Source organism: Lolium perenne, chromosome 4 (assembly GCF_019359855.2).
Source record: "Lolium perenne isolate Kyuss_39 chromosome 4, Kyuss_2.0, whole genome shotgun sequence".
Lineage (NCBI taxonomy): Eukaryota > Viridiplantae > Streptophyta > Magnoliopsida > Poales > Poaceae > Lolium > Lolium perenne.
The window spans coordinates 96,173,846-96,245,934 of NC_067247.2; the positions used below are offsets into that span (position 1 = coordinate 96,173,846).

The 72,089-nt window shown below is 44.2% G+C and overlaps 1 protein-coding gene across 2 annotated transcripts; it reads right to left on the minus strand.

Annotated features, from left to right (window-relative positions):
* Window positions 1-13,064: 13,064 nt before the first annotated feature.
* LOC127293380 (uncharacterized) lies at window positions 13,065-17,585 on the minus strand. Of its 2 annotated transcripts, none has more exons than XM_071818699.1 (2): window positions 17,399-17,585; window positions 13,065-17,175 (listed from the first exon to the last, which is right to left on the minus strand). In XM_071818699.1, the coding sequence occupies exon 2, from the start codon at window positions 17,168-17,170 to the stop codon at window positions 13,346-13,348; it is 3,825 nt and encodes a 1,274-aa protein (XP_071674800.1). In that variant the 5' UTR covers window positions 17,171-17,175; window positions 17,399-17,585; the 3' UTR covers window positions 13,065-13,345. The 2 variants fall into 2 exon arrangements, with proteins under 2 accessions (XP_071674800.1, XP_051178938.1); XM_051322978.2 differs by lacking the exon at window positions 17,399-17,585 and adding an exon at window positions 17,261-17,392.
* Between the last annotated feature and the right edge of the window lie 54,504 nt (window positions 17,586-72,089).

Below are 72,089 nucleotides of genomic sequence, written 5' to 3' on the forward strand. Positions count from 1 at the left end.
TTGGCCGGCGTCAAGACGGTGTCAGCGGCCAGGTACCGCCTCGCGGACGACGACGACGGCGTGCTCGTGTCGGTGACCTGCGACGAGGAGCTCGCCCACATGCGCGACGAGTACGACCGCCTCAGGGCGACGCGCTCGTCCGCGAGCTTCCGCGTGTTCTTCTCCGGCGTTGATGTCCGGCCGTGTGCGGCGGCGTCGTCGTCAGGGCGTCCCCCGCTGGCGCCCAGGATGAGGCGTGTGCACAGCGATCAGGCGCTTGTCGCGCCCGCACGCCTGAACTGCGGCGCCGCTCCAGCGCCGATGCGGCGCGTGCAGAGCGCGCAGGAGTTCGCCCGGTGCAGCCGCTTCCAGCCGTGCTGCCGGGACTACGACAGGCGCCACCAGTGCTACTGCAGATGCCACCGCCTCCACGACCAGTACAGGCCCGTGCCGGCGCCGCCGATGTGCCCACCGCCCTCCATGTCCAAGAAGGCGCAAGGTACGACCCCGGCAGGCCAAGAACCTGCTCCCGAGGTTTCGCTAGCGAAGACGACAGGTCGAGTGGTCTCCGGAGTTGCCACCGAGGCAGTGATGAAGAGGAGTAGCAGCGATCGCAAGGCGGAGGAGCCGAACAGGAGGGCAATCTGGGAATTCGAGTGACAGATAGTTAGGGTTTAGTTTCTTGGTCAGCAGGCCGAATTGTAAATGTTGTTTTCCCCTCTCAAGTTTGTGATTGTCAGAAAAAGAGACACTAAAGAAATTATCCTCTGCAAGCAAGAAAAGAAGCTGCAAAATTACGTAGCTGGTTGATGGAATTCCTCTGCTTTTCGTCCAAGATCAAGGTAATTTGAGGATTCATTGCTTATGATCGGCCATAGCATAGATTGTGTTAATGGTTTGGCTCATGTCATCTGCATATATATTAGCATTGCTTTGATTCACAATTATAAGGCGACGGCAATATTCATAAAAATAAGAATAGTGAGTTCTAGTTTATATCTCCTAGTTCCACACAGCAGATTTTTATCGGGATTACCCCCAGTTAGTGTAAATTCTGTAACTTTTACCCATTCTCTGAAAGAGGGTTAATCCAACAGGCTAAGACATGCCCCCTTCTGATGAATTTTGAGCTCTGAAAGAAGGTTGATCCAACATGTAGAAAAATTTAGTGTACTTTGCAGAAAAGACATTGACATATAGTATGGTACTATATATAGGTAACTCATATTATGAATTTTTCCCTCAAAAGACGTAAAGTATGTACTCATAAGCTTGGATGGATTTCTAAATTTGAAATGACAACCCTTTTTAGTATCCTTTCTATATAGTTTTTTTTCATGCTTCCATCTTTTTGGATTCATCTTCTATCTAAATATTGATGGAAAAAATATCTCCCACCTGTCATAAGGTCAAAGGAGTATTGCGTAGTAAGAAAGATGGACTTCACGGACAAAGTGATTGAGACAGATGCTCTTGATGTAAGATTGAACTTGTTTTCGCTCCCCAACATACGGCCGGTTTGCTTGTATGTTGTCAACTTCAATAGATCTACTTGCAACTTTTATTGCCTCAAGGTTAAAAAATAACTTTTGTTGCCTCAACTACCTTGATAATTTTAGGTATTCATCTGAATGTTTTGGAGGGAAGGGCCTATCAGATTCATATTCCCCGGGTTGGAATTTTCAACCACTCACAAGCAGATGTTAATAGGAACATCGTCATGATTGTGGGAAGATAAACGAAAATGGAGTATTTTGAAAACAATCTGGAGTGTACACATTCAACCAATATGATGGGTTATGTTTATCTTGCTATGCTTCTTTCAAAAGCACCTCAAAATTTAAAGGTCATTTGTTTAATTCAGTGCCCAAGTGAAGCCCGAAACTCATTATTACTCTTCTTTAAGCATATGGAATATACATACATGTTCGCAACATCACACCCTTAAACAACAGAATTGCAGATAAACCAAAATATGAGACGGTTGCCATAAATTTAGGATTTTACTACTTACATAATTTATATGGTCAATTGCACACTAGCCACCTGCCACATCCAACTTGTTGAATTCCATATGGGTACCATGATAAGAATTTATAAGATAATAAATACGATAATCTTAAATGTTTTTAAGATGCAACATGATTTAGTCTCCACATATGGCACTAGTTCCATTTTTGTGGAGTTCTTGGGTTCCTAACTACATGAGATTAGGTTGTGAAAGAAGAGATGGTGAATTTGACCATCAACTTCCTACCACCTTTAGAATGCTTTCTTTTGGATGGCATCTGTTTGTGGAAAAAGTGAAGAACGTGATTTCAGAAGAAGACTCCTATCAGCCTAATGTTATTACATCTGCACAAGGTTATCATCGGGCTTATTAAAGCTAGCTAGCATTGCTTATTTCGGAGGACTAGTTGAAGTAATAATTAATGCGGTAAATGTCTACCTTCTTTAGTTTACTTGGCCATTGTTTTTGAGTCACCGGCCGAGTTAACATAGTTATAGTGTATATATCCCACTTTGGCTACCATTATAGCTATTTTGGAATCTCCTTCTTATATTTTGTAGGAACATGCCCAACATGCACACCTTTGCCAATGTAATGTCTCTCGTCGAATTATCTAACAATTTACATTTTCGGCTCACGTTTTCTTTATCACCAATTCAGTATATTGGAGAAAATATGCTACATGGGATGTTCCTTTCATCTTGTTATTCATATATATCAAATGAAAATAGGCAGGTCCTTGACAGAAACGATACGTACTTGCAATATCTATAACATTTTCTTGATCTTATATGGGAGTTGTCAAAGGAAAATTGCTAGCATGCCTTTGATGTTTTTTGTGGCAAATAAAATATATAAAGTACATCAAAGTGTTAAAGCCAAATCTACTTTGTCACATTCTAAGGTGACAATTATCGGGAGTTGTAATAATAATAGTACAAATTCATGATTGGTGCTATGCTCATGGAAAACATTCCGACCAATCTACTTTGTATGGTTGTGCTTGTGAGGTATACACGACCTTCGATGTGGTTGTGAACAACATGGCCTCTCATTTTTTTATCAGTTTCTAAAGGCTATTTGTATATCAAAGGTCGGAGAGGAGAGAAACACAAAATAATTGTTTGTTTGATTTACAACCATGTAATAGAGTTATGGACAACATGTCAAAAAATGGCGTGTGAAGTTTCACTTTTCAGCAGTAATACACTAATACTTCATTATCTCCAATTGGGATACTTACTGCAAAGGTACTAGCATTTCAGCGCTTAGACATGTATTTCAAGTGTTATACAAATCTCGATGTAGACACTACATAGTTGCTAAAACAAGAAATTAGAATTCATGGTCACCTCTCATAAGCCTCTCATTGATGTGTTTACCATCAAGAATTTAATCACATGTGGACCATTAGCTTATTAATGGTTAACTATGCAAATTCTAGAATCTAAGGGTTTTTGTATTTATAACTCATTCTCTCAACATACAATCTTAATTTTTAATAATTAGCTACACAATAACATAGATAAATACAACTCTCTCTGGTAAACGAAGAATTGACATTTTGGACATATCTTTAATGAACTTTGACTACCAACTTGAGAATCATATGAATTGTTTTGTATGGAGAAGTAGTTTTAGAATATTGTAATTTTGATGGTTGGTTTACATGTATTTCAATATATACTAGTGGTCATAATATATTATGCATACTGTTTAAATGGCTAAAATGGCACTTATTCATGAACCAAAGAGGAGTAAGGTAAATATATGTTACTAGTTAATATTAGGGATGAGCATAAAAATGAACTTCCACTAAACTAAAATAATATTTTGCAGTGAAACTTAAATTAGTTGTTTCGTTCTCTAGCCACGCCTCTTCAAAATTTTCATTAAATTAAATTCATCAAGGTGAGAGAAAAATAAAAAATTCAAAGTTAAATTTTACCACTTGTATGAATTGATATTTATATGGTCTTGAAATTTTAATGTCCTTAAATATCGTGACAAATAGGTCTAAAGGTGACAGTGGTTTCTAGAGTGCAAGGTTGTCTATTATATGTGTATTTAAATGAAAGTGATATTTATCAATGTTCTCAATATAAAATTCTAGAATTTACAAAATATTAATGAGGGGTTTGTCTTTGAATTCTTCCATTGTTTGTTGTTTGGTTCATTTAATGGCCAAATATGCCTTTCATAATCCTTGGATCAATAATTGTCTAGAATTGAATGTTCGCTTTGCCCATGGTTTTCAAATATGATCATCCAATTCAACTCGCACAAAATACTTTCAATTTTTGTTGTTTAATCTGTAGTATCTATGCAAAAAAATCGCCTTGTACTTGATAAATAGTATCACTTGCAAGAGATGATGGATTTTTTTTATTTGATATGCAATGTAGATGAGAATGTACAATTTCACCCAAAAAGTCACATTACTTGCAAACCTCATCTTAACATGGTCAAAGTCAATCCATCTCTTGAGGTTTTATACATTAACCATTTAATTTTTAAATCATATGTAGATATATACAACATGTCTATATTATTTAACTCAAGTAATCTATAATAGCTAATTAGGTGATTACAATAACATATTTATCTTCACACGTAGGTTATATACATCAGCAATAATATTTCTCTTAACATGCAACTATGTAATCTCACTTCGCCACGTCAGCAGTCTCCCATTCGCTTTGTCCCTGTGCTACCATTTCAGCTGGGTGTTGGTCTAGCCCCGTTTTCCGTTCCATTTCAACGTCAAATGGTGCAACCTATCCCATTGCTTCAGGACACATGCATCCAAATTTTCATGTGGTGAACCAGCCCACAATTTCTTGTCTACTATATATATCGAAATCTACAACAACTGGATGAATCTCTCCACCGCTTTACAACCCTTCGACCCTTGGTGCTTCATCTTCACCATTAAGCCTTGTGTTCCTCTTCATCATAAATCATGCGATGGCGTGGTTTTTTCCTCTCCACTGCGATCACCGCAAGAAACGGAAAATGACGAGGCATTGGATGTAGTTCAATACTTCAATACTCCCACTAAAAATTCCCAGTTGATGTTGCATGCAAATCTATATTACTACCCCCTCCGGAGTTTTAACATGCGTGTATGCAGCTAAAGATAAACATTAACCATTAATTTAGTCAACAAAAGATAAATTATAAGTCTACAAAATCTATACCATTAGATTCATATTAAAAAAAGTTTCCAACGATATAATTTTGATGAAATATATCATATATTTTATTGACCAAACTAATGGTATGCCATTTCATCAAAATGCTTGGTTAGCAATGCATGCAGTTGCATGTTACCACCTTAGTTACTTCCACTATGGGTAGTCCGCCTTTCACAATGGGGGAGGTTCTTAGTATGATTTCATATGAGCAATTAAAACTTCGGAGAAAATCACTCCAATGCATTATCTCTTAACTGTTATATATTGGGATGTTCCATTTGATGATTTAGACTCATGCATGTGTGTGATTGGACTAGCCAAATTTTTTTGCCTATTGCCACGTGCAAGGGTTGTATTTTAGCTAAGTATCTCTTCCTTAACTCACATGCTAGCAAAGTACATAGATACAACACTAAGAAACCCCCATTGTGAAAGGCCTCAAAATGTACCGGAGGGAGCGCAAATTTTAATACAAATTAGAAAATCATCTAATATAACTACTTTGATATGTGAACAACCAATCCTAGCTACACTATAATTAATGGCATCCAATAGAAAGAATAGGGCTGATTCATTTCTTATGTTGTTGTTGATTACAAAGATAAAATTTAGATTAATTTAAAACAAATCTTATACCCATGATATAGAGTATTTCAAAACGGAGGGAGTATCAGTGTATAGTATGTTCGATACCATGACACACATATACACGTTGGGATACATTAAACTGATCACGATATATGCATTAAATAAACTAACAAAGGAACTAATGTTTTCCAACAACACAAAAGCAACTTTCTAGCATGGACGCAACCTCTAGGACATGCGCCCATAATCATTGCAAAATGACACACATCTGTATGTAACAAAAAAGATATGAGTTTTCCAGTGTGTTGAAGTACTATTATCCATTTAACTAACATCCTGCTCGTCGTCTATGAATCTGGTGCATGGGAGCCACATTGGCTACCCCAGATTAATTCCAGTAGTGTTCCCCAATCGTCCTCAAGTGGGGTTGCCTGATCTCTAACACCACCGCGACACATGTACGTATCCATTGTAGTTGAGATGATAAGAAGGCGTTCGAGAATAAGACATTGCAGGAAGTGGAGGTTCTTAGGAGGAGGAGCTCGGAAGGGGTAGAGAGGGGGAGATTGGGAACATGGGCTGCATGGGGTGAAAGGGTGAGGTGAAGCTTCGGTAGAGGAGAGACGAGGTGTGTGAGAAACAATAGATCAGACGATAACTAAGCTTTCTTGTTATGACTATCGGGATGTGAGCTTCGATATGAACCAACCACAAGGGGTTGTTCGTGGAGAACACTCGAACCCGGGGAAGAAAACAAGAACTAGGAGGAAAACATGTGAGAGAAGCATTTTCAAATTTTTAAGTTCCGTTCGGTGCCTCTCGTGCTGACCTAATGTGTTTTGATCCGCGAGGCTGAGCCCACATACCCAATCCATAACTCAAGCATAGACCAGGGACATATAAGGTGGTATATACATATTTTGGTGTCCCCGAAATAGGCAACCCATATGTTCCACCTATCAGCATGCGGGTGTGTTAAAATTGTTTAATTTGTAATATTACACAGCAAACTGTTACTCCCTTTATAATATAATGTATTTCATGTTAGTTTTTCAAAAGTCAAATCATGTAAACATGACCAAACATGTAAGAATATATCATCATCTTCAACATCTACATATTTCAGATCAAAAAAATCTACATATTTAGTAAAGCTTTGTATCGTTTAACTTTTTTAAACTACCTCCTTCGTTTTAAAATACTAGTTAGTGTGCACGTGCAGCGTACGTCTCCACAATACAACTCTGGTCTTTTGAATCTTATCTTTTCTATATGAGTTGTCTTTTTATAGTTATTTTATCTCTATCTTATTTTTAGAACAAAGTGATAAATTTAGACTTCCTAAGGACGCCCAAATTTTCTCAATAAAAACAATATTTATTCCATGCATCCCGTAACTCCATACTCAAAAGAGATTGATGACCCTAAAAGAACCATGCATGTGCGCATATCTCTAACAAATAAAAGATGAGTCAAATCAATCACTATATACAATCTCATTCAAACATAGAAAATATTTGGCATATTCAGAGCAAATAAGATAATTTTAAGATGAAAAAAATTCCTTGCAAAGTTCCATATGCAAATCTCAAGGATTAAACCGCATTCATGAGAAAGGACTACCATAAGATCCATTATCCCTGTTAGCACCAATACTTCATCAAACCGCGTCTCCACTTCCTCAAATTAAATAAGGACATCACAAAAACCTCTTGTACTACACAGTTCTATCTCCTCTAGTAATTAAAAAATACACCGCTCATTGAGTCTTGCTTACATTCCCTCAAAAAATAAATAACTCTTTGCATACATTGTGGTGTCTACAAGGTCCAAAACGCATTTTTTATTCAGGTATGACAAGTTGTCCACTATAAATAAAACAAGAATTCACATTGTATCGCAATAAAATTACATTAGACCGCTAACTACTTTTGTATTAAAACTTGCATGACTTCTCATCTTGCAAGAGCTGCATATCTGATACAAGGCAACATATAAAAATTTAACCTCTTGCATTTTAAAAGCAGTAGTAGCAGTCCAATATTATGATAATTCCATATTAAAGATCTCTCACCTTTCTACCATGATAGTAAACCTTGTATGCTGCCAGAAAAATCAAGAAGAACAATATTGGAACCATCACCTTTGTATTTCAGGTCTGCACCTCTTATTTTCACTTGAAATTGTTTTCATTGAAGCAAGAAGACTCTACCTGAAGTGCTAGTGAAAAACTGCTCCATATGGTCAGCCAATTGCAATACTACAATTATTCATGCCAATTCCAATCACTTGGGCTCAAAAGAAGATGTAGGGAATTCCCCAAATTCAGAACAGAGCCACAATAGTAAGATCAAAGAGATAAGAGATATCAGTGTTCAGTGCTCACCCACGTCATCAGTACAGTGACACATGTGGTCCACAAATTGCATAATTAAGATCTCCTACTAAGTTAGCATCCCAATCTGATATATCAGAATAGAGCTTCAACGTTCTCCATAACCAAATGTTACTTACCATATCATATACTATGAGCTTGGCTGAAGAAACTTATGTATAAATTATTTTATACACATCAAAGTATTGAATAGCTATCCAAGAAAAGATTACTGAACTGGCAATATGAACCTGACATTTCAACCAAAAGGTTGTGCAAATGATGAATCTTCCACGCCCATTAATCTGAATGAGAGAGAGAATCATACTTATAAGCTAACGTGCCTCTGAACCTTATGGAATTATACGACTGAACCAAGATAACTAACCATTTTAATTTGTACATGGCCAAGTTAGTACAATGTTTTTCTTGTGAACAAACTAAAACAAAAGTCTACAAATTGGTTTGTTTTCTTTCCAAAACGAAAACTGCTAGCTCCTATTCAGCAGAAACATTCCTGAACTGACCATGAAATGTTTTTACCCTATCTTGAGTTGAGCTTGAGGGTTGTACATACTATTAGAGGATAAGTTTGAATATGCAATAACCTGAGAGTAGAAAAATGAAATACATACATGATACTTAAGCCAACAATTCAGAAGTGTATCTCAAAAAAAAAAAAACAATTCAGAAGTGAAAGGATATTTATCCAGTGCCATAAAATGAGGAAAGCCGTTCGATGTAGCATGTCATGCAATTACCAATATCTCTGCATTCGCTAAAATTTTAAGCACAAAACACACATACGGAGTATATCTGAATATACATACATGTAAATCATGCTACCGTCCATCCACAGCAAGAAACGAACGGCACATACATAGGAAAAAACCTGAAGAGATGCGGGCTAACATTGCTCCTCCAGGCTTGCTTTGCTTCGGGAGGCAACACTGCAGGGGCGGACGGAGCGAGCTCGGCGAGTGGTGCAGCGGCGGCATCCAGGCTGGCACCTCCGCGCGAGGAGGTGGCACCGGCGGCCAATCATGCGAGCATCTGGATTGAACTTTGTACGGAGGTAGCGCGGCGATCCAATGAGGGGCGCTGCCAGACGACCTGCCAGAGAGGCGAGGGGGCTGGCGGGGTGGAGAGGGAGAGCACGGCGGGGCAACGGGCCGGGCAGTGTGGTCGGCGGCCAGCGAGGAGGAGATCACGGGAGGAGTGGAAGAGGGAACCGTCGGCACAATTTTTCTTGGATGGAAGGAGTCCATGGCATGTGCGTGAGATGCGGGCGCGATGGAAGATCACTTGATTTGGGGCGGGGAGAACAGAGAAGTGTGAACCGTGTGATGCACATAGATAAACGGTCTGGATTGAATTTTCCTACGGCACTTCGTACCTTTATAAGTAGCAGAGATAGAGATAGAGATAATAGAGATAAGTTAGCTTTCTAAAAAAATCTTATACTTCGAAACGGATGTATTAAGATGAAATAATTTTATCATAGAGAGAGGACATTCTTGCCCCTGCCCCTGCATTATTGAATTAGTAAAGATAATTTTAAGATGAAATAATTTTATCATCGAGAAGAGAGGCCGAGAGGGTGAATTTGGCGCTCATGCCTTTACTTCGTGCGTAAACAGACGCGAGGACGAGATTCACGGACTCACTAGGAGAAACGTAGCCGGAATCGGACTCGATCACGCACCGCCATAGCGAGCGTGTCAATAAGTACGCAGGTACCATATATTCACGCCAAATTCACCCTCTCGGCCTCTCTTCTCGATACCAGCACGAGTCCGAGTCTTCCACTGCAGCACTCGCGCGGCACGCCGGCACGCACGCTAGCTACTGATGGCGGCAGCAGGAGCATCCGGCGGCTCCGACGAGGTTGCGCGCATGAGGATGATGTGCAGCCACGGCGGCCGTTTCTTGCCCTGCGGCGCCGACGGCGCGATCCGGTACGTGGGAGGCGAGACGCGCGTCCTCGTCGTGCCGCGCTCGGTCTCGTTCCGCGAGCTCGCCGCAAAGCTGGGCGAGATGGAGGTCGGCAAGATCGTGTCCACTGTCAGATACCGCCTCGCCGACGACGACGGCGTGCTCGTGTCGGTCACCTGCGACGACGAGCTTGCCCACTTGCGCGACGACTACGACCGCCTCAAGGCGACGCGCCCGTCCGCGAGCTTCCGGGTGTTCTTCTCCGGCCAGCGGCGCGCGGCGTCAGGGCGTCCCCCGCTGCCACCCAATATGCGCCGCGTGCAGAGCGCGCCGGCGCTCCCCGCACGCGCCGGCCTGCGCTGCGGCGGCGCTCCAGCGCCCATGCGGCGCGTGCAGAGTGCGCAGGAGTTCGCCGGGTGCGCCCGCTTACAGCCGTGCTGCTACCACTACGACAGGCACCACCAGTGCTACTGCGGCTGCAACCGGCGCCACGAACAGTATCGGGTGCCGTCGCCGGTGACGCCGGTGTAGCAGCCGCACTCCACATCCAAGAACGCGCAAGGTGCGCGCCAAGAACCTGCTCCCGAGGCAGCGACGTCCAAGAACTCAAGTGGTGCGAACGCTGAAGGCCAAGAACATGCTGATGTGATGGCTCCAGCAGTCCAACGAAGGTGACGAGGACCGAGACAGCGAGAAGCAGAGACGCCGAGGCGGCGGAGCCGAACCGGAGAGCAGCCTTCTGGGAGTTCGAGTGAGAATTGGAATTTAGTCTCCAGTGATCATGTTGTCACGACGCCTATTGATACGTGTAATGTAAATATATGGGTTTCCCGTCCCCGGGTTGTAACACTTCAGAAGAGAACAATAATGTAAAAGATTCTGGATTTTTGCTAATGGAATCTGCTGTGATGTTTCGGTGAAGAACAATTTTGATATATGGTTTAACTGTTTGTTGGTACTAGCAAAGATTATGGATTGGTTTGGCTGTCTGTAAATGTTTAACTGAAGAAAACTCAAAGTGTGCGACCCACATACTAGGTTCTAATGTCTGGTGCTGATTCATATGAAAATTGAAACAACGCAGATTCATAATAATTATTCCACTATAGCAAGAGGATTCTTTTCAAAATTATATAACACAACTTGTCTTTTATCGCCAACAACCATCGTTTTTGTTAAAAAATTACTTGCAAAAATAGAACGCTTTGCAGGTAATATAATCTTTTTTGTTAAAAATTTAAAAACAATGCTGGTTCAGTTTGCTTTTGCATTGTACAAAATTTACTTGCAAAAATAGAACGCTACTACCCCATATGAATTCTGATGCCTGATCAGGCAGCTTTCTTGCTCCTCGCTGGCTACATGTTTGGAGTTACAAGCTACAAACGGAGCACCGAAGACATAGGCCGCAGACACTTCCTGACAGCACAAATGAGTATAATCGCTCAATTGTTTATGGTTGCACCTCTGCTTCGAAACGAACATGGATTAAAATCTCCGATACATCATACATCTTAGTCCTTGACATAATCACATCATTGTTGCTTCGGTCTAGAGAGATCTTGAAACTTGTCAGTGGTCTGGCCACCGTAGTTTTTCAAGAACATCTTCAGATCAGATTCTTGGAAGCCACTTTAAGGATGGGAGACATCAGACTTACTGGATAAACCATTCTACCATTTTCATAGAATTCCATATGTTACTCCAGGTAGTCACGCATTGCAGGTTACATAATCAGTGACCCAGCTGTAAAGGAGTCAAGAAAATGAGTTACTGGAAGTAAGGATGGATTACAGCAATACGAGAGCCTTAATTGCCACTGTGCCCTCTTTGGCCATGTATCAGAGTAACTATCAGATTCGTATTTCTCTCTACACCAGTCAAATCAATCATAAGCAAAATAGCAAGTATCAGTAACCATAAGAAGAGTACGCTTAGCATCATGGTGTGGTTTTAATTTCTGCAATGCTCCTTTAACATGCCCAGAGTACTTTCAGCAAAAAATCATATACATACACAAGTTACTTCTGTATTTGTTTTCAGAACAATCAACCCAAACCATGGAAGCGGCTGATATGGAGTAGAATAAAACTCCAAACACATAATGGTAAAGTCACAATCAAAATGAACAGGCGGTGGCTTCACTTGCTTGTCCCATATGATCTCGACCGTCAGATCAGAATACATAATAGTATCATCATTGTGCAAATTTATCAAAGTAACCTACACCCCCCAACCGAATCTATATGCAAGAACAAAAGCATACAAGAACAAGACCTCTCAACTCTGATTGAGCAAGAAAATGACAAAAAAACATTAGCAGTAGGGAGACTTATAAACATACAAATACCTGAGAACTCTGAAAAGCTAGGAGAGATTGCTATTTCAGAAGTTGAATGAGGACAACAAAGTGAGTCTGTAGCATGACCTTGAGTTCCAGGTGCTTGTTAATACAAGTCCATAACATGGAAGAACTAAAAAAAATGATGTCAAAGGTCGGATCAGATTTTTAGGAGTAAATGCATAAAACACATATTCGATAATTTAATGCATTTCATTGTTTTCTGTAAAAGAACTGGAGATATCTTTAAAAATGAAGATGGCAATTATTACCCCCAAGTTCATTCCTGCCGGACCATGTCACCCAAGCTACAACAGGAAAACCAAATAGAGACAGCTTCAGACGATTAGTATTGCCTTGCAGCCAGTTATCCCAATCATCTAACAAAGAATAAGAAAACGTAAACATCAAGAAAAAGATCAATTACTAGTCTTTGTAGTAGGGATTAATCAGAATGGAATGCGAGAGAGAATGCTGCTTATCACTGCTTTTGCCTTGTAATCCAATTGATAGATAGTACAAATTCTCATCAATCAACGTCACCTTTCGAACAACAATAAGTCAGGAATAACACAAAGCAATAAGCACTGGAGAACTATGCACTTCTACAATACGAGATCAGGAATGGACATAAGAATATACATCAGATGCATAGTATCAAGTTTATTCATCCAACTATCCAACAGTAGATAACATTACAATTGTGGGTAATGGAAAACAACGTAGCAATCACCGATTATCTTTTCAGGAGCAAACCCATTCTATTTATTAGTCTGACTTTCGAATTCAAAGGCAATTGAAGAAAGAATGTTGGATAAGCATGGCCATTCTGTGTAAACAAAATAACACAAACGGCAGCAAGAAATAGGATACAAAGATTACAACAATGTCAGTACACAACCTGACTTCACCTACCAAGACTAATAGTTGTTCTCCTTTAATGGTGATCTTCTATCCGTGAGAGATGCAGATTTGTTCTTGGTTAGTGGGCCATGATTTCTCATGTGTTGTTTCTCTAAGCTAGGTATTTCTTTGCTGCTTGAATTCAAGGGAGGTTCCTCAATGTTAGCTTTCTGCATAATCCTTCTCAAGCTTGCCATCAGGTCGTCATCTCCATGAATTGCTGCTCCAATTGTATAGGTGATTCCATTCAACTCATCAACCAACTCTTTCCTTTCTTGATCAACAACGTTTAACATATCCTTTGTTCTAGACGTCAACTGTCCCAAATGCTCTTCCAATATTTCTTTTCTTTCCTCCGCATATTTCAGCTTATTTACTACTTCCAGATGCTCCTTTGCCTTCTCTAGCATCTCTGCAGTTGTTTCAGCTTTGAGTTTCTCAAGAACATGCTTCAAATTGCTCGACTGTTCTCTCTCTAGAACTAATTTTATTTGCAGGTCCTCAAGCTCTCTTTCACACTCTGCAATGAGTGTGTCTTTGAAAAAACTGTCATGCTCTTGAACAATATTTAGCGTATTCAGATTCTCTGCAAAACCATAAAGTTGCTGGACCTCAACTTGAACTTCTGTGAGCTTTGATGCGGCAGCCTCAAGAAGATGCTTTATGTTAAGCTGAACAGATTCAACAATTAGTTGAATGTCAGCAATAGCATTTTCCTTCTCTGCAATTAGTGTATACCAATCTGCTTCCTCTTGATCAAATATCTCCATGATCTCATGCTCTCTGCATGTGTACTTCTGCTCAAAGAAACCAAGCCTTGTTTCGAGCTCCAAAAGCTTTTTGTCAAAGATTTCAACAATTTCAGAGTACCTGTTGTTCATGTCAAGTATGGATTTCTGAACTTCTGACTTGATAAGACTGGCTAAATCAAGTTTTTGACCCAAATTATCTTCTTCCAGCACATTGATGTATTGCTGAAGCTCCACAATGTTCCTCTCTCTCTCATCAATCATACTTGATAACTTCTCCTTTTCTTCTCTAGCAAAAAGAGCAGCATCCAGATCTCTCTTTAATGCGCAATTTTCCTCCTTGTAGCTGTTGACTTCAACTTGCATGTCAACATTCAATTTTTCCAAATTCTCCAGTGCTTGCTTGAGTTGGTCCAGTTCATTCTTCCTTTCAGAAAGGGCACAGTTTGCTTCATCGAGAGCAAATAATAACGTCCTTTTTTCTTCTTCATGGATCTCCTCAGCCTCCATTTTGGCAATAAGCGCAGCATCCAGATCCCTCTTCAGTACATGGTTATCATCCACATAGCCCTTGAGTTCAGTCTCCATATCAACTCTCAGCTTTTCCAAATGCTGTAGGGCTTGCTTTTGCTGATGAAGAGTGATTTCATTCTCACTAAGCTCACTCTTCCTCTCGGAAAGGGCACAGTTTGCTTCATTGAGAGCACCTAGTAACTTCTCATTTTCTTCTCTATAAGACACCTCAGCTTCAGTTTTGGCGTTAAGAGCATGATCCAGATCCCTCTTCAGTACATGGATTTCGTCCACATAGCCTTTGAGTTCATTCTCCATGTCAACTCTCAGCTTTTCCAAATGCTCTACTGCTTGCTTTTGCTGATGAAGAGTGATTTCATTCTCGCTAAGCTCGCTCTTCCTCTCAAGAAGGGCACAATTTGCTTCACTGAGAGCACTTAATAACTTCTCGTTTTCTTCTCTAAGAGACACCTCCGATTCAATTTTGGCATTAAGAGCAACATCCAGATCTCTCTTCAATACATGGTTGTCATCCATATAGCCCTTGAGTTCAGTCTCGAGATCAAGTTTTAGCTTTTCCAAGTGCTCCACTGCTTGCTTTTGCTCATGGAGATTGATTTCAAACTGTCTCACTTGGCTTTTCTGATCTGTAAGATCACGGCGTGCTTCATTGAGATCACCTAATAACTTCTCTTTTTCTTCTCTAAGAGACACCTCCACTTCAATTTTGGAGGTAAGAGCAGCATCCAGATCTCTCTTCAGCACATGGTTGTCATCCATATAGCCTTTGAGTTCAGTCTCCAAATCAAATTTTAGCTTCTCCAAATGCTCCACTGCTTGCTTTTGCTGATGGAGATTGGTTTCAAACTGGTTCAGCTGGCTTTTCTGCTCAGTAAGATGCCGGCGTGCTTCATTGAGATCACTTAATGCTTTTCCCAATTCCTCCTGCAGGTTATTTTCCTTCTGTGAAGCTTCACCTTTTAAGCAGTGAACATTTCTTGACGCATTGTCGAGCATCTCTTTGTATGCACTAATCTGCTTTTGCATCTTCTCATGCTCCTGCTGCATACATTCTAGCTGTTCAATTCTTCCGTGAAGTTCCGCCATTACCTCCAATTGGTGAGCGTGTTCAGCTTGAGATTGAGCAATGACACAGTTCTTTTCCTCCAATTGTTTTCTGGCAGCAGTGACATTCTGCTCCAATTTTTCACAACGCTGCTGCATATTCAGTCTTGAAGTATCAATGTATGAGCAGGAATCATAGAACTTTGACTCTACAGCAAGACGGACTATCGAGGCTTCTAAGTTCTCCACAATTTGCAGCTCCAGTGAGCTATAACTGCTCAGCAACTCATTCTGCAGTTGCCTGATCTGCATATCCTTGGAACCCAGCTGTGACAAGCATCCATCCAGCTCACTTCCAAGCTTTCCCATCTGTGTTCTCCACTCCTTCTCCTTATCTCTCAGCTTCTCAGTGCAGCTTCTGTGCGTCTGCTCCAAAGCTCGGAATTTCTCCCGCAGACCCTTCAACGACACTACAGCATCTGCACCACCAATCTGAGCCTCCTGGTACTCCTTGAGCGAAGCCCGCAGGTCCTCATTTTCCTGACCCATCCGCGCCTTACAGTACTCCATCTCATTGAGCAGCGTGACCTTCTCAGCGAGCGAGCTCCTCAGAGACGCGATCTCGCCGTCCCTCTTCGACGTTAGCACCTCGATCGTCGACCTGGCCTCCTCGTACTCCGAAACCACATCGCCGTACTTGCGGCCGAGATCAGCCATCTCCGCCTCGAGGTTCCTCCTGCGGCCCTCCTCGTGCGCCAGCGCCTGGCTGCACATCTCGAGCCTCGACCGGAACTCCTCGGCCACCCTGGTCTTGGAGTCCAGACTGGTCTCGAGGGCGGCGATCTGATCAACCAGGGTTGATCTCTCCGAGCCCCAGTGCTTCTCTGATTGGTTGAAGTTGTCGCGGACCTTCCGGAGCGCGTCCTCGAGGTGCCGGAACTGCTCCGCCTTCCACTTGAGTTTGGCCTGCACGGCGGCCTTCTCCTCCTCCAGCCTGGCGAGCGCGTCGTCCCGCGCCATGGCCTCCCTCTGCGCCGATGCCCGCCGCTCAGCGTCCGAGCACTTCTTTTCTTTTTCTGACAGCAGACGCCTGACCCGCGCGAGCTCCTCGTCGCGGGAGCGGACGGCCGCGTCCTGCTCCAGCCGCTTGAGCTCGGAGTCCTCCAGCGCGGCGACGAGGCCCCGCCGCTCGGCCTCCCAGCTGTTGGTGGTCTCCCGGTGGCTTGCCTTGAGGCCCTCGTGCGCCGCGCAGAGGTGCCGGAACGCCTGATCCTTCTCCGCGAGCTTGGCGTTGAGGTCGTCCGTCAGGTCCTTGGCGGTGGAGAGTGCGTGGTCCTTGGCGGCGAGCTCGAACGACTGCCTCTCGGCGTCGGCCTTGGCGTCGCGGAGGCGCGCGGCCTGGTCGGCCGTCTCCCGCCGCAGCCCGTCGATGAGGGCGGAGTTGGCGCGGTGCTCGGCGGCGCGGGACTCCAGCTCCGCCCGAAGGGTGTCCAGCTCCTTGGCCATCTCCTCCATTTCCACTGCAAATCAGAAGAAAGTCAGAACGAATCGACCGAATCTTGGGAAAGGCGGGGGCTTTCGGAGGCGGGCGCGCGGGCGGGCAACCTTTGTGGGAGGAGCAGGTCGGGAAGAAGGAGCGGGACATGGGGGAGGGGTTCGGGAGCTAGAGGTTCGACATTGACGGGATGGAAACCCTAGAATGGGAGAAAGATTTGAAATTGCGGCGGCGCTGTTGCGATTTACCTGGGTTTGGGGGGACAACGGGAGGAAGGCTTGTGTGTCAGTTGGGGTAGGTCCGGCGCGGCCGGGGCTGCGGGAGGCGGAGGCGGAACGGATCTGGGCGGACGGCACGGCGGCCAGGTCGGAGTGACGGGTTCCGTTTGGGGCTTCTCTCGCCGTACTCCGGCTTTTGAATTCGGCCGCGCGGGGGAGGCCGGGAGGGAGGAAGAGGGGAGTAGATGGTGGTAGGCTGACAGTTGGGCCCACAAACCGAAAAAAAAATCACAAAAACTGATAAAATTAAAAGTATGACTCCATTTTACTATATAAGCCGTTTTAAAAAATTATAAAATAAAACAAGTAGTTTGCATCTAAACTTGTTATCTCTACCTTCAAATTTTGCATCTAAACTTGTTATGAAGGGGATGGAACTGTCCATCCTGGAGATCATTTAATGTTTTTGCATGAATTATGCGGGTTATTCAAGTGTGCAGGTATCTCTATGGATGAAGTGAGGAAGGAGCTATTCTCTGTTTCGTTGTCTGGTAAAGCGGCGCATTGGTATAAATTGTTGAAGAATAGTCATTCTCTTGGTTGGGAAGAAATTGTATCTCTCTTTTATTCTAAATTTTATCCTCCTCATGAAGTTCATATTGATAGGAATAATATTTATAACTTTTATCCTCGCGATGGAGAGAGTATTTCTCAAGCGTGGGGGAGATTGAAGTCACTAATGCTCAAATGTCCCATCCATGAGCTCCCCCGTAATGTTATTGTTAACAATTTTTATGCGAGGCTTTCAGGACATCACAAGGACTATCTGGATGCCTGTTTGGAGGGATCTTTCACAAGCAAGGAGGTTGAAGCTAGGTGGGATCTTCTTGATCGGATTGAGGAGAACGCTGAAGGATGGGAGAACAACAAAGGTGAAGAGTCAGGTATAAATTATGATTATGAATGCATTGAAGCCTTTATGGATACTGATAAATTTCGAAATATGAGTGCTACTTATGGTCTTGACTCTCAAGTTGCTGCAAATCTTTATAAAGCCTTTGCTTCTCATTTTGAATTGCCTAAGAAGAATTTTGATAAGTATCACGAACCTTTTAAAGATGCTTGCATGATGAATGAAATTGTTGTTAATGATTGCAATAAGCATGCTCAAACTCTTAAGAATGCTATTTCCTATAAGCATGTTAATTTTTGTGGAATGCATAGACCTTGTGGAATTAATAAAATCAAAGATGAATATTGTATCCATCATATTAATGAAAAAACTAGAAAGTGGTTTAGGGCTCTAGATGATCTTGGTAAAAAGGTGTGTGCCCTCTATCCTTTTATTTGTGAACTTTGCCATAGAGTGGGTCATTTTAATTTTCAATGCTCCTCCAATGATAATTTGAACCCCATGAGTGCTGCAAATTTGTATTGTGATGATGAAATTACTCCTAATCAGCATAATGAACTTACTTTATTTTTGTGGTGTGAAGAGCTATCGAGAAAAATCTCTTTGTTACATATGAGTGATCTTGATATTGATGATGTCCTGCATGGGTGTTTTTCTTATTGCATTGATAATAGCCATACAAATACTTACATACAAAATATTTTAGAAGATGACACCTTGCCAAAATATGATAGGACCGGTGTGTGTTTTGAACTAATTAACGAAAAGGAGGAATCCTCCCAAGTTTCTTCTATTGTTTCTCAAAATAAATCAGGTTATGCGGACAAGCCACCCTTCAAGCCTCTTCCTACTAAAGAAGGGAACGAGGAGAAGGAAGAGAAGAAGAAGAAGAAGAAGAAGAAGAAGAAGAAGAAGAAGAAGAAGAAGGGAACGAAGAAGAAGAAGAAGAAGAAGGAGAATAAAGAGAAAGAGGTAACGGCATATCCCCGCGTGAATGAGATAACGCTAGGTAACCGTAAGTATGTTGCTCCTAATGATTATTATGATAATGAATCTGAATACAATGATCTTCCTATACCCTTTACATACATTAGTGATCATGATTTGAATGAGCACACTACTTTTGATATTGCAAATCTCTGGGAAACTAATTCTGAAAATGATGATGATAATAATTGTCATAGTATCAGTGCTATCCATGCTTCCTCCCATAATGATATAGGAAGCTCTAAGCTTGGGGAAGAGGTGTTTGAAAATCCTTTTGCTACTGATCATTATGTGTTTGATATATCTCCTTCTAATAACAATGATGGTATGATCACAGATAAACCGACTGTGAAAGATAACTATTCTATTTCTTATGATGACACTGTGCCTCCGACCTTTGATGATTATTATAAAGAATGCTATGATATAGGTTATAACTATCCTTATGAAACTTGTCATAGTCATGATTGGATTACCAAAAATAATTCCCTTAATATGCAACTTGTTTACCATGTTCAAATTCTTGATAATAATCTTGCTCCAATTACTATTAATGAGAAGAACTCTTCTTATGCCAAAATTAATGATACTTCTATGCATATGAACCATGATAAGAATGTTTTAAGTGATGGGTATATTGTGGATTTCATCAATGATGCTACTGAAAGTTATTATGAGAGAGGGAAACATGGTTATAGGCATCTTAATAATATTAAGTTTCCCCTCTTTATGTTGAGAATCTCGAAGTTACTCATGTTTTACCCTCTTATGCTTGTCACTTTATTCTTCATGAATTCATTTGTGTACAAGATTCCCTTGCATAGGAAGTGGGTTAGACTTAAATGTGTTTTGAATTTGCTTCTTGATGCTCTCTTTTGCTTCAACTACTATTTCTTGCGAGTGCATCATTAAAACTGCTGAGCCCATCTTAATGGCTATAAAGAAAGAACTTCTTGGGAGATAACCCATGTGTTTATTTTACTACAGTAATTTTGTTTTATATTTGTGTTTTGGAAGTTGTTACTACTGTAGCAACCTCTCCTTATCTTATTTTATTGCATTGTTGTGCCAAGTAAAGTCTTTGATAGTAAGGTTCATACTAGATTTGGATTACTGCGCAGAAACAGATTTCTTGCTGTCACGAATCTGGGCCTAATTCTCTGTAGATAACTCAGAAAATTATGCTAATTTACGTGAGTGATCCTCAGATATGTACGCAACTTTCATTCAATTTGAGCATTTTCATTTGAGCAAGTCTGGTGCCTCAATAAAATTCGTCTTTACGGACTGTTCTGTTTTGACAGATTCTGCCTTTTATTTCGCATTGCTTCTTTTGCTATGTTGGATGGATTTCTTTGTTCCATTGACTTCCAGTAGCTTTGGGCAATGTCCAGAAGTGTTAAGAATGAATGTGTCACCTCTGAACATGTGAATTTTTGATTATGCACTAACCCTCTAATGAGTTTGTTTCGAGTTTGGTGTGGAGGAAGTTTTCAAGGGTCAAGAGAGGAGGATGATACAATGTGATCAAGAAGAGTGAAAGCTCTAAGCTTGGGGATGCCCCGGTGGTTCATCCCTGCATATTTCAAGAAGACTCAAGCGTCTAAGCTTGGGGATGCCCAAGGCATCCCCTTCTTCATCGACAAATTATCAGGTTCCTTCTCTTGAAACTATATTTTTATTCGGCCACATCTTATGTACTTTGCTTGGAGCGTCTTGTAGGATAACGTTGCATAGAAAACAAAAATTTTCCTACGGCGAACACGCAATCCAAGCCAAGATGCAATCTAGAAGACGGTAGCAACGAGGGGGTATCGAGTCTCACCCTTGAAGAGATTCCAAAGCCTACAAGATGAGGCTCTTGTTGCTGCGGTAGACGATCACTTGCCGCTTGCAAAAGCGCGTAGAAGATCTTGATCACGATCGGTTCCGGCGCCACGAACGGGCAGCACCTCCGTACTCGGTCACACGTTCGGTTGTTGATGAAGACGACGTCCACCTCCCCGTTCCAGCGGGCAGCGGAAGTAGTAGCTCCTCTTGAATCCGACAGCACGACGGCGTGGTGTCGGTGGCGGTGTAGAAGTCCGGCGGAGCTTCGCTAAGCTATGCGGGCAATATGGAGGAGAGGAGCTTGGCTAGGGTTTGGGAGGGGTGGCCGGCCACTCTATGGGGGGCGGCCAACTTGTGGTCTTGGGGTTGGCCGGCCCCCTCCCTTGGCCCCTCATTATATAGGTGGATCCCAAGTGTTGGTGTCCAAGTCTTCGAATAAGACCCGAAACCAAAACCTTCCATAGGAGGGGGAAACCTAGCCCAACTAGGACTCCCACCCAAAGGTGGGATTCCCACCTCCCATGTGGGGGGTGGCCGGCCCCCTATGGTGGAGTCCACTTGGGACTCCACCCCATCTAAGGCTGGCCGGCCATGGAGGTGGAGTCCCTTGTGGACTCCACCTTCCTTGGTGGTTTCTTCCGGACTTTTCTAGAACCTTCTAGAACCTTCCATAGAACCTTCCGCGACATTTTATTTCACATAAAATGACATCCTATATATGAATCTTATTCTCGGACCATTCCGGAACTCCTCGTGATGTCCGGGATCTCATCCGGGACTCCGAACAAATATTCGAACTCCATTCCATAATTCAAGTGCTACCATTTCAACATCCAACTTTAAGTGTGTCACCCTACGGTTCGAGAACTATGCGGACATGGTTGAGTACTCACTCCGACCAATAACCAATAGCGGGATCTGGAGATCCATAATGGCTCCCACATATTCAACGATGACTTTAGTGATCGAATGAACCATACACATATATTACCAATTCCCTTTGTCTCGCGATATTTTACTTGTCCGAGGTTTGATCTTCGGTATCACTCTATACCTTGTTCAACCTCGTCTCCTGACAAGTACTCAGCACTCATACCGTGGTATGTGGTCTCTGACGAACTCATTCATATGCTTGCAAGACATTAGACGACATTCCACCGAGAGGGCCCAGAGTATATCTATCCGTCATCGGGATGGACAAATCCCACCGTTGATCCATATGCCTCAACTCATACTTTCCGGATACTTAATCCCACCTTTATAGCCACCCATTTACGCGGTGGTGTTTGGTGTAATCAAAGTACCTTTCCGGTATAAGTGATTTACATGATCTCATGGTCATAAGGACTAGGTAACTATGTATCGAAAGCTTATAGCAAATAACTTAATGACGAGATCTTATGCTACGCTTAATTGGGTGTGTCCATTATATCATTCACACAATGACATAACCTTGTTATTAATAACATCCAATGTTCATGATTATGAAACTAATCATCTATTAATCAACAAGCTAGTTTAAGAGGCATACTAGGGACTTCTTGTTTGTCTACATATCACACATGTACTAATGTTTCGGTTAATACAATTCTAGCATGATATATAAACATTTATCATAAACATAAAGATATAAATAATAACCACTTTATTATTGCCTCTAGGGCATATCTCCTTGAGTCTCCCACTTGCACTAGAGTCAATAATCTAGATTACATTGTAATATACCTAACACCCATGGCATTCTCGTGTTGGTCATGCTTTGCCCTAGGGAGAGCTTTAGTCAACGGATCTGCTACATTCAGATCGGTGTGTACTTTGCAAATCTTTACTTCTCCATCTTCGATGTACTCGCGAATCGAGTGGTAACGCAGCTTGATATGCTTCAGCCTCTTGTGTGACCTTGGCTCTTGTGCATTGGCGATGGCACCCATGTTATCACAAAGAAATGATTAATGGGTCCAATGCACTAGGAACCACACCGAGCTCTACAATGAACCTCTTCATCCATACCGCTTCGATGAAGCCTCCGAAGCCGCTATGTACTCGATTCTGTTGAAGACTTCGCCACCGTGCAATCGCTTCGAGCTTGCCCAGCTACATCGCGCACCATTCAATATAAACACGTACCCGCATTGTGACTTAGAGTCATCAGGATCAGTGTTCCAACTTGCATCGGTGTAACCGTTTACAACGAGCTCTTGGTCACCTCCATAACAAAGAAACATATCCTTAGTTCTTTTCAAGTACTTCAGGATATTCTTGACCGCTTGTCCGATGTTCCATTCTGGATCACTTTGATATCTGCTAGTCAAACTAACAAGCATGTGCTATATCCGGTCTAGTACATAGCATGGCATACATGATAGATCCCATCGCCGAGGCATAGGGGATGTTACACATCCTTTCTCTTTCTTCTGCCGTAGCCGGTCCTTGAGTTTTACTCAATACCTTGCCTGGTAACATAGGTAAGAACCCTTTCTTACTTTCGTCCATTCTAAACTTCTTTAGAATCTTGTCCAGATATGTACTCTGTGGATAGCCCTATTAGGCGTCTTGATCTATCTCTATAAATCTTGATGCCTAATATATACGATGCTTCACCAAGGTCTTTCATTGAAAAACTATTATTCAAATAACCCTTAACATCTTTAATAGTTCTATATCATTCCCGATCAATAATATGTCATCTACATATAATATCAGGAATGCTACAGAGCTCCCACTCACTTTCTTGTAAATACAGGCCTCTCCATGATACTGTATAAACCCGAAGTCTTTGATCACCTTATCAAAGCGTCGGTTCCAACTTCTTGATGTTTGCTTCAGTCCATAGATTGAACGCTGAAGTTTGCATACTTTGTCAGCATTTTTAGGATCGACAAAACCTTTGGGTTGTACCATATACAACTCTTCCTCAATATCTCCATTAAGGAACGCCGTTTTGACATCCATCTGCCAAATCTCATAATCGAAAAATGCAGCTATTGCTAACAAAATCCTCACAGATTTTAGCTTCGCTACAGGTGAGAAAGTCTCATCGTAATCAACTCCTTGAATTTGTCGGAAACCCTTTGCGACAAGTCGAGCTTTATAGACAGTAATATTACCATCAGCATCTGTTTTTCTCTTGAAGATCCATTTATTCTCGACAGCCTTTCGGCTATCAGGTAAGTCTACCAAAGTCCATACTTTATTATCATACATGGATCCCATTTCGGATTTCATGGCTTCTTGCCATTTGTTGGAATCTGGGCTCATCATCGCTTCTTCATACGTCGCAGGGTCCTCATCATTGTTATCTACAATCATGACATTTAGACAAGGATCATACCAATCAGAGTGGCACGTTCCCTTGTCGATCTGCGAGGTTCAATAGTTTCCTGCTCGAAGTTTCATGATCATTATCATTAGCTTCCTCTGTTGCCGGTGTAGGCGATGCAGGTACAACTTCGATCTGCGCTACTACTGATCAACGAGTATAGATTCATCAATCTCATCGAGTTCTACTTTTCTTCCAGTCACTTCTTTAGTGAGAAATTCTTTCTCAAGAAAGGTTCCGTTCTTAGCAACAAAGATTTTGCCTTCGGATTTGTGATAGAAAGTGTACCCTATAGTTTCCTTAGGGTATCCTATGAAGACGCATTTCTCCGCTTTGGGTTCTAGCTTGTCCGGTTGTAACTTCTTTACATAGGCTTCGCAACCCCAAACTTTCAGAACGATGACTTAGGTTTCTTATTAAACCTTTATTCATACGGTGTCGTTTATACGTATTTTTATGGTGATCTATTTAAAGTGAATGCGGCTGTCTCTAATGCATAACTCCAAAATGATAACGGCAAAATCGGTAAGAGACATCATACTACGAACCATATCTAAGAGAGTTCGATTACGACGTTCGGACACACCGTTTCGTTTGAGGTGTTCCCGGCGGTGTCAATTGTGAAAGTATTCCGCATTTCTTTAAATGCATGCCAAACTCATAACTCAGATATTCACCTCCACGATCAGATCGTAGAAATTTGATCTTCTTGTTACGTTGATTTTCTACTTCACTTTGAAATTCCTTAAACTTCTCGAAAGTTTCGGATTTATGTTTCATGAAATAGATATACCCATATCTACTCAGATCATCCGTGAAGGTTAGAACATAACGATAACCACCGCGCGATGCTACGCTCATTGGTCCACATACATCTGTATGTATGATTTCCAATAAGTCGCAGCTCGCTCCATCATACTGAAAATGGAGTCTTTGTCATTTTACCCATTAGACATGCTTCGCATCTATCAAGTGACTCAAAGTCAAGTGATTCAAGTAATCCATCAAGATGGAGTTTCTCCATGCGTTTCACTCCAATATGACCAAGACGACAGTTGCCACATATAAGTAGAATTATCATTAAGTTTAATTCGCTTAGCATCAATGTTATGTATATGCGTATCACTACTATCGAGATCTAATAGAAATAAGCCATTCTTTTGTGGTGCTCGACCATAAAAGATATTATTCATAAAAATAGAACAACCATTATTCTCAGACTTGAATGAATAACCGTCTTGCATTAAACAAGATCCAGATATAATGTTCATGCTCAACGCAGTACATAATAGCAATTATTTAGGCTTAAAACTAATCCGAAGGTAGATGTAGAGGAAGTGTGCCGACTGCGATCACATTGACCTTGGATCCGTTTCCAACGCGCATCGTCACTTCATCTTTCAAGAGTTGTCGTTTATTCTTTAGTTCTGTTTCGAGTTACAAATATGAGCAACCGAACCAAGATATCAAATACCAGGTACTAGAACGAGAACCGATGAAATGAACATCTATAACATGTATATCAAATATACCTTCTTTCTTCTTCTTGACAAGGCCGCTCTTCAGATCAGCCAGATACTTGGAGCAATTACGCTTCCAGTGTCCCTTCTCCTTGCAAAGAATAGCACTCAGCATCGGGCTTAGGGCCGTTCTTAGGTTTCATAGGAGGCGTGGCAGCTTTCTTGCCACCCTTCTTGAATTTTCCCTTAGACTTGCCTGTTTCTTGAAACTGGTGGTCTTGTTGACCATCAACACTTGGTGCTCTTTCTTGATCTCAATCTCAGCAGCTTTTAGCATGCCAAAAAGTTCAGGTAACTCCTTGTTCATGTTACGCATATTGTAGTTCATCACAAAGTTCTTGTAACTTGGTGGCGGTGATTGAAGGACACGATTAATCCCCGATCTGTTAGGAATCACTATTCCCAAGTCATCGAGTTTCTTCGCATGCCCGGTCATGGCGAGCATGTGCTCACTAACGGAGCTGCCTTCTTCCATCATACAGTGAAGAAATGTTTCGATGCTTCATAGCATTCCATCGCCGCATGAGTCTCGAATATAGCTTTCAGCTCATTCATCAACTCATGAGGATCATGGTGCTCAAAATGTTTTTGAAGATCGGATTCCAGCATCGCACAGGATGGCACACCGAACTTGAGAGTACCGAGTTTTCCGAGTCGCGTAAACAGCTTTTACTTCATCGGATTCATCTTACGCAGGAGGGTCACCTAGCGGTGCATCAAGCACAAATTGCAGATTTCCGCCAGAGAGGAAGATCCTCACATGACGGAACCGATCGGTGAAGTTGCTACCGTTGCTCTTAAGTTTCTCTTTCTCTAGGAACCGATTAAAATTGATTGGGGACGCCATCTCTACAACATATATTTGCAATAGTTTAGACTAAGTTTATGACAAATTGAGTTCAAATTTTAATTCAACATAATTAAAAACCTAAGTGAACTCCCACTCAAAACAATATCCCTCGCATTGTCTTAGTGATCACACGAACCAAATCCACCGCACCTAAACCCGATCATCACGAGAAAAGGTGTGATTTCAATGGCGAACACTCAAAGTGTTCATCATATCAACCATATGATTCATGCTCTACCTTTCGGTATCACGTGTTCCAAGACCATGTCTCGTACATGCTAGGCTCATCAAGGCCACCTTAGTATCCGCATGTGCAAACCTGTCTTGCACCCGTTATATGTACTTATTGAATCTATCACACCCGATCATCACGAGGTGCTTCAAACGACAAGACTTGGCAACGGTGCTACTAAGGATGAACACTTTATTATCTTGAGATTTTAGTGAGGGATCATCTTATAATGCTACCGTCGCGATCTAAGCAAAATAAGATGCATAAAAAGGATTAACATCACATGCGGTTCATATGTGATATGATATGGCCCTTTTGTTCTTGCGCCTTTGATCTTCATCTCCAAAGCACGGATATGATCTCCATCATCTTCGGGCATGATCTCCATCATCGTCGGCGTAGCGTCAAGGTCAATGGCGCCGTCTTCATGATTGTCCTCCATGTAGCAACTATTACAACTACTTTGAAATACTACTCAACATGAAATTTAAAGACAACCATAAGGCTCCCGCCAGTTGCCACAATACAATAATGATCATCTCATACATATTCATCATCACATTATGGCCATATCACATCACCAAACCCTGCAAAAACAAGTTAGACGTCTCTAATTTGGTTTGCATATTTTACGTGGTTTAGGGTTTTCGAGAGAGATCTAATCTACCTACGAACATGAACCACAACGTTGATACTAATGTTTTCAATAGAAGAGTAAATTGAATCTTTACTATAGTAGGAGAGACAGAGACACCCGCAAAGCCTCTTATGCAATACAAGTTGCATGTCGAACGAGGAACAAGTCTCATGAACGCGGTCATGTAAAGTTAGTCCGAGCCGCTTCATCCCACTATGCCATAAAGATGCAAAGTACTCAAACTAAAGATAACAAGAGCATCAACGCCCACAAACCATTGTGTTCTACTCGTGCAACCATCTATGCATAGACACGGCTCGATACCACCGTAGGATAACGTTGCATAGAAAACAAAAATTTTCCTACGGCGAACACGCAATCCAAGCCAAGATGCAATCTAGAAGACGGTAGCAACGAGGGGGTATCGAGTCTCACCCTTGAAGAGATTCCAAAGCCTACAAGATGAGGCTCTTGTTGCTGCGGTAGACGATCACTTGCCGCTTGCAAAAGCGCGTAGAAGATCTTGATCACGATCGGTTCCGGCGCCACGAACGGGCAGCACCTCCGTACTCGGTCACACGTTCGGTTGTTGATGAAGACGACGTCCACCTCCCGTTCCAGCGGGCAGCGGAAGTAGTAGCTCCTCTTGAATCCGACAGCACGACGGCGTGGTGTCGGTGGCGGTGTAGAAGTCCGGCGGAGCTTCGCTAAGCTATGCGGGCACTATGGAGGAGAGGAGCTTGGCTAGGGTTTGGGAGGGTGGCCGGCCACTCTATGGGGGCGGCCAACTTGTGGTCTTGGGGTTGGCCGGCCCACTCCCATGGCCCCTCATTATATAGGTGGATCCCAAGTGTTGGTGTCCAAGTCTTCGAATAAGACCCGAAACCAAAACCTTCCATAGGAGGGGGAAACCTAGCCCAACTAGGACTCCCACCCAAAGGTGGGATTCCCACCTCCCATGTGGGGGGTGGCCGGCCCCCTATGGTGGAGTCCACTTGGGACTCCACCCCATCTAAGGCTGGCCGGCCATGGAGGTGGAGTCCCTTGTGGACTCCACCTTCCTTGGTGGTTTCTTCCGGACTTTTCTAGAACCTTCTAGAACCTTCCATAGAACCTTCCGCGACATTTTATTTCACATAAAATGACATCCTATATATGAATCTTATTCTCCGGACCATTCCGGAACTCCTCGTGATGTCCGGGATCTCATCCGGGACTCCGAACAAATATTCGAACTCCATTCCATAATTCAAGTGCTACCATTTCAACATCCAACTTTAAGTGTGTCACCCTACGGTTCGAGAACTATGCGGACATGGTTGAGTACTCACTCCGACCAATAACCAATAGCGGGATCGGGAGATCCATAATGGCTCCCACATATTCAACGATGACTTTAGTGATCGAATGAACCATACACATATATTACCAATTCCCTTTGTCTCGCGATATTTTACTTGTCCGAGGTTTGATCTTCGGTATCACTCTATACCTTGTTCAACCTCGTCTCCTGACAAGTACTCTTTACTCGTACCGTGGTATGTGGTCTCTTATGAACTCATTCATATGCTTGCAAGACATTAGACGACATTCCACCGAGAGGGCCCAGAGTATATCTATCCGTCATCGGGATGGACAAATCCCACTGTTGATCCATATGCCTCAACTCATACTTTCCGGATACTTAATCCCACCTTTATAGCCACCCATTTACGCAGTGGTGTTTGGTGTAATCAAAGTACCTTTCCGGTATAAGTGATTTACATGATCTCATGGTCATAAGGACTAGGTAACTATGTATCGAAAGCTTATAGCAAATAACTTAATGACGAGATCTTATGCTACGCTTAATTGGGTGTGTCCATTATATCATTCACACAATGACATAACCTTGTTATTAATAACATCCAATGTTCATGATTATGAAACTAATCATCTATTAATCAACAAGCTAGTTTAAGAGGCATACTAGGGACTTCTTGTTTGTCTACATATCACACATGTACTAATGTTTCGGTTAATACAATTCTAGCATGATATATAAACATTTATCATAAACATAAAGATATAAATAATAACCACTTTATTATTGCCTCTAGGGCATATCTCCTTCACGTCTGTGTGCTTTTGTTTTTGTTTTTGTTTGAATAAATGCTTGTGTGGGAGAGAGACACGCTCCGCTGGTTCATATGAACACATGTGTTCTTAGCTTTTAATTTTCATGGCGAAGGTTGAAACTGCTTCGTTAATTGTTATATGGTTGGAAACGGGAAATGCTACATGTAATAATTGGTAAAATGTCTTCGATAATGTGATACTTGGCAATTGTTGTGCTCATGTTTAAGCTCTTGCATCATATACTTTGCACCTATTAATGAAGAAATACATAGAGCTTGCTAAAATTTGGTTTGCATAACTGGTCTCTCTAAGGTCTAGATAATTTTTAGTATTGAATTTGAACAACAAGGAAGACGGTGTAGAGTCTTATAATGTTTACAATATGTCTTTTATGTGAGTTTTGTTGCACCGCTTCATCCTTGTGTTTGTTTCAAATAATCTTGCTAGCCTAAACCTTTTATCGAGAGGGAATACTTCTCATGCATCCAAAATCCTTGAGCCAACCACTATGCCATTTGTGTCCACCATACCTACCTACTACATGGTATTTCTCCGCCATTCCAAAGTAAATTGCTTGAGTGCTACCTTTAAATTTCTATCCTCTACCTTTGCAATATATAGCTCATGGGACAAATAGCCTAAAAACTATTGCGGTATTGAATATGTACTTATGCACTTTATCTCTTATTAAGTTGCTTGTTGTGCGATAACCATGTTCCTGGGGACGCCATCAACTACTCTTTGTTTAATATCATGTGAGTTGCTATGCATGTTCGTCTTGTCTGAAGTAAGGGAGATTTACCGCTAGAATGGTTAGAGCATGCATAATGTTAGAGAAGAACATTGGGCCGCTAACTAAAGCCATGATCCATGGTGGAAGTTTCAGTTTTGGACAAACATCCTCAATCTCATATGAGAAAATTAATTGTTGCTACATGCTTATGCATTAAAGAGGAGTCCATTATCTGTTGTCTATGTTGTCCCGGTATGGATGTCTAAGTTGAGAATAATCAATAGCGAGAAATCCAATGCGAGCTTTCTCCTTAGACCTTTGTACAGGCGGCATAGAGGTACCCCTTTGTGACACTTGGTTAAAACATATGTATTGCAATGATAATCCAGGTAATCCGAGCTAATTAGGACAAGGTGCGGGCACTATTAGTATACTATGCATGAGGCTTGCAACTTGTAGGATATAATTTACATGATACATATGCTTTATTACTACCGTTGACAAAATTGTTTCTTGTTTTCAAAATCAAAGCTCTAGCACAAATATAGCAATCAATGCTTCCCTCTGCGAAGGGCCATTCTTTTACTTTTATGTTGAGTCAGTTCACCTATTTCTCTCTATCTCAAGAAGCAAACACTTGTGTGAACTGTGCATTGATTCCTACATACTTGCATATTGCACATGTTATATTACTTTACATTGACAACTATCCATGAGATATACATGTTACAAGTTGAAAGCAACCGCTGAAACTTAATCTTCCTTTGTGTTGCTTCAATGCCTTTACTTTGAATTGTTGTTTTATGAGTTAACTCTTATGCAAGACTTATTGATGCTTGTCTTGAAGTACTATTCATGAAAAGTCTTTGCTATATAATTCATTTGTTTACTCATGTCATTTACCATTGTTTTGATCGCTGCATTCATTACATGTGCATACAATAGTATGATCAAGGTTATGATGGCATGTCACTCCAGAAATTATCTTTGTTATCGTTTACCTGCTCGGGACGAGCAGGAACTAAGCTTGGGGATGCTGATACGTCTCCGACGTATCGATAATTTCTTATGTTCCATGCCACATTATTGATGATATCTACATGTTTTATGCATACTTTATGTCATATTTATGCGTTTTCCGGAACTAACCTATTGACGAGATGCCAAAGGGCCAGTTCCTGTTTTCTGCTGTTTTTCGTTTCAGAAATCCTAGTAAGGAAATATTCTCGGAATTGGACGAAATCAACGCCCAGCATCTTAGAATCCCCGGAAGCATCCAGAACACCCGAGAGAGGCCAGAGGGGGGCCACAGGCCCACCACACATGACCCTGGCGCGGCCAAGAGGGGGCCCGCGCCCCCCTAGTGTGTCATCGCCTCGTTGACCTTCTGACGTCGCCTCTTCGCCTATATAAAGGTCCCTGACCTAAATCTTCGATACGGAAAAGCCACGGTACGAGAAACCATCCAGAGCCACCGCCATCGAAAAACTCCAATTCGGGGGATAGAAGTCTCTGTTCCGGCACGCCGCCGGGACGGGGAATTGCCCCCGGAGTCATCTCCACCGCCGTCTCCACCGCCATCTTCACCGCCATCGCTGTCTCCATGATGAGGAGGGAGTAATTCACCCCCGGGGCTGAGGGCTCCGCTGTAGCTATGTGGTTCATCTCTCTCTTTATGTGATCTAGTTGAATATCATCTATGTGCTACTCTAGTGATGTTATTAAAGTAGTCTATTCCTCCTCCATGATGTAATGTTGGCAGTGTGTGCATCATGAAGTACTTGGTATATGCTATGATTGTGATCTCTTGTGGATTATGAAGTTAACTATTACTATGATGGTATTGATGTGATCTATTCCTCCTTTCATAGTGTGATGGTAACGGTGTGCATGCTATGTTAGTACTTGGTTTGGTTGTGTTGATCTATCTTGCACTCTAAGGTTATTTAAATATGAATATCGAATATTGGGGAGCTTGTTAACTCCGGCATTGAGGGTTCGTGTAATCCTACACAATTAGTGGTGTTCATCATCCACAAGAGGGTGTAGAGTAGTCCTATTATGTGATCATTGTTGAGAGTGTCCACTAGTGAAAGCAGGATCCCTGGGCCTTGCTTCCAAGCATCGAATCTCCGTTTGTTTACTGTTTTGTTGCATGTTTACTCGCTGCCATATTTTATTCAGATTGCTATTATCACTCATACTCATCCATATTACTTGCATCTCACTATCTCTTCGCCGAACTAGTGCACCTATACATCTGACAAGTGTATTAGGTGTGTTGGGGACACAAGAGACTTCTTGCATTGTGATCGCAGGGTTGCTTGAGAGGGATATCTTTGACCTCTTCCTCCCTGAGATCGATAAATCTTGGGTGATCCACTTAAGGGAAACTTGCTGCTGTTCTACAAACCTCTGCTCTTGGAGGCCCAACACTGTCTACAAGAATAGAAGCTCCCGTAGACATCACTGCTTTTCGTAACCATCAATGACTGGCCTGCTCTTGGTAACATTTCAGGACAGTCAAACAAGGGATACAATGCATGCACGCACTGTTTACATGAGCTCGAAGGTGATTATTTGGAAAAATGTAAGAAGGTCGTGTACCTGGGGCATCATCGATTTCTTAGGACTAGCCATCCCGTAAGAAAGAAAGGCAAGCATTACAACGGTGAGGCTGATCACCGGAGGAAGCCTCCCCATCGTGATGGTGTTGATATATTTGGTATGGTCAAGGATCTAGATGTAATATTTGGAAAGGGTCCTGGCGGACGGTCTGTTCCGAATGACGATGCCGGACACGCGCCCATGTGGAAGAAGAAATCTATATTTTGGGATCTACCCTATTGGGAAGTCTTAGAGGTCCGCTCTTCAATCGATGTGATGCACGTGACGAAGAATCTTTGCGTGAACCTGCTAGGCTTTACGGGCGTGTACGGAAGACAAAAGATACACCGAAGCACGGGAGGACCAAAGAACGTAGGAAAGACCCCAAAAACTGCATGAGAGAGTTAAAGGAGGTCATTACTCCAGCTACGCTCTTACAAAAGCGAGAGAAGGAAATATTTTTGAATGTCTGAGCAAGATATCAAGATCCCGTCCGGCTTCTCCTCCAATATAAAGGAAATAATAAATATGGAGAAGAAAACATTCCGTAACCTGAAGTCTCATGATCATCACGTGATAATGACACGATTGCTTCCGATTGCATTGAGGGGGCTTCTACCGGAAAATGTTCGACTGCCCATTGTGAAGCTATGTGCATTCCTCAATGCAATTTCTCAGAACGTAATAAATCCAGAAATTCTACCGAGGTTGCAGAATGATGTGGTCCAATGTCTCGTTAGTTTTGAGCTGGTGTTCCCACCATCCTTCTTCAATATTATGACACATCTCCTCGTTCACCTGGTCGATGAGATTTCCATTCTCGGTCCTGTGTTTCTACACAATATGTTCCCCTTCGAGAGGTTCATGGGAGTCTTAAAGAAATATGTTCATAACCGTGCTAGGCCAGAAGGAAGCATCTCCAAGGGCTATGGAACAGAGGAGGTCATTGAATTCTGTGTTGACTTTATTCCTGACCTTAAGCCGATTGGTGTTCCTGAATCGCGGCATGAAGGGAGACTAAGTGGAAAAGGCACGCTAGGAAGGAAATCAATGATATGTAGGGACGGGATTTCTTTGACTCAAGCACACTACACAGTTCTACAAAGTTCCATCTTGGTGGCTCCGTATATCGGTGACCACAAGAACTTTCTACGCTCCCAGAACCTGGGGCAGTCGAACGATTGGATTAGACGTGAACACATGTCGACTTTCGGCGGTTGGTTGCAAAAACATCTCCTGAATAACAAAGATATTGAAGATCAGTTGTACTTGCTGGCCCAGACACCATCTTCGACTGTAGTGACTTTCCAAGGGTACGAGATAAATGGGAATACATTTTACACGATCGCCCAAGATAAAAAGAGCACCAACCAAAACAGTGGTGTCCGATTTGATGCAATAATGAATGAAGGCCCAAATGACACATATTATGGTTACATAGAGGATATATGGGAACTTGACTATGGACCTTCTTTTAAGGTCCCTTTGTTTAGGTGCAAATGGGTCAACAAAACAGGAGGCGGGGTTCAGGTAGACAAGTTGTATGGAATGACAACAGTGGATCTCAACAATCTTGGGTATAGAGACGAACCATTCGTCCTAGCCAAGGATGTGGCCCAGGTTTTCTATGTGAAGGATATGTCTACCAAACCAAGAAAAAGGAAACATAAGGAACAAATACACCAAACGATGAGCCAAAGCGCCACATAGTTCTTTCTGGAAAAAGAAACATCGTGGGAGTGGAGGACAAGACAGACATGTCAGAAGATTATAATAAGTTTGATGAAATTCCACCCTTCAGAGTGAACATTGATCCAAGCATCAAGTTAAATGATGAAGATGCTCCATGGTTAAGGCCAAAGAAGATTAAATGATGAAGATGCTCCATCATCAAGTTAATTGAAGAATGTTCATGGCACAAATGAGTATCTCAACATGGCAATCAATTTCCCATTTATTTTTGTGTAATCATTTAACTGTATGTAAGATATGAAATGTGGAGATGCGCCACGGGAGATTTCCCAACCCTTTCCCCAACACTGTTAGGGAAGATGTAGTCGTTCAGGGGCTTGCAGGGAAAAATTCCAAGCCACAGTTTCTGAAGATGCCGTAGGGCGTGTGCACCAACGACATCTTCGAGAAACTGCGCCACGGGAGATTTCCCAACCCTTTCCCAACACTATTAGAGGATATGTAGTCGTTCAGGGGCTTGCAGGAAAAAATTTCAAGGCGCGGTTTCTGAAGATGCCGTAGGGCGTGTGCACCAACGACATCTTCAAGAAATTGCGCCACGGGAGATTTCCCAACCCTTTCCCCAACACTGTTAGAGGAGATGTAGTCGTTCAGGGGCTTGCAGGGAAAAATTCCGAGGAGCAGCTTCCGAAGATGCCGTAGGGCGTGTGCACCAACGACAACTTCGAGAAGCTGCGCCACAGGAGATTTCCCAACCCTTCCCTTCATCCATGGGAATGAAACTCTGCTTGGCTTGTTGATCTGCTTGGCAAGGCGTATCGATGCTCCTTTTATAGGCACGGCACCTCTTCTACTTTTTCTTGTTCCTTCGACAGGGCGTCGTGCACTACATGCTTTATCTCATCGAGCAGTGCGTCCACCCATGCGTTCTTATCCTGCCGACATCTTTAGTCCCGGTTGTACCCACCAGCCGGGACTAAAGGTTACCCACACGTCCTTATCCCACCGACAGTTTTGTTAGATGACAAAAAAAGGATCTTTCGTCCCGGTTGTACCCACCAGCCGGGACTAAAGGTTACCCACACGTCCTTATCCCACCGACAGTTTTGTTAGATGACAAAAAAATGATCTTTAGTCCCGGTTGTACCCAACATCCGGGACTAATGTTTTCGGCGCCACTGCTTTCCCGCCTATTTTTCTCCCCGCGCTTTCCACTGCTTCCCGCCTCCGTCCTCCCGCCATTTTTTCACTATATATATGTCGGCTTGGCCTCCATTTACATATCACATCTAGACTCATATATGCAAACCTCATCACTCTGTCCCATGGCTTCCATCGTATCTCTAACCCTCCGGGAGGCGGAGGCTCTTTGCGCGTCGAACTACCCCTGCCCGCCGGGCTACCGCGTCCCGACCGGCTGGTTGCTGAGCGTCGGAGGCGTACCGGTCCCTCCTGTCCCTCTAGGTGTAGCGCGCGAGATGGCCATCACGAACCACTACTACTTCGAGCTCACGCCAGAGCAGCGGAGGAATCCCCAGTGGCATCCCGACTACAGCCCGACTTGGGAAAGCTTCTTCATCAATCGGCGTGAGAGGGCGCTTGCCAGGCACGAGGAGGGCGGCCCGCCTCCTTCGAACTTCAACGAGGCTGGCCGACGGCTGTGGTGGCGCGGCCGGACTCTCCAGGGCGTCATGGCCCACCGTGGCCCCCGCCTGCGCTACCCTCAGTCCCAGCCCACGCGTGCTCTCCCGCCGAGGTTCGACTACCGCGACCCCGATGCCAGCGACGATGATGACGGCGACTACGATGACTACAGTGGCGAGTACTATAGGACTAGGCACGAGTATGACTGAATGACTCGAACAGTTGAATCTGGCCATGTATCTTAATTAATTTTCAGTTGAGCTCTGTACTTTAATTCCATGTATCTGGCGGGAAACTTTTCTCATTGATACATCTCCAACGTATCTATAATTTCTGATGTTCCATGCTTGTTTTATGACAATACCTACATGTTTTGTTCACACTTTATGATGATTTTATGCGTTTTCCGGAACTAACCTATTGACGAGATTCCGAAGTGCCAGTTCCTGTTTTCTGCTGTTTTTGCTTTTAGAAATCCTAGTAAGGAAATATTCTCGGAATTGGACGAAATCAACGCCCAGCATCTTATAATTCCACGAAGCTTCCAGAACACCCGAGAGGGACCAGAGGAGAGCCACAGGGGGCCCACACGTGTGGGCGGCGTGGCCCAAGGGGTGGGGGGCGCGCCCCCCTATTTTGTGGAGCCACCGCAGCCCTTCCGACTCCGACTCTTCGCCTATAAGAAGCCCCCTGACCTAAATCTTCGATAAGAATAAGCCACGGATTGACAAAACATGAGAAAACCTTCCAGACCCGCCGCCATCGCGAAACTCCAATTCGGGGGACAGAAGTCTCTGTTCCGGCACCCTGCCGGGACGGGGAATTGCCCCCGGAAGGCATCTCCACCGCCATCTTCACCACCATGTTCACCGCCATCGCTGTCTCCATGATGAGGAGGGAGTAATTCTCCCCCGGGGCTGAGGGCTCTACCGTAGCTATGTGGTTCATCTATCTCTTTGTGATCTAGTTGAATATCATCTATGTGCTACTCTAGTGATGTTATTAAAGTAGACTATTCCTCCTCCATGATGTAATGTTGACAGTGTGTGCATCATGTAGTACTTGGTATATGCTATGATTGTGATCTCTTGTAGATTATGAAGTTAACTATTACTATGATGGTATTGATGTGATTTATTCCCCCTTTCATAGCTTGTCGGTGACAGTGTGCATGCTATGTTAGTACTCGGTATAATTGCGTTGGTCTATCATGCACTCTAAGGTTATTTAAATATGAACATCGAATGTTGTGGAGCTTGTTAACTCCGGCATTGAGGTGCTCTTGTAGCCCTACACAATTAATGGTGTTTGTCATCCAACAAGAGAGTGTAGAGTAGTTTCAGTTATGTGATCAATGTTGAGAGTGTCCACTAGTGAAAGTAGGATCCCTAGGCCTTGTTTCCGAACATCGAATCGCCGTTTGCTTACTGTTCTGTTGCATGTTTACTCGCTGCCATATTTTATTCAGATTGCTATTACCACTCATATACATCCATATTACTTGCATTTCACTATCTCTTCGCCGAACTAGTGCACCTATACATCTGACAAGTGTATTAGGTGTGTTGGGGACACAAAAGACTTCTTGCATCGTGATTGCAGGGTTGCTTGAGAGGGATATCTTTGACCTCTTCCTCCCTGAGTTCGATAAACCTTGGGTGATCCACTTAAGGGAAAACTTGCTGCTGTTCTACAAACCTCTGCTCTTGAAGGCCCAACACTGTCTACAGGAAAAGAAGCGTGCGTAGACATCACTCATCATCAGCGTCTGCCACAACAACTTTATTGAAAATACAATTAAAATAGATAAACAACTAGTCTAGTCGATCTACTCGTCGTCGGAGGTTGTCTCGGTCCAAATGTCGTCCCACCGAGGGTCGTTGTCGGCCCAAGTTGTATTCGGGTTGTCGAGCTCGAACACGGCGACGGCCCGACGGTGGCGCATGTTGGACCTGCGATGTGCCCGGAGGTCAGCGAAGAACGTGGTGGTGTTGTCGACGTCGTTGGGGAACTGCGCCCTCCACTGGCTCATCAACTCCTCGTCGTGCTCGGCGATGGCGATCCGGCGCTGCACCTGGCGGTGGCGGCGACGGTCCTTGTCGTCGACGAGGCACGGCGTCGGCGCGAGGAACTCCGCCTCCTCTAGCGATTCGACGTCTGGGAAGTTCATGTCGCACCGTGGCCGCCGAAATCGCCATGCGGCCGCGTCGTAAGCGCGCGCCGCCAGCTCCGGGGTGTTGTACGTGCCGAGGGTGAGCCGGAAGCCACCGGCGCGCATCTCGGCGTAGAACCTACCGTTCGGACGCGCTCGGATGCCACGGAAGCCGGACGAGCCGCGATGGCGCGGCGGCATCCCAGCGACGAATGAACGGAGGCGACGGCGACGTGTGGTTCCGCGCGCACGCAACGCTTTATAGCACAGCGACGCGGCAAGTTTGGCGACAGGTGGCGCGGGGAAGCGGTGGGGCGTGACACGTGGATGCGGCATCTACACGTCGCACGCCGGCGGCGGCGGGGCGAGGCATGTGGAAGCGGCGGCGACAGGTGGCGCGGGGAAGCGGCGGGGCGTGGCACGTGGAAGCGGGATCTACATGTCGCACGGCGGTGGCGGCGGGGCGAGGCACGTGGAAGCGGCGGCGACACGTGGCACGAGGAAGGGACACGTGTGGCACGGCGGCGGAGGTGGCCAGTACATGGCGGTGGCGGTGGTGGCCAGTACACGGCGGTGGCCAGTACATGGCGGTGGCGACGGTGGCCTGTACATGGCGGTGGCGGCGGTGGCCAGTACACGGCGGTGGCGGTGGCGGCAGTGGCGGCGGTGGCCAGTACATGGCGGCGGCGGCGGTGGACACGTCTGGCAGTGCGGTGGCCAGTACGTGGTTTTTTTTTGATTTGAAATAAGGCGGTAACGATTTTTTTTAAAAAAATGGCCTTTGGTCCCGGTTTGTATTAAAAACCGGGACTAAAGGCCTATTTTGCGCGCGCAGCAATAATCGCAGCAAAAATGGCCTTTAGTCCCGGTTTGTACAAACCGGGACCAAAGGGGGGCCTTTGGTCCCGGTTTGTAATACGAACCAGGACCAAAGGGGGGGTTATAACTGCACCACTTCGTCTCCGCGGAGATCAATCCCGCGGAGACGAAGCGAGCAGACGCCGCCAGGCCGCCCAATCGCGCCGCGCCCGCCGCGCCGCCACCGCGCGCCGCCACCGCCTCCGCCACCGCGCTCGCCTCCGCCGCCGCGTGCGCCACCGCCTCCACCACCACGCCCGCGCCCGCCGTCGCCGGCCGTCTCCGTCCGCCCGCGCCTGCCGTCGCCCGGTCCGCGCGCCACCGCCCACCGCCGCGCGCCTCCTCTCTGCCGACAAGGTGAGCGCCCCGGCCACCCCTTTTTTTTGTTAACTTCTTATCAAGTTTGACATATTAGATTGTTAGATGTATCAAATTTGTTAGTACATATATTGTTAGATGTATAAAATTTGTTTGTTAGAATAATTAGAATAGTGGTTAGTAAAAATAATATGTTAATTAGAAATAGTTAATTAGTAAATATTTACAATAATATATGTTAGTAAAAATAGTTAGTAAATTCTATGTTAGATAGAACTCTATTTTTTTAGAAATGGTTAGTAAACTATTTTTTAGAAATAGTTAGTAAAATTTACAATAATATATGTTAGAAATAATAATGTTAATTACAACTCTATGTTAGTTAGAACTCTATTTTTTTAGAAATAGTTGTTAATATGTATGTTAGAAATAATGTTAGTTACAACTCTAACATTAATAAAAATAATATTAGTTAGAACTCTATTATTGTAAACTATTTGCAATAATTTTACTGTTCCGTGGCTTTGGGTGTTCAGCCGGCGCGGTTCAGCACCCGGTCGGCGCCGTTGAGATGTTCTAGCTAGTAGTGATCGATGTATAGTTGTTAGTACATTGTTAGTATAGTTAATCCAGTAGTGCGGGCGCCCCTGCCGGTGCCGAGTCCGTGGCGGTACCCCTACCAGCGCCTGTGGCTATGCCGAGTCCGTGGCGGTGCCGCCGCGACATAGTGCCGGCGCCCCCCAAACGGTAGTGCCGGCGCAGACTAACATATAGTGAAGTTATTTTTTAATTTATGTTAACGTTGATACATATATATGATTTGTTTTCGTAGCTACGATGCCGCGACAGCCGCCGCGTCGTGGTCTGACTCTTATAGAGGAGATGCAGCAGATGGGGGAGGTCCGGGACTGGGCTCCGCCGGGGGTGGCACTGGGAGGTCTTAGCTTCCGGGTCGCGCACCTTGGTGCGGAATCCGGGTCCCGTCGTCGACCCGGATATTCTCTGGTGGAGGTCTTATGGGCCACGGTCGTTTCAGAGGGAGCCGGCCCCGCCGGAGGAGGTAGCTCAGCGCATTGCGGCGGAGGACAAGCACGTTCGCCGTTACATGTATGCGTTAGACAACATGTATAGGACCGGATGGAGCGTTATGCAGGGATCTCATGTTAGTCATGCTCCTGTGATTGTTCCGTGGCTTTGGGGGTTCACCCGGCGCGGATTAGGACCCGATCGGCGCCCTCTAGGACCCGGTCGGCGCGGTTGAGAGGTTTTAGTATTGATTGATGTATTAGGGTTAAATAAACATGAACCCGATCTATGTATGCATGTAACTGCACTATCTGCTTTCAGCACTATATTATCGATCCTTAGTTAAGAACTACATATGTAACTCCATTTTCAGTTTTCTGCATTATCCTTAATTTGATCATATGATGGTTCCTATATATAGCTTGCAGGTCGTTGTAGAAAGCATGGAGAGAGATGAAACTCAAGAAAATTTCATGGAGAACCTCATAGCCCACGGTACTCTGGATGATCGCGACGACGACGTTATTCCAGATGATGGCGGTGACGATGTCACCGCAACTTTTTTGAATGACTCCGGTGAGGGAGCGGAGAATATTGAGGAAGAAGATCCTAATGGCGCCGGTGAGGAAGAAGATCATCATAATGGCTCCGGAACCGTAGTTATCACCCAAGTATATAAATTAATTAAGCCGTTGTTGATCGACTAGATGCATTAACTAATTAAATTGTACTGACTATGAATTATTTCTTTTTTAGCCCTCCGGATCGAGCACTTCTTCTGTAAAGTCGAGGAAGCGAGGCCCGGCCAAAAAGTTGGACGACGGTGTTAGGCACGACATCACCCACATCGCTAAGGATGGTAAACCGATTGCTCCAGAGAAAGGTGCAAAGGCATTTATAGCTCAATGCGGAGTGCTTGTTAGGGACCACGTCCCGATCACCGTTCGAGAATGGAACAAGCCGAAGGGACTAGTGCTGTCTGCAGAGGAAGAAGCTCAAGGTCTTTATATCGATGATGTAGCCAAAGACAACATTCTGACCAAGCTCATGTCACATTTCAACATAGTACCCGAAGAGGGGGATGCCGCTGAAAAGGCCAAGATGGAGCAGGCCCTCCGCGACTTTGCCAAGAAGAAGATGGCCGAACTATTCAAGAACCACAAGAAAATATTGCGCGGCCTTATCAAGAAAGACAAGACTCCGGACAGTGAGAAGGTAAAAAATCACTGGGTACTACATTTCCAAGATTACCCTGTAAGTAGTACTATATATATAACTATGTCCGTGAAACTCTATATATGATATTTACTTTCAATACGATGCTTGATTATTAGTTTGATCGAACTATTTTTTCGTAAAGTGTATGAGGCAGGAACCCGGGAATAACTTATGTGGATACTACGTCTGCACCTTCATTCGTGACATGGCCTGTCCCAAGGGTGGGGATGCCCGTATACACCAGACTCGTGTACGATAACAAATTTTCACAATTAATCTTAATTAGTACCATCTATTGTATTGAGTTCCATTCATATATTGATCTCCTTTTTAAAATATAGATGATACGCCCGCGAGACACTCTCATAACGGAGGATCAAATACGAGCAATTCAAGAGGAAGTCGCAGGATTCTTTGTTACCGAGGTCATTACCCCAGGTGGAGAGCACTATCGGCAGTCCGTAGATCTTGATCGTGCACTTCGTAAAGGCAAATAGATTTAGTAAAGAGATCCGACTTTATATTGTAAATATGCATGCATTACGTGTACCGTTGACGATGTCTATATATATTCACGACGATTTTTTGTGGTTTCTTGAATGATATATATGCATTGCTGAAACTCTGCCGCGGTAGAGAAACGCCCTGTTTCTCTGCCGCGGCAGAGAAACGCTGGTACAGCCTAAACCTGTACCGCGGCAGAGAAATAGAAATTCTCTGCCGCGGCAGAGAATCCCATGCCCGGTTCGTACCACGAACCGGGACCAAAGGCCATCCACCGCGAGCTCCCTGGCCGCACCACGTGGCGAGACCTTTAGGCCCGGTGCAACTTTGAACCGGGACTAAAGGGGGACCCTTTAGTCCCGCCTAATTGGTCCCGGTTTGGGAACCGGGACTGAAGGCCCAAATGGACCGGGCCTATAGCCCCGTTTTCCACTAGTGTGAAGAATATCATGTGGCCTATAACCGGCAGCAGAAGGAGTTCCAGGAGTACATGACATATAGACATGTAAGTTCCAACCTTTCTTTTCGCAAATGATGACAAATCCCCTAGTTTGATGCTTCATTTCTGCAAAGACTGACATGTAAACTATCTTGCAGACGTCGATGATGGCCAAGGAAACTGGACAAACAGTGGAGTTAGGGCCGTGGCCTCCCTTGCCGGGGCCGGCGCCACCCATGCCATCAAAGGAAAGTTTCGCTGCGACATACTATGGGAGAACAGCGGTAAGTTCTTCGCCAAAACGAATACTACGACTTTCCTTTGCCTCGCAAGTTGCTAACATCTCGAGAACATGTATGTAGGGAACGGGATGTTCCGCGAACCAGGATGGTGGGAGGGAGATGACACCGGTTCATCATGGTGGTCCTTCTCCCGGTGCTACTCCCGGTACTTCTCCCGGTACTTCTCCCGGTGGTTCTTCCGCAGCTTCTACTGCAGCAGCGCGTCAGACCGGGCCGGTGTTTAGCGGCGACGAGCTCCTCTAGTTGCCCCATGTATTTTATCGACACTATAGCATCATGTATGCACACTATGGCACTATGTATGCATCCTATGGCACTATGACACTATGTATGCAACCTATGGCACTATGACACTATGTATGCACTTGATGTTATATGTATTTGCACTTCATGCCTATGAATTTCATGTGAATTATATGTGCTTTTGTATCCTACCAAATCTGGAAAACGTGCGAAACAGCAGGAAATCGAAAAAATGTACCAAATGGCACATGCTACGCTGACGGCTTCCCCCTCGGGGCAGCGTCGACATGGACCATATGGGACATGCTACGCCGACGGCTTCCCCCTCGGGGTAGCTTCGAGATGAACCAGGGCGCGCCGCGTGGCAGAGTACGCCGACGGCCACCCGCTCGGCGTAGGATGCGCCACGGCTCGCCAGGACGCGCCGCGTGGCAGGGTACGTCGACGGCCGTGCCCCTCGGCGTAGCGTGCAACACCGATCGCCAGGATGCGCCGCGTGGCGTGGTACGCCGACGGCCGCCCCCTCGGCGTAGCGCGAACCGTGGCTCGCCAGGATGCGCCGCGTGGCGGGGTAGACCGACGGCTACCCCCTCGGCGTAGCCGTAACGGCCGTCAGCTCGACGACGCCCGTTAGCGTGCTACGCCGAGGGCTAGTACGCCGACGGGTGGCCTCACCCTCGGCCCTCTCGTTCCACGCCGACGGTCGCCGATACGCCGAGGGCCTCGTGGCTTCTGCCGAGGCCACCCTTCCCCGAGAAGCTATGCCGAGGGTCCCTGTCGGCGTACCGTACGCCGAGGGCTAGGCGGTGGTACGCCGAGGGCCGGCGGCCGTCGGCGTGAGTATTGATTAACCAACGTCGATTATTGGGAGAGTAAAATTGTCCAAGAAGAAGTTGGACGAAAATTTTGGCAAAAACCTTAGCTCCTTTATTATTAGGTATAGATTAACCAACCACGATTGTTGGGGTTGGCTCGCCTCTCGTAGGCATTTTGCCTCCGGTGACATTGCGGGCTCGTTTCGGTTGAACGAAATCCGCACTTTGGGAGCTGGATATGTTTGACCGTGTGATCACGCCTCTGCAGTACACACCTTCTCTATCCGATATTGGCTGCGCGAAAAAAGAGAAACCACCCCGAAACAAGAGAAAAAGAAGTAGAAGCCCACACAACAGATGGTATGTGGATTCATACAAAAAGGAAAATGGTCCAGCATGCAAATCCTCAATGCTTGAATGAGCAATAAAATTGCAGAGCAAATGGCATCGGACCTGAACTGAAATCGCTGGGCGGCACTAGCCCCAAATCCATCAATGCGATGGGTGAGCACGGGCTGCCTCCACGCACGCGAGCTTTGCGACGGCAGCAACCAAGAGCTCTTTCGTCCGGTCTTTCCGTACAACCGGGTGGGGAAGATGGGCTGGGACACGATGGAGTTTGTGGACTAATGAGTGGATATGCTACTGACGAGGTTGGCTACTTCCCGTTAATACTTTGTGCTCTATTGCCGCACTAACATACTGGCACACCATAACCGTGGTTAGGTTGTCGTTTTAGTATAGACCGTGACCGTTACTAGGTTTTCGTTTTAGTTCGGACCGTGATCGTGGCTAAGTTGTTGTTTTAGTATGGACCGTGACCGTGTCTAAGTTGCCGTTTTAGTTTGGACCGTGACCGTGCCTAGCTTGTCATTTTTGTTTGGATCGTGGCCGTGGCGGCTTGTCGTTTTGGTACGGACCATGACCGTGGCTAGGTTGTCGTTTTAGTTCGGACGTGACTGTGGCTTGCTTGCCGATATATTTTAGACCGTGACCGTGCCTAACTTGTCATTTTGGTATCAAATGCATGTGGAAAGAGACAACGGTGCGGTTTGATTTTGCTCCTCATGTAACGGAGCTGCGTGGGAGCACATGCAGAGTATTTAACACCGTGCGCTCCCTTTTGCTCCTTATAGAAGATCTAATGGTTGGATGGATATGCATAGCTATGCCCCATGATAGCCCACTATTTCCCATTCATATAATATGCATTTTTATTAAATAATTAATATCTTCAAATAACCATAGCCCATCGACAAGGGCCGACTTGGCCCAACACTCGGCTGCGCGGGACTTCGCCTCCGCCCTCAGGTGGTCCAGCTCCTTGGCCATCTCCTCCATTTTCATTGCGCAAATCAGAAGGAAATAAGAACAAATCGACCGAATCTTGCGAAAGGCGCGGGGGATGCGGAGGCGGGCGCGCGGGCGACCTTTGTGGGAGGAGCAGGTCGGAAAGAAGGAGCGGGACATGGGGAGGGAACTACAAATTCGCCATGGACGGGATGGAAACCCTAGAAGGGGAGGAGGGAAGGAAGATTTGAAATTCCAGCGACGCTGTTACGATTTACCTGGGTCTTGTGTGTCAGTTGAGATAGGTCCGGCGCGGCCGTAGCAGCGGGAGGCTGAACGGATCTGGGCGCAGGGCACGACACGGGGCACGGCGGCTAGGTCGGAGTGACGGGCTCCGTTTGGGACTTCTCTCGCCGTACTCCGGCTTTTGAGTTCGGCTGTGCGGGGGAGGCCGGGAGGGAGAGAGGAGTAGGTGGTAGTCTGACAGTTGGGCCCACAAATCGAAAAAAAGACAAAAAAAATGATAAAATTGAAAGTTATGACTCTATTCTATAAGTAATATAAGCCGTTTTAACAAACTAAAATAAGTAGTTTACATCTAAACTTGTTATCTCTAGCTTCAAATTTTGCATCTAACTTTTTAGAACGGTTAGGTAAAGAAATCGGATAGAGATTAGATGCACATGGGCACCAGTGATCTTGTTTTTTTTTAAATCAAAATCATATTTTTAGTTTCAAAAAAAATTGAAAAAAAAATCCGCATATACATAATGACGTATCCCACAAACGTGCAAACAGTAAGTTTAAAATACTCTCTCCATCTATAAATAGATGTATGAGGTTTTTCTAAATTTGGATGTATCTAAACACTAAATAGCATCTAAATACATCTAGATTTAGACAAATCTCAGACAGAGGTAGTGCTTTATATTTTAAGCTACACAAAAATAACAAAAGTATAGATATGAGTAGTCATTTTTAAATCTCCAAAAAATATCAAAATTTGTCATTTTTGTTTATCACAAAATAGAAAAGATTTCGGGTTAAGATTTTGCATGATCGTGGGATGTATCACTGACAAACTTCAGAATTATTTTCATATTTTTAATAACTTGTAAATATATCATTTATTTTTTTTCAAACGGCAAGAGCATTAGAGCTCAGGAGCCAAAATAACTTTTCGAAGGAAATCGACATACTTAATGTCCTTACCTATGCAAAAGAAGACAAAGCATACCCATGCCCAAGTTAAGGGGTTTCCCAAAGTGGTTTGCGCGTACGTGGAAATAGGATGGTAAAAAAAATGAAAAAGTTAATTGTGTGTGGAGATCTTTCTGCCCCCCCTGCAAACAGTTGTGCGGTGTGCAGCCTCTATATGGTTGTCGCCGCGCCACCATTTATTACCAGGGTGGATGTAGCCGTCGGCGTCTTCGGGTGCACCACATCGTCCACCCTGCCCTCCTATCCCTTTTTATTTGGAGTACTCAAGGTAATAGATACCAACATGCATGCATGGATGACATCCAGAAATCACTTTTAAATCATATATTCTAACTCTACTTTAATTTCACGAATTATTATCATATATGCAATGACTCGTCTTACCTACATATAAGCAATGGCAGTGGATCGTAATACATCACCTACTAAAGTACTATGTACCAATATCATCAAGACAACAATACTAATACGCTACCTAGCATCCTTTCTTTCTTCTGGGGTAACCCCCTACTTGTTTGTTTCCAATACTTATTATATAAAGCATCCAAGTGTGTATCACAAAAGGAAAAATAAAATAGAAAAGGAACACATGGCCAAAGGATGTTGAGGTGTGAGAATAGTATCTGATGGCATTTTTATTGTCTTCATTCATGCATGTGTAGGAATCGAAGGTATTGGGAAAATGATTTCTACACTGGCGGATCAGATTAGACCAAACGTTGCTTCTTTGCTTAATAAAATAGGTTTCAGGTTAGAGTTATCCATATTATACGTCAGAGCCATTCGCCTATATGGTCAGAATCGACAATGTTTATGTTATATGCCAATGAGCTCTCGACGACATACAGATGAGGAGCTCTCCTCAGTTTTATCATGGTTTTATTCGGACAAACCACAAATGCCTGAGCACCGCCGTCGTACTATACGGTTGATAGCTTACCCATGACGGGTTGGCCCGAAAAGTGCAGATGCAGCATTTGCCGAAATTCACGGGGAAAACGCATTCCACCTTCATAGATAGTTCTGTTTCACCACTAACACCAGAACTGCCTTCATTGAAAAATATGAGTACCACTACGATCTCATTTGTAGTCTACACCTATGGTCACTTTTCTAACAAATGGGTGGATATGATCTGTCGGCTGCCTTAGAAAGAACCATAAAATATGTCTCACGGTTCATTGTGGTCTGGTAGAGGATATGGAAGAAAAAACAGATTGAAAAATGTTCAACTTCAAGGCTAAAATATTATTGTCGATACTTGATAAGATATCCACGCCGTCTTGAACATTTGGAATCTAGTTGATATGTCGTCCCTCTCCTTCCTCTTCTTTCTTTTCCTATTGTTGCACCACACAGTTGACTGCCAAATCTGGTCATATACCATCAATGGAGCCTTGATCAGGCATCAAACCGAACCCGAGAGGCTCCAATTTTACATGTATTGTGTTTTGTGAGCACCTTTTGTTTGCTATCGCTATCTAATCCATCTCTCCGTCATAGAGAAATCCAATGAAATACCTAGATCCACGATGCTAAAGAGAGTGATGGCAGTACGTCGCTACCTTTCGTGGAGGCGTCAAACATGACTGCAATTGCTATACGTGCTTCTCCTCTCGTGGGGGATTGTGGATGTCGGGATGACCATCCTAGATTATTAATGGTTGTGTGTCGAGTCTCCATCCTCGACTAGAGATTCGATGGGGCACGACACGGGGCACGGCGGCCGGGTCAAAGTGACGAGCTCCGTTTGGGACTTCTCTCGCCCTACTCCGGCTTTTGAATTCGGCCTCGCGGGGAGGCCGGGAGAGAGGGGGGAGGAGTTAGCAGTAGGCTGACAGTTGGGCCCACAAACCGAAAAAATCACAAAAATTGATAAAATTAAAAGTTATGACTCTATTCTATAAGTAACATATAAGCCGTTTTAACAAACTAAAATAAGTAATTTACATATAAACTTGTTATCTCTAGCTTCAAATTTTGCATCGAAACTTTCTACGAAAAGTTAGGTAAAGAAATTATACGAAGAAAATAAGCATTTGGGTGGTTTCGGTGTACGTGGCAATGGGATGGTAAAAGAAAAATCAAAAAGTTAGCTGTGCGTGAAGCTCTCCCTGTTTCACCCGAAACAGCTGCGTGGTATGCTTCCTTTAGGTCTGTTTCTTCGGATGCACCACATCGTCCACCCTGCCCTCCTCCCCCTTTTTTTTTGAGTACTCAAAGTAATAGATACCAACATCCATGCATGGTTGACATCAAGAAATCACTTTTAACTCACATATTCTAACTCTAATTTAATTTAATTTTTTTTGTCATATGTGCAGTGACTCCTCTTATCTACATATAAGCAATGGTAGTGCATTGTAATACATCACCTACTATAGTACTATGTACCAATATCATCAAGACAACAATACTAATAGGCTGCCTACCATCCCTTCTTTCTTCTGGGTTACGCCACCCCCTACATGTTTGTTCCCAATCCTTGTTATATAAAGCATCCAAGTGTGTATCCCAAAAGGAAAAATTAAATAGAAAACGAACATATGGCGAAAGGATGTTGAGGTGTGAGAGTAGTATCTGATGGCATTTCTAATGTCTTCATTCATGCATGTGTAGGAATCGAAGGTATTGGGAAAATGATTTCTACAGTGGTGGATTAGATTAGACCAAGCGTTGCTTCTTTGCTTAAGAAAATAGGCTTCAGGTTTGAGTTATCCATCTTGTATGTCGGAGCCATTTGCCTATGTGGTTAGAATCGGCAATGTTTATGTTGTATCTCAATGAGGTCCCGGCGGCATATAGATGAGGAGCTCTCCTCAGTTTTATCATGGTTTTATTCGGAGAAACCACAAATGCCTGAGTGCCGCCGTCGTACTATACGGTTGATAACTTACCCATGGCTGGTTGGCCCAAAAAGTGCAGATGCAGCATTTGCCGAAATTCACAAGGAAAACACATTCCACCTTCATAGATAGTTCACTTCGATCAGTAACACCAGAAGTGCCTTCATTAAAAAATATGAGTACCACTACGACCTTAGTTGTAGCCTACAACTATGATAACTTTTCTAACAAGTGGGTGGATATGATTTGTTGTCTGCCTTAGAAAGAACCACAAAATATGTCTCACGGTTCATTGTGGTCTGGTAGAGGATATGGAAGAAAAAACAAATTGAAAAATGTTCAACTTCAAGGCTAAAAAATTATCGTTGATACTTGGTAAGAAATCAACGCCGTCTTGAACATTTGGAATCTAGTTGATATGTCGTCCCTCTCCTTCCTCTTCTTATTTTTCCTATTGTTGCACCACACAGTTGACTGCCAAATCTGGTCATATACCGCCAATGGAGCCTTGATCAGGCATCAAACCAAACCCGAGAGGCTCCAATTTTACATGTATTGTGTTTGTGATCACCTTTTGTTTTCTATCGCTATCCTATCCATCTCTCCGTCGTGGAGAAATCCAATGAAATACCTAGCTCCACCATGATAAAGAAATTGATGGCAGTACGCCGCTACCTTTCGTGGAGGCGTCAGCCATGACTGCAATTGCTATACGTGCTTCTCCTCTCGTGGCCGGGGGTTGTGGATGTCGGGATGACCATCCTAGATTACTAACGGTTGTGTGTCGAGGCTCCATCCTCGAGTAGAGATTCGGCGGCGACATAATGGTTCGAGTAACGGCTATGCATGACGTGGTTCACAACTAGAAGTTGCGCGTGTGACTGGGTCGTCGGCTTGATCGACAACTTCAGAGGGGGAGTTGCCCTAATATGACCCTCTCTATTGATTTACAGCGCTAATGATGGAGTAATATTATGTGTATATTTTTAATTTTAGTTCTTCATCGTATTTCTTATGTTTTAAGTTGTTTTCCTCTGTTTTTGGTCATGCTTTTTTTATCTTATTTATTTTCAACTTCTTTATCCATTTTAGCTTCTTTAACTTATTTTTTATTTAGCCATTTTTTGCTATTTTATCTAATTTTGTTTTTAACCTTTTCAAGATTTTATGTAGTTCTATTTCTGAGTTGTTATGTTTTACCATTGGAAGTTTGTCCCACACCATTATTGTTGAAAATTTTATGTAGAAGATTTTCTTCATTAATAGCTCTTTTGGAGATTTTTTTTAAACCATAATTTTTATGATCTATCAGACCATATTTCAGAACTAGTATGGACATACTATAAGATATCTTTGAATGAGTTGACATTATAGAAACAGAAAAATAAAGAACAAACAAATTTATTGTTTTGTATTTCCTTTATAATTTTGGAATTCTGTTATCTTCTCAGTTATTTTGTTGAATATTATTAATATTATTTTCATATTTTATTTAGGAATTAATATAAAAATGTGAGCTGGCTTATGGAACGAGTGCACATCTTATTTTAGCACGGTTGAGTGGAGGCCCCTTGTTCCTCGCTAAAGGTGGAATATTAATGGTTCCCATCATCCTAGGAGAGACTATTTTTTTGACATGGAAATGGAACTCCATTGCTCAGAGTGCACGGCAGATTCGCCGGCAACAAGTTCAGATACAAATTTCAGGGCTACAACAGTTCACCCGACACAGTCATCATCGTCCTGTGAGCCATACTTAGCTAGCGAATGAGCTACTATATTCCAATGACGCCTACAATAACTGAAATTAAACAACTCAAACCATTCTCCCACCGCCTTGAGTTCTTTGTGTTTTACTGCTCTACCAGGCAGCAGGTAATTGTAGAAATTTTCACTGAATTTTGCCACTAATGCAGCTCATGCTAGAAACAGATGTAGTGGCCGGTTCGACACTTTCTTTGGTTGCTTTCTCTCCCACGACCGGTCACTGTTGCCTTTCATGGTTTGTTCCCAGTCATATACTGATCAACAGGAATATTCCGATCTCCTTCCACATATAAATGACCTTGTTGCAAGATGACTGTTTCGGCGCCGTTGTGGCCGGAACTTTGAGCGGCGGCGTGGGTTGTGCGCGGGTTATTGGGGGCGGGGGATTTTAGGGTCGCAGAGAGAAGACTGTGCGTTCTGGTGGGGCGACCGGAGGGGTCCACCCACGTGGGGTGATGGGAAGGGTGGCGGGGAAACGGCCTGATCTGATCCATCAGATTAATCCGACGGTTCTTGACCCAGGGGATTGGGGCGTGGGATTCCCCGGGGACCACTCAGCACGGCCCGTTTGGAAAACAGTGTCCGAAATCCAGGAACTAGTCGAATAAAGAAAGGCCCATCTAGGAGCCAACATAAACATAACCTATTGGTGGAAGGTTAGAGCCGACAAAGGTAGATCACAGCCACCAAAAAATACGTCGCCACTAGGTGCCAACAGAGCACCTCATTCAACTCCCAGCCATCCCAAGGAAACACCCCCATGGATGAAGCGACACCAGAGCGCCGCCACCCAATCACACAGGTCTAGGGCTTTCACCCGGGAGGGGCATTAACGGGATGGGACCACGATGTTACCCCAAAGGAGGGGCAGACTCCCTTTAGCGCTGCCGTCGCCGTGGCCACCACCATGGACCAAAGCCCAACCACCACAATTATACATCAGATCTGGTGAGGCCATATCTAAAGGGATTGGGGTGGGAACCACCCTGGCACAAGCCACCATCTTCAGATCTGGGAGGAGGGCGACAATGCGGCCCACCGCACCGTGACCTCAATCACCCTCTCCTCCCGAATTCGCTACGGCCGAGAAAAAAGGCTGCCAGCACCGGCGAACATCTCCTGCATACGGATTAACGTCGCCCTCACCTCGCGAGGTCGTCACCCGAGATGCCAGAGTTCTCCGGGATTGGATCTAGGCACCAAAATCTCCGCCGCCAGCATCCTCATCAGTCACGCGCGGGTTTTCTGGTGGTCACCTCTAGCGCTGGCAAGGGAGAGGAAGAGGAGGGAGATGCTAGTGGCTGCTAGGGTTCGTCGCCTCTCGAGTCGCCCCAGAGAGGAGTGACGCGTGGCTGAGTGAAGTTTGGTCAATTTCAAGACCTTGCCCACCGATTCAATCTTTTGAAGGTTCCAATTCCAGCCTTCGACGCCATCCATTGTTCATGTCTCACATATTTTCTTGACATATGCACTAACTCGTCTCACATGCATCTCCTACGTACCTTGTAGGACTATCATCATCAAAACAATTGTTTGGTACATACAATTGGATAGCCTCTTATTGTTTGCTTAGTCTTTGTTATATAAAGCCCAAATGCGAAACACGGAAGGAGAAACATATTACTAGTTGAAGAAAAGAGCGAGGAATATTGGTGTGAGGGATGCACAAATGGCCTTTTGATCGTTTTGATTCATCCAGTCTATGTAAGAGTGGGAGGTGTCAGCAAGATGATTTCGATCCACACCTGTTAAGGAGCCTGATAAGGGAGGCAGGCGGACGCAGGCCGCCACGCATAAATCAGTTTCATGGTTTAGCTGACAGGCCCAAATTAAATGGGTGTTACAGACTTGGCCATTGTATCTTTGCTCGGCCCGTGTAGCATGCTCATAGAGCCTGTCTTACTCAACAACAACAAAAACTCGTAATAGTATTGGTGTTCGCAAATTACGCTTCATATATGTCATTGTGGTCTGCTGGCGGATACAGAAGGAAAATGTAAAACGTAAGTGAAGATTGGTGTTCGCAAATAAACCAAACTGATTTGCATATTTGAACTCATGTTGATCTGCTGCCCCACTCTTTCGGTCTTTCCCTTCCTGCTATTCTACTGCTGATCCTCTAGCGCCAACCGATACGTTGAGCATGCATCAGATATTCAAACCAACCCATGTGGTCTACCTTTGATGTGCATGACCCCTATTGGGGAGGCAATCTAAGTCGCATTGCCAGTCAATCTCCGTGCGGTCAGTTCCCCCTTCTTCCTTCTCATTTACTATTTTTCTCACTGCTTTTTCAGCCATCGGTACTATTCCCTCGTCCCATGAAAGGTGTGTTAGATTGTCTAAATTTAGATGTATCCATACACCAAATAGTGATTAAATACATCTAAATTCAAGACATCTTTAATGAGACCGATGGAGTATGTGAGAGCATTTGTTTTTTAAGCGATCAGAAAGATGTAAAACTTATGCGATGGGTAAAACCAATTGGTAACCTGATTAGTCATATGTGAGATATGAATAAGATTTCTTTTTCATAGTTTATTCCTTATTTACACCATTCATATTAATATGTGAATAATTAGTATTTAGTCCAGATGACAAGTATGTATATTCGTATACACTAACTCCCCTCGCGCCTAGATCTGGTGGAGGCGCACAACGATGGCTCCCCTATCCGCCTGGCTAGGACAAGAATTTTTAGGGATGGATGGCGGGCCGATTGCCTGCTATGAAAGAAATTAACAGATAAGAACATGAAAAAAATTAAAAGTAGGGGAACACCAAACAAATATAATATTAAGACAACAAAAAGACGGAGAAAATAAACACAACAGGAAAATTAGTGAATAAAAAAAATATAACAAACACTAAGAGAATTGTTGGGCGGAGGCAACCTGGTTCACGCAAGGGTAGTGGTGGTGGCCTTTTTTTTCGAAATGGGGGTCGACCTCGGCTTCTGCATCATGATGATGCACACAGCCTTTTATTAATAGAGTTCAAAGTATAATTGTTTACAAATCACTTGTCATCGAGGACTGATACAAGAACCAACCATCGAAAGAAACGCATAAGAAGACTACAAATTAACATAGTCTTCTAGTAAGTCGCCAACCAGCCTGGCACAAGATATCCTGAGCGACCATCAGGAGCCGTGTGCATCCAGTAGCCATGGCATCCCCCTGCCCTTCCGGAGAGAGTAGGACCCAGAGCTGAACCCAATGGGAAACCATATGAATAACCTGCAAAAAATGAAATGAAGGTTTTTTGTTAAAAATTATATCATTCCTGGTCCTCCAAATAGACCAACATAAAGCAGAAACCCCAATCCGGATAAATGCCTTAGATTGTCTATCTACTCCATTCAACCAGTTACCAAACATATTAGTAATACTGGTGGGAGGTGGAAGAGCATAAGTAAAATGCACAGTGCGCCATAAGAGTTTAGCTAAAGGACATTCAATAAAAAGATGTTGAATGGTCTCCTGTTCCCCACAAAAGACACACTTTGTACACCCATTCCAATGACGTTTAGCTAGATTATATTTTGTTAGCAACACCTTATTACTCAAGAACCACATGAAAATCTTAATTTTTAGCGGAACTTTAACCTTCCATAAATATTTTCGTAGGAAAGGGGTATGGTCACACATAATATCCTCATACATCGACTTCACTGTAAACAAACCATTAGCTGTCAAATTCCAAACAAAACGATCCTCATCATCATTCAAATGTACCATCATTAGTTTCCGACAAAGCTGTAACCAGGCCGACCACTTGTTACCACTTAACAATCTTCTAAACGTAATATTCAAAGGCGACTGACCAAGAACATGTGCGACAGTGACATTTTTGTGGTGGGCAATATTATATAGTGACGGGTATTGTTGGGCCAACGAAGTCTTGCCTAACCAGGTATCTTCCAAAAAAGAGTACTGCTACCATTACCCACTTTGAAAAAACCCCTGGAAAAAAACTCCAGTTTGACCTCCATTAGTCCTTTCCAGAAAGGCGAATCAGTAGGTCTCGCTTGAACCTCCGATAATGTCTATGTCTCAGCTATTTATTATGTAGCAATTCCTGCCACGCTCCATCCTCATTAAGAAGTTTAAACAGCCATTTACTCAATAAACATCTGTTTTTGATCTCTAGCACTTCAATACCTAAGCCCCCCTGATCTTTAGGTCGACAAACAATGTTCCATTTTGTAAGCCGGTATTTTCTTTTGTTTTTGTCAGACTGCCAAAAGAATCTAGATCTATAGCAGTCCAAACGTTTCCTTACCCCAACAGGTATTTGAAGGAAAGACAACATAAACATCGGTAAGCTAGTTAATACTGAATTCATAAGCACTAACCTATCACCATAGGATAGTAACTTCCCTTTCCAGCATCCTAATTTACTCCCAAACCTTGTTTCTACCGGATACCAGTCAGAATTCTTGAGTTTCTTGTAATGGATTGGAATACCTAAGTATCTAAAGGGGAGTTGTCCAGCATCACATCCAAAGATCTGTTTGTACTGATCCTCCTCCTCCTTTGCCTTTTCAAAACAAAAAAATCTCACTCTTATGAAAATTAATCTTGAGTCCCGATAATTCTTCAAAGAGACACAAAATTAGTTTCATATTAACAGCTTTGTTTAGGTCATGCTCTAAGAAAAGGATAGTATCATCCGCATATTGTAGTATGGAGAGACCACCCTCAACCAAATGTGGAATGAGTCCTCCAACTTGACCATCTTCTTTGGCTCGCTCAATTAAGATGGCAAGCATATCCACTACAATATTAAAAAGCATTGGAGACAGCGGATCCCCTTGCCTTAAGCCTTTTTTTGTTTGGAAATAATGACCAATGTCATCATTGACATTCACACCAACACTGCCCCCTTGGACAAAATGTTGAACTAATCTACCCCATTCTTGAGCAAAACCTTTCATTCTTAATGTTTGTTGTAAGAAAGGCCATTTTACCTTGTCATATGCTTTTTCGAAATCTATCTTAAATAAGACACCATCCATCTTCTTCGTATGTAACTCATGAATTGTTTCATGTAATATGACTACCCCCTTCCAAAATGTTCCTACCTGGCATGAAGGCAGATTGGGTTGGCTTTATTACTCTTGGGGCAATCCCCGATATGCGATTAGTACCAACCTTAGTGAATATTTTGAAACAAACATTTAGTAAGCAAATAGGTCTATATTGTTGTATCTGAACCGCGTTTTCTTTCTTGGGTAGTAATGTGATAACCCCAAGATTCAGTTTATATAGGGGCAAATCCCCATTCGAAAACTGAGAGAATAGGGCCATCAGATCATGCTTTATTACTTCCCAAAAATGCTGATAGAACTCAGCTGGAAAGCCATCTGGCCCCGGAGCTTTGTTCCTTTCCATCTGAAAAATAGCTTGACGGACCTCCTCTTCAGTAAAAGGGGCCGTCAAAATTTCATTCTCAATGGCCGAGATCTGTGTAATATCATGAGTCTCCGCTTCGTTTAAAGAAATATTTGTTAGAGTGGGTGCTCCAAACAATTTCTTATAGAACTCCGTAATATAGACCTTTAGATTATCTTCCCCAACAATCGTCCCCTCTTGTTGTTCAAGTTGGAAAATTTTCTTCTTTCGGTGTTTACCATTTGCTATTAAGTGGAAATATCTAGTATTATTACCCCCTTCCTGGATATGTTTAACCTTCGCTCTCTGTGCCCATTTTGATTCCTCATCCCTTCTTAATTTGTTCAGATTCTCATTTTCCTTTTTAGTTCTTCCCTTTCGTTCGTATTCAAAACACATGTTTCGGCTTTCACATCCAGATTATCAATGATATTTAATAATCGTTCTTTTTCTTTTCTATACTTTCCACTTTGGTTCTTTGCCCATCCTCTAAGAAAACGTCGTATGTGTGTTAACTTATTCAGCCAGATATCCATTGGAGTAGCTCCACCTATAGCTGAATTCCACTCCTTTACTATCATATCAAAAAAAACCTCTTGACGCAACCAATGTAACTCAAAAGAGAATTTTGCTTGATTACCCAGGTGTGCTTTCACTCCTGAATCAATTAGTATTGGAGTATGATCAGAATCAGCTCTAGTTAAGGCTCTAAGAGTTACCAAAGGGAACATTTGTTCCCATGAGATTGATGCTAGAACTCTATCTAACTTCTCATAAGTAGGCTGGAGTCTTCTACTCGCCCATGTAAATTGCCTTCCAGTAAGAGCAATTTCATGCAAGTTCAAGTGTTCAATAATTGCATTAAAAACAAAGGGCCAACGCGCTTTGAAATTATCATTATTTTTCTCCTCACGTTTACGAATAATATTGAAATCACCACCTACCAACATAGGTAATGTTTCAGATTCACAAGTTCTCACTAATTCAGCCAAGAATTCTGCCTTGTGCTCGTCTTGGGCAGCCCCATAGACCGGCACCGGGATCCATTCAAAGCCATCATTCTTACATTTAATATGTAGTTTGACACAGAAATCTCCAGTACTTACTTTTAACACTTGAAGCGTATCGGAGTTTATTCCCACTAGAATACCCCCTGAGCGACCGTGTGGTGGTAAACAAAACCAAGAGAAGTTATAACCCGCCGCCAATTGGTTCAAAAAGGGTATCGAGAAATTAGATCTTCCAGTTTCCAACAAAGCTATGAAGTCTAATTTATGTTCCCTAATCGCCTCTTTGACAAACAAGTGTTTAGCAGTATCTCCAAAACCACCTGGATTCCAGTTAATACCCTTCAGATTCTGCATTATGACCATTGTTTCTTGATTCTTTTCCTAGTGCTCTTACGAGTATTTTTAGTATCATAAATTTTGCGTTGCCTGATTTTCTTCACTTTCACCACCGGTTTGAGATGCTCGAGATGATCATCCAAATCGAGAGTAGTGTCATCCTCATCAACCAAATCTTCACAAAGTGTGGATACTTTTGACATTACAAGAGTCTCCAAACCTTCCTTCATATTTTCAATTTCATCATTCTTTTTCTCTAGAAACGTTAGAATACGTTCCTCTTCCACCATTTTAAGCCCTTTAACCGATTTACCTATCTCTCCTGCTATATTACCTAGTGATATACCTAAGTGATCCGCTCTCCTAGCAATCTCAGAATCTGGAATATTAATAATAGAATGCCTGGGTATAGTGGACTGACCTGAAGTGGAAGATTCATCACGCAAACTCGCCATCTTCATTGCCTTTTCCATCTAAGGCATGTCAGCATTAGACTGGCCACCCAGCCTTGCACTCGATCTCACAACAGAGTTGGGCTTCGGAATACCCCCAAAAGCAATTACCTCCTCTATGGAAGGACAATGAGAAACCGAATCATTCTCCACTAAAGATAAAGCACACATATTCATATTATTTTTATGTAAACACTCAAAATGTAAAGGTAACTCACCATTATTCTTCAAAAATGAGGCATCCCTCATTCTATTCTGAAGCTCCACTCCCAACTCCTCCCCCTTCTTCACAACCATAGAGCTTTCCATATCATAACCCAAACTTTTGTCTTCTGGTTCCAATGAACATTCAGAAATAAGCAAATCAGTAGACATAAAATGCCCCGAGTCAAAAGAAGAAGAAACAAAATTCGGACAAGAAGAAGACACACATGAGGCCGTATCATTACCCATCTTAGCCAATCCACCCAGATTCTCTTCAGCTTCATTCATCATTGCCACATGATTGACGTGGGCCCCACGAACAGCAGGTGGGACAGAGTGAAAAGTCGGCAGGATTTTCTGTGGCGAAAGTGACGAGGCCAGCTCATTGGAGACCAAGTGCATGGCCACAGATGATCCAGCCTGGGTCACAGCGCCACTGTGACTACTGCCACCAGCAGTCCCGCCTGGCGTTGTCTCCTGCTCATGATTGGCTGGCCGTGCCCCTGTCGACAACCTGACAGCAGCACCGGCCTGTTTCTGGACAGGTGGCGATGCGGCATTTGAGGCCTCCACAGCCTGACGCGTCCCTGGTTAGCCACTAGTACTAGCTAATACGGTACTACCAACATGTATGACATAAGTCAATAAACCAATTCCTGCCCTCTATACCATCTATTGTTCTCGTCTCACCTATTTTCTTGATATATGCACTAACTCGTGTCACATGTAAGCAGAGGCACATCAAAATACGTAACCTACTTTGTAGGACCATCATCAAAGCAACACTGCTTGTTTCGTACATACAATTCACTACCCTCTTCCTGTTTGCTCTCAGACATTGTTAATAAAGCATCTAAATGTAATGTGAAACAAGAAAGGAGACACAATAGAAGAGAAACACAAGAAATGCCGTCAAGGTGTGAGAGACGTGCCCATGGCCTTCTGATCGTCTCCATTCATGCCTTCTATGTAAGAATGGGAGGTGTCAGCAGAATGATTTCCACAGTTGTTAAGGACCGAGCCTAATACAGGATGTAGGCGGACGAAGGAGATCTGCAGTCGCGACGTGTAATTGTGTAAATCAGCTTCACAACACAACTGACAGACTGTCCAAGTTAAGTGGGTGTGCCAGACTAGCTAGTTCAGTGTAACTTCTAGGCATGTGCAACATGAGTGTAGATCTTGTCGTACTGGTAAGGAGTCAAAACATAGGGTACACCGTCAGGTAAATTGCTAGTCGTCAGTGGACAACCGTGCAGCCACCCCGCCCAATATTATAGGGGTGTTGCTACACAGTGCTACAGCACCGTTTAGTTTTACCCAATTTCTATTTCATGCCAGGGCACTCCCGTGTCTTCCACGGTGCCCACGGCTAGCGCACGTTAGATCGCGATCCAACGGTCTAAGACTACCACATGCGTGCATGTGTGACGTGATGGATTTTTTCGCGGGGACCACAAGCACATGGCGACCGCGACCGCACTAATGCGAGCCTGTCGCTTATCCATCTCCATTCTCCTCCCTCTGGTTCCCATCCCCATTTCTAACTCCATGAAATTGAGCACCCCATCTAGAGGATCCCCAATTCCCCATGCCCTGCTCTACCGCTACCTCTACCAGCGCCTCCTTGGGCTCCGCCTTGACCGCCTCCCGGCCTGCCTCCGCCGCCGCGGCGACGGCACCAGCCGAGGCACCCTGCTGCCCCTACCTCGCGCCAATCGCCGACCAGCTCGGCGCGCTGCAGCCGTACCTCGGCCCCATCGCCGATAGACTCAGGTTGGTACCCGTCCCTCACGGCGCCGGCGGGGACGCCCTCGTCAAGTTCCCCGGCGGCGAGGCGTTGACGGCGGCCGCCATGCTTGAGGCGCCTGGAGAGGCGCGATCGAGGCACCCTGCTGCCCTACGTCGCGCCAATCGCCGACCGGCTCGGCGCGCTGCAGGCCTACGCCGGCTCCATCGCTCACGGCGCAGGCGCGGACGCGCTTGTCAAGTTCCCCGGCGGCGTGGCATTCACGGTGGCGGCCATGCTCGAGGCGCCTGTGGAGGTGGCGGCCAAGTCCTCGCACAGCACACGCGCTGCGATGCGCACTGGGGAGGAAGCTGCGATGCTCAGGTTTGTGCTCCCGGCGTGCGCCGTCGGGCGGGAGCAGGCCACCGGCCCGCTGTTGTCCAAATTCAGGAATCCCCTCCACTTATCACACGTCAAGTAGCCCCCAGTTCTGGTACTAATCTTTGCAGCAAATGATGTATTTCTTTTCCTTTTTCTACATCTAGTATCTTTTTTTTTTTGAAACTATTCCATTAATACCAAGCAAGCAAGCCGCCTTATTAAAAACCTTCCAGTCCCCTTAGGTACCCTGGAAGGAAAAGAGTGCGTAAGAAACTTGTTGCCACCAGTTTACATAATAGTTACATCATCAAGGAGAGGTTGGAGGATAAAACTAGGAGGTTCATCAACCCAGCTGCAAGAAGTTCTAGAGCTAACAGAATCCCTAGCTATAAGATGAGCTACAGAATTTAGCTCCCTATTACAATGAAGAAACTCCACCTCTCCAATACTACTAGCAATTGTAATAATCTAGGCATAAATAGCAGTAGCGTCATTCCATATTCTTTCATCTCCCGCACACATATGTATAACTTCCAATGCATCCGATTCTGCTTCAACCTTGGTGAACCCCATATTTGTAGCTAGTTGTAGACCATGCAGGATAGCCAACGCTTCCGCCATGGAAGCTGACGCCACATGCGGTATGAACCGAGCCCCAGCTGCCAAAAACATCCCCTGGCTATTTCGTATGATCGCCCCCGTGGCACCATTGCCTTCCTCCGCGTTGAACGCTGCATCCACATTAACTTTAACAAAATTACCTCTTGGTTTCAACCAGGTTATCTTCTCTACATTGTAATTTACCGATTTTGCCCGAGATGAATTTACTGTAATGGCTCGAATAGAGGAGACACAATTTCTGATGGGAGGAATCTGTTCACCGTGAGATAGTCTCCTCCTAATCCACCAAATATACCAGGCTGTAACAGCGATAAGTTCTCTGGTTTGTATAGACTCGTAATTGGGCATTGGGTCATTATTAGATCCGAGAAGTGAAGCAAGGACCTCAGATCCTGGCCTTCCTGACAAGAGGGCTTCATCAATTTTTGAGTCCAGCCCAATGCCCTTCCAGATGCTCACGGCGTTCTGACAGTTAAACAACATATGACTCACGTCTTCTGATGCAGCATTACAGATTGGACAGCGATCATCCGTTCCAATATGGCGCCTGAATAAAATGACTTTCAGAGGTAGAATACCGTGTAGAATTCGCCAGCAGTAAATCTTCACCTTTGCAGGTACATTGAGATTCCAAAGAATTTTCCAGGTAGAACTGTTCAGCGGAGTACCAGCTATTAACGACCTGCAAGTGATCCCATTGAACTGGTGACGCCATTCTATATGATACGCTGAGCGGACAGCAAACATTCCTGATTTTGTACCATGCCATGCTATGAAATCATCAAAACCATTACTATTCAGAGGAATCTGCAATATACGACAAGCATCAATATGGTGAAAATTATTTTGGATGATATCTTGATCCCATTGTCCTGTACTCGGATCAATTAACTCAGACACTCTTGTGAGGATACAATCTCCGCGTGGGGCAATAATCTTCCTGTTGGGGCTAGATGGAATCCACGGATCCCTCCATATCTCAATATCGTCACCATTGCCTACTCGCCAAATACATCCTCTCTTGAAAGTTTGAATCCCAGCCACTATACTCTGCCACGTGAAAGACGACCCTGCTTTTGGCCCCGCTTTTAGAATATCCCCATCCGGAAAGTATTTAGCACGCAACACTTGAGCACATAAAGAGTTAGGCTCATCAATAATCCTCCAGACCTGTTTTGCCAACATAGCCAGATTAAAAGCATGTAAGTCTCTGTTATCACCAGATTTTGGCCAAATCAGGAGGTGGGCCGTAAGAGAGATGGGCTTGGAAGATTACACGTGGAAGATCTCTGAAGCGGCCTTGCACGAGGAGTTTGGGCTGGATTGCCCGTGTATCTTTAATTATGGTAGATTGTATCTTAGATTAAAAGTTAGAGTTTGTATCGTGCACGGTGGGGATTATTCCCACGTTAGAAAGTCCCCTGGACTATAAATATGTATCTAGGGTTTATGGAATAAACAACAACCAACGTTCAACCAAACAAATCAATCTCGGCGCATCGCCAACTCCTTCGTCTCGAGGGTTTCTACCGGTAAGCGACATGCTGCCTAGATCGCATCTTGCGATCTAGGCAGCACAAGCTCCACGTTGTTCATGCGTTGCTTGTACTGAAGCCTTGTTGATGGCGAGCAACGTAGTTATCATAGATGTGTTAGGGTTAGCATAGTTCTTCGCGTAACATGCTATCGTAGTGCAACCCTTGCATGTCTAGCCGCCCTCACACCTATCTCAGGTGTGGGGGCGGCACCCCGCTTGATCATTATTTAGTAGATCTGATCTGTTACGGTTGCTCCTTGTTCTACAAGGATTAGTTTAATATCTGCAATAGTTAGGCCTTACAAAGGGGGGGGGGGGAGGATCCAGCGGCACGTAGGGTGTCGTTCGCTAGTCCTAAACAGGATGTTCCGGGGATCAACTTCGTGTTGGTTTTTAGGCCTTGTTTAGGATCGGCTTACGATCACCGTGCGTGGCCGCGAGGCCCAACCTGGAGTAGGATGATCCGATTATGCGGTGAAAACCCTAAATCGTCGTAGATCTAATTAGCTTTATCTTGATCAAGCAGGACCACCATATATTCGTGCACCCCGTACGAATCATGGGTGGATTGGCCCCTTGAGCAGATTCACAGGATAACCTGAGAGCCGATCGAGGCTCGTATTTAATGTTTACGTGTATGCCATGCAGGAAACTAAGCGAGGCATCTCCATCACCTTCCTGACCAGGTATAGGTCAGGTGGCACGCCCTTGCATCAGCATCGGACGTGTGACCAGAAGGCTTTGCGGGCCGTCGCTCGGAGGGACCTCAGCCAGCCGCAGCTCTAGGTTGTTCCCGGCTCTACGGTGTTGCCCGTCGCTGCCCGCCGGTGGGTTTTGACAGTCAACACATTCTGGCACGCCCGGTGGGACAAGCTTCTACATCAACTACATCGCCATCTACATCTGAGATGGCGGACGGCACGCCAGTCACCTACGAGGAGCTGCCCGACGAGCTCAATAAGAGGTATGACGAGATCAAAGTCACCCTCGAAGCCGACCTCATCGGCTCTTTTCAGAGAACCCGTTCACATGGCATCAGATGGAAGGGGTTCTCACCGCAAGGTGCACTCGATGGGATAGACCTCTCTGCCCCGTCGGAGGAACGCACCAGGTCCCTGCGGCAGGAGATCAACTACTTGGTGGCTCACTCGCTACACCGTCACTCTGAGAACCTGGTCAACACGTTGGAGCGTGTCGCTCTTCGCGTGATCCAGGAGATCATGAGGCACCAGTACTCGCCGTCAGGACCAGCTCTCGGGACGCATCAAGGAGAGTTGCCACTCCAGTCCCGTCCACCGCTGCCATATGCGTTGGCAGCACCAGAAGTGCCGGCTACACCGGCATTCGTCGTCTACAAGATTGGTGGTGACCCTAGTGACTACCAGTTCTTGCCTGAGGCGCCTAAGGAGATCCCTCACGGGTACACGTGCACGTATGTGCCAGATTGTGGCAACTGGGCACTCACAAACCAGGCCACAACATCAGGGACTTCTGGGAAAACAGGAGGGACGTCAGCGACAGAGCTTGAGAAGCAGACGTGGCTAACTAAGTACGCCACCCCGACGAACCTCCAGAGCTCAGCTCCTGCAGTTGGCTCAGAGTTGGAAAAGCAAACATGGCTGGCTAAGTACGCCACCCCGGCGAATCTTCAGAGTTCAACTCCTGCAGCCAAAGACAAATGATCAGATCGCACCCTCATCGAGAGACCAGTTCGGCATGGTGCCGAAAAGGAGGGCAATCGGCTATTCCAAGCCGTACCCCGACGACTATGAGATGATCCCGCTACCACCCAAATATCGGCTCCCTGATTTCTCCAAATTCAGTGGATCAGATGGTTCCAGCTCCATCGAGCACGTGGGCCGATATTTTTGGCGCAACTAGGACCGGCTTCAGTGTCGGATCAACTACGCGTGAGGCTCTTCTCACAGTCCCTCGCGGGATCGGCTTTCGGATGGTACACCTCTTTGCCACCAGACTCCATCCGGACTTGGAAGCGATTGGAAGAGCGATTCCATATGCGGTACCATTCGGAGGCTTCCGAGTCTGGCATTGCCGATCTAGCACAACTACGTTAGAAGCGCGGAGAACCGTGATGTATCACATCCAGCGCTTCAGAATCTTAGGAACCGATGTTATTCGGTTCGTATAATCGAAAAGGAAGCGATCGAGTTGGCGGTAGCAGTGCCTTGCAACGCAGCTCAAGGACATGGCCTCCCAAGCGATTATCCCTCACCGGCGCACATGGTTCAGAAACTATCGGCATATGAACAGCGCCACCCGGACTCGTACCAAGACAAGTTCAAGCGTGCAGTAGTCCTGGTCGATGCAGAGGAAGACGAAGTTCCTGCGGGAGACCAAGAGGTAGCAGTGGCTGAATGGACTCGGGGAGGAACCCCCGTGTCCTGCAAATGGGTAAAGCCACCAGGCCCACCCAGGGGATTTGATTTTGACGTGACCAAGACTGAGCAAATCTTCGACCTCCTGCTCAAGGAGAAGCAGTTGACGATTCCTAAAGGTCTCAAATTCCCCACGGTGCAAGAGCTGAACGGAAAGCCATACTGCAAATGGCACAACTCGCTCTCCCATGCCACCAACGACTGCAGGGTATGGCGTCAGCACATCCAAGCGGCGATAGAAAAAGGGCGTCTAATTTTCAACCAGTACGCCATGAAGGTCGACACCCAGCCCTTTCCCGCCGTTAACATGGTGGAGTGCACTTACCCTAAAGGTTGCCAGCCAGGATCCTCGTTCAGCATCAACATGGTAGGACCTGGGAACCACTCTGGCAAAGATGGAGACGAGGGCAGCTGCTCTCGTAGCAAGGACACAGAGGAGGCCGCTCCACGCGATCGGCTCCATCATGATGGCAAGCGCTACGTCACAGAGGGAGAGGTGAAGAACATAAGATATCACCGACCCCTCTCTGATCACCTCCTCAACAAGTATGTAAGTCAGTATGACCAACGCCGACGGTCCAGCTATGATGATGAGAGAGATCGTCTGGCTAGAGAAGCCAGAAGACATCGTCGGCACGATCGCGATGAGGAGGAGCACGAGCGCCGTGCCACGGAAAAATCAGGGGAGCAAGATGACAACGCCAGGCACTGGGACTGCCCCTTCTTCAGACACTGCTGGGATTCAGGAATGAGCCGATTGCCCACAATCGGCAATTGCCCAGAATGCAACCAGAAGAAGAAGGAGGCAGCCAACGTGTCTGTGTTCAAGCGCTTAGGGCCTCTCCCGCCACAGAGCAAACGCGCTGAGTCCCCTCGCTGGGCAGATCTCGAGGATTCAGAAGACGAGGGACAAGAAGAGGAAGAAGACAGGTACCACCGTCCAAGGTGGTGCCCTGACGGACTCAGCCGTTCACAAAAGCGCAGGGTTCAGCGATTGCGCGGCCTGGAAGAAGCCGAAGGGTTATACTTGCATACGCTAAGGAAGGCACGACCTGATCTAGCTGCGAAAGTTCAGCGAACCCTGGATGAAGAGGGTCGTCCACGGAAAATGGAGTGGCGTCCCAAGCAAAGGAAAGCCGATGATGAAACATCGGCTGGCACAAACATGGTGCTCGTCCTTCCGATGGAGCTTAGTGCTCCACGATTCTACGATGCACTCAAGTTGGACGACAGCAGGCGCATCAAGTCAGAGGTTGGGCTGGTTTTATCCACCAGCCTGACCGAGTAGCAAGATTAAACTGATACGTCTCCAACGTATCTATAATTTCCGATGTTCCATGCTTGTTTTATGACAATACCAATATGTTTTGTTCACACTTTATATCATTTTTATGCGTTTTCCGGAACTAACCTATTGACGAGATGCCGAGAGGCCAGTTCCTGTTTTCTGCTGTTTTTGGTTTCAGAAATCCTAGTAACGAAATATTCTCGGAATCGGACGAAATCAACGCCCAAGTTCTTATTTTCACCGGAAGCATCCAGAACACCCGGGAAGGACCAGAGGGGGGGCACTGGGCCCCCAGACCATAGGTCGGCGCGGCCCAGGCCCTGGCCGCGCCGCCCTATGGTGTCGTCGCCCCTTCGACCCTCCTGCGCCGCCTCTTCGCCTATATAAAGCCCCTGGATCGAAAACCCTGATACGATTGGCGAAAACCACAGAAACCTTCCAGAGCCGCCGCCATCGCGAGGCCAAGATCTGGGGGACAGGAGTCTCTGTTCCGGCACCCTGCCGGAGCGGGGAAGTGCCCCCGGAAGGCTTCTCCATCGACACCGCTGCCATCTCCACCGCCATCTTCATCACCGCTGCTGCTCCCATGAGGAGGGAGTAGTTCTCCATCGAGGCTCGGGGCTGTACCGGTAGCTATGTGGTTCATCTCTCCCATGTACCTCAATACAATGATCTCATGAGCTGCTTTACATGATTGAGATTCATATGAGTTTTGTATCACTACTATCTATGTGCTACTCTAGCAAAGTTATTAAAGTAGTTCTATTCCTCCTGCACGTGTGTAAAGGTGACAGTGTGTGCACCGTGTTAGTACTTGGTTTATGCTATGATCATGATCTCTTGTAGATTGCGAAGTTAACTATTGCTATGATAATATTGATGTGATCTATTCCTCCTACATATGCATGAAGGTGACAGTGTGCATGCTATGCTAGTACTTGGTTTAGTCTTTTGATCTATCTTACACTAAAGGTTACTAAAATATGAGCATTATTGTGGAGCTTGTTAACTCCGACATTGAGGGTTCGTGTAATCCTACGCAATGTGTTCATCATCCAACAAAAGTGTAGAGTATGCATTTATCTATTCTGTTATGTGATCAATGTTGAGAGTGTCCACTAGTGAAAGTGTAATCCCTAGGCCTTGTTCCTAAATATCGCTATCGCTGCTTGTTTATCGTTTTATCTGTTACTACTGCTGCAATACTACCACCATCAACTACACGCCAGCAAGCTATTTTTTGGCACCGTTGCTACTGCTCATATATATTTATACCACCTGTATTTCACTATCTCTTCGCCGAACTAGTGCACCTATTAGGTGTGTTGGGGACACAAGAGACTTCTTGCTTTGTGGTTGCAGGGTTGCATGAGAGGGATATCTTTGACCTCTTCCTCCCTGAGTTCGATAAACCTTGGGTGATCCACTTAAGGGAAAACTTGCTGCTGTCCTACAAACCTCTGCTCTTGGAGGCCCAACACTGTCTACAGGAAAGGAGGGGGAACGTAGACATCAAGCTATTTTCTGGCGCCGTTGCCGGGGAGGAAAGGTAAAAGGTACTCACACTCTGGATCTCGGCTACTAAGCTATTTCCCGGCGCCGTAAGTACTCAAAGCTATTTCCTTTAGATCCTGCAATTGCATCTTTTTGTTTCTTGTTTACACTAGTTTGGCATAATGGACAAGAATGATCTTCTTATTTTATTTCCTGATTTAAAACATGGATTGTTTGATGCGAAAATTAAAAAACCTATGGAATCTTATTTGCATGCTGGTAGTAATATTAGTATGAACGCTTTGAACACCATTGTTGATAATAATATAGAAAGTTCTAAGCTTGGGGAAGCCGGTTTTCATGATCTTTTTAGTCCCCCAAGCATTGAGGAGAAAATTTTCTTTGATGATACTTTGCCTCCTATTTATGATGATTATAATGATAGTAGTCTTTTGTTACCACCTGTTATGGAGGATGAATTTGATTATGAATACACTATGCCTCCTACACTTGATGAGAATAATAATAATAGCTACTTTGTTGAATTTGCTCCCACTATTACTAATAAAATTGATTATGCCTATGTGGAGAGTGATAATTTTATGCATGAGACTCATGATAAGAATGTTTTATATGATAGTTATATTGTTGAGTTTGCTCATGTTGCTACTGAAAGTTATTATGAGAGAGGAAAATATGGTTGTAGAAATTTTCATGTTACTAAAATGCCTCTCTATGTGCTGAAATTTTTAAAGCTACACTTGTTTTATCCTCCTATGCTTGTTACTTTGCTCTTCATGAACTTGTTTATTCACAAGATTCCTATGCATAGGAAGCATGTTAGGCTTAAATGTGTTTTGAATTTGCCTCTTGATGCTCTCTTTTGCTTCAAAGATTATTTCTTGCGAGTGCATCATCAAAACTGCTGAGCCCATCTTAATGGCTATAAAGAAAGAACTTCTTGGGAGATAGCCCATGTGTTATTTTGCTACAGTAATTTGTTTTTATTTTGTGTCTTGGAAGTTGTTTACTACTGTAGCAACCTCTCCTTATCTTAGTTTTGTGTTTTGTTGTGCCAAGTGAAGCCTCTAATCGAAGGTTGATACTAGATTTGGATTTCTGCGCAGAAACAGATTTCTATCTGTCACGAATCTGGGATTTTCTCTCTGTAGAAAAATCATAAAAATATGCCAATTTATTTGCGTGTTCCTCAGATATGTACGCAACTTTCATTAGTTTTGAGTTTTCTGATCTGAGCAACGGAAGTATTTATTAGAAATTCGTCTTTACGGACTGTTCTGTTTTGACAGATTCTGCCTTTTATCTCGCATTGCTTCTTTCGCTGTGTTGGGTGGATTCCTTTGTTCCATTACCTTCCAGTAGCTTTGAGCAATGTCCAGAAGTGTTAAGAATGATTGTGTCACCTCTGAACATGTGAATTTTTGATTATGTACTAACCCCTCTAATGAAGTTTATGAGAAGTTTGGTGTGAAGGAAGTTTTCAAGGGTCAAGAGAGGAGGATGATATACTATGATCAAGTGGAGTGAAAGCTCTAAGCTTGGGGATGCCCCGGTGGTTCACCCCTGCATATATTAAGAAGACTCAAGCATCTAAGCTTGGGGATGCCCAAGGCATCCCCTTCTTCATCGACAAATTATCAGGTTCCTTCTCTTGAAACTATATTTTTATTCGGTCACATCTTATGTGCTTTACTTGGAGCATCTGTGTGCTTTTGTTTTTGTTTGTGTTTGAATAAATTGGATTACATCATGCTTGTGTGGGACAGAGACACGCTCCGCTGTAGCATATGGACAAGTATGTCCTTAGCTTCTATTCATAGTATTCATGGCGAAGTTTCTTCTTCGTTAAATTGTTATATGGTTGGAATTGGAAAATGATACATGTAGTAATTGCTATTAATGTCTTGGGTAATGTGATACTTGGCAATTGTTGTGCTCATGTTTAAGCTCTTGCATCATATGCTTTGCACCCATTAATGAAGAAATACATAGAGCATGCTAAAATTTGGTTTGCATATTTGGTTTCTCTAAGGTCTAGATAATTTCTAGTATTGAGTTTGAACAACAAGGAAGACGGTGTAGAGTCTTATAATGTTTTCAATATGTCTTTTATGTGAGTTTTGCTGCACCGGTTCATCCTTGTGTTTGTTTCAAATAACCTTGCTAGCCTAAACCTTGTATCGAGAGGAAATACTTCTCATGCATCCAAATCCTGAGCCAAACAACACTATGCCATTTGTGTCCACCATACCTACCTACTACATGGTATTTCTGCGCCATTCCAAAGTAAATTGCTTGAGTGCTACCTTTAAAATTCCATCATTCACCTTTGCAATATATAGCTCATGGGACAAATAGCTTAAAAACTATTGTGGTATTGAATATGTAATTATGCACTTTATCTCTTATTAAGTTGCTTGTTGTGCGATAACCATGTTTACTGGGGACGCCATCAGCTACTCTTTGTTGAATTTCATGTGAGTTGCTATGCATGTTCGTCTTGTCTGAAGTAAGGGCGATCTACACTGAGTTGAATGGTTTGAGCATGCATATTGTTAGAGAAGAACATTGGGCCGCTAACTAAAGCCATGATCCATGGTGGAAGTTTCAGTTTTGGACAAACATCCTCAAATCTCTAATGAGAAAAGAATTAATTGTTGTTGAATGCTTAAAGCATTAAAAGAGGAGTCCATTATCTGTTGTCTATGTTGTCCCGGTATGGATGTCTAAGTTGAGAATAATCAAAAGCGAGAAATTCAAATGCGAGCTTTCTCCTTAGACCTTTGTACAGGCGGCATAGAGGTACCCCTTTGTGATACTTGGTTAAAACATATGTATTGCGGTGATAATCCAGGTAGTCCAAGCTAATTAGGACAAGGTGCGGGCACTATTAGTACACTATGCATGAGGCTTGGAACTTATAAGATATAATTTACATGATGCATATGCTTTATTACTACCGTTGACAAAATTGTTTCATGTTTTCAAAATCAAAGCTCTAGCACAAATATAGCAATCGATGCTTTTCCTCTATGGAGGACCATTCTTTTACTTTCAGTGTTGAGTCAGTTCACCTATTCCTCTCCACCTCAAGAAGCAAACACTTGTGTTAACTGTGCATTGATTCTTACATACTTGCTTATTGCATTTGTTATATTGCTTTGCATTGACAACTATCCATGAGATATACATGTTACAAGTTGAAAGCAACCGCTGAAACTTAATCTTCCATAGTGTTGCTTCAATGTCTCTACTATGAATTTATTGCTTTATGAGTAACTCTTATGCAAGACTTATTGATGCTTGTCTCGAAAGTACTATTCATGAAAAGTCTTTGCTATATGATTCAATTGTTTACTCATTGCATTTACATTGTTTCGAATCGCTGCATTCATCTCATATGCTTTACAATGGTATGATTAAGATTATGTTGGTAGCATGTCACCTCAGAAATTATCTTTTATCGTTTACCTACTCGAGGACGAGTAGGAACTAAGCTTGGGGATGCTGATACGTCTCCAACGTATCTATAATTTCCGATGTTCCATGCTTGTTTTATGACAATACCAACATGTTTTGTTCACACTTTATATCATTTTTATGCGTTTTCCGGAACTAACCTATTGATGAGATGCCGAGAGGCCAGTTCCTGTTTTCTGCTGTTTTTGGTTTCAGAAATCCTAGTAACGAAATATTCTCGGAATCGGACGAAATCAACGCCCAAGTTCTTATTTTCACCGGAAGCATCCAGAACACCCGGGAAGGACCAGAG

Bases quoted from the DNA above. Each gene is read 5' to 3' on its own strand.
- LOC127293380 (XM_051322978.2), bottom strand. From the start codon at position 17,300: ATGTCCCGCTCCTTCTTCCCGACCTGCTCCTCCCACAAAG. The intron at 17,176-17,260 runs GTTGCCCGCCCG...TCTGATTTGCAG, and splicing joins GACCTGCTCCTCCCACAAAG to TGGAAATGGAGGAGATGGCC.